The sequence below is a fragment of the Leptinotarsa decemlineata genome, unplaced genomic scaffold, assembly GCF_025532065.1.
Source record: "Leptinotarsa decemlineata unplaced genomic scaffold, Ldec_3_MD MMD2_P_RNA_scaffold_6, whole genome shotgun sequence".
Classification (NCBI taxonomy): Eukaryota; Metazoa; Arthropoda; class Insecta; order Coleoptera; family Chrysomelidae; genus Leptinotarsa; species Leptinotarsa decemlineata.
In genome coordinates, this window is record NW_027412533.1 from 1,456,414 (window position 1) to 1,528,502 (window position 72,089).

Sequence of the window (72,089 nt, forward strand, 5' to 3'; positions counted from 1 at the left end):
TCTGAGGCGAGAAAACGATTTTTCAGGCTCCAGATATTGCGTTGGTACCGAAATAATTATTCAGAAGTTTCGTTTCTAATATGGTGGTGGACGAACGTGTCGATAACGACCATCCGCAAAGAAGGTACAGTCGATATAAACGATATTGTGCACTTAAGTTGGCGGCACTCTAAAAGGCAAAAAAAAACAAATACATAGAAATGAACCGACAGCGAACTAGTCCACGTGGACTGTAGACTTGCCGGTTCGTATTGGAAAATTTTTACTAACCAAGTTTTATGATTAGCTGAAGAGTCATGTTACGGCGAAGAGTAGAAATTGGGGAATGCGGGGATGGCCGTCGTGTTCAGTTCAGGAACTGATCACGATTTGAGTGTTGAAATTCGATATTGGTGCAGTTATAATTACTTGAAGTTTTTGTTATATGTTTGAATTGTGGCTGATAGTGATAATCAGTGTGATAGCAACGCAGGCTTTTTCCAGTGTAGTGATTTCAATAGCGATGGTGAACACTGCGAAAAAGAGATACCAGTGGATAAGATTTGGATGCATTTGAATATTGAAACACAGAGAATATGTTTCAATGTATATAAAAATCGAGGGAAACTATTACAAGCAACATCAGATTTGACCGAAATTTCTTTCTCAACTGTAGAAACAGCACTCTCATTCACGCCTGTTGGAGGCCGGGGTGGACCGGATGTTCACGTGGGAGTGCTGAAGTGGATTTTATAATATATACCCCATTCACGCAGGTTAGAGGCCGGGATGGACCGGAAGTTCACATGGGAATAGGATTGAATCAGTTTTACGATATATATGTGGGAAAAATAAAAAGGTCTTCCGAGCAGAAGACGACGTGATGAAAAGTGTTTTTTATAATGAAAAAGTTCGACAAAAAAGGGCTGGCGACATTGATTCGAGCAAGACAGCAGCGCCCCCCCCCCCTGACAAAACTCCTGTTAATTTTGAGCGGAGGAGAATGGACAAATGCGCGCGAATGGGAAGCAACGTCCAATAAACCTAGAGTGAGAGACAGAGAGAGAGAATCATTCAGAAATTTGAATTGGTGAATAATAATGTAAATTTATGACAATGACGGGCCTGATGGAAATTATACACGAAATAGAATGTTAGTGAAGACGTAATTTGCATTTCGGTTTCTGCGGAAGGCGAAAATAAGTAACAGTCTAAGTATAGAAAACAACCGGACAGTATGGCTTACTGGTTGAGTCTGTTTGTAACTCCGATAAGCTTGGTATGGATTAACGGTTAAGCCCGAAATCTTCACTCTATTACAGTAGAATAATGAAACAAGCGACATTCAGTTCTCTCTTTACCATATAGGTACAAAGATCTCTCATCCAAAACCCCTAATATCTCTGGCCGACAAAATTTACTTCAAATCAAACTTATATTTTGAGTTGGAATGACTGTTTGTCAGAAATATTTATAGACATAAAATTAATTTCCAAATGATTCTCCATCAAGTTTTCAGTTCATGATGAGATTTCTGTAGTATTTTGTCATCTGTCTAATATATTCGGTATGTTATAGATATGAAGATTCAAATTATTTTTTTCACTTGGCGATTCTGCAACAGTTGTTATTGGTTTTTTGGGAACTGAACTAAAGCAAAAAATAGTGTGGTTTCGTTGTATAACTTTTGCAATCGTTATAATGCAATCATTTCCATTGTCCGAATGTTTGAATGGAAATCAATGAATTACAAAATTCAATCTTTTGAATAACTCTTTGTCAGATAGAGAGTTAGATGTTCATTACAGAGAAAAGGGTTATACATAGTTTATGAAACCATTTTGAGGTTTCATCTATTGAACAAATTATATATGATGAATATCTCAGTCTCATAAAGTTGAATTAAACTGTGTATTTCAGTTGAATCACATATAAATACACATACACTTTACATTATCACACTCTGCAGATGTCATTCCATATACAAGGAATGTATACGGATCGAAGAAAAAATTGAAATTAGTTTTAATGGAATGGAATCGTACTTTCATAAATCGATATGTCAATGAGCAACAATTTTCGTTTCCTTGTGATTTCCATATCTTCATTATCTTCAGGTTGGAATTTTTTCCCTCACCCTTTTAACTGTCTTTCGTCAGGAGGACGAGTGAAGATCAATGACCTCTATGCCGCTCTGCTTGTGTACCCCTTCCTGACTGGGGTATTTGATGAAAAAACTGTTCATTTCAACAGACGTCGTGGGGCCTTCACTCAACCGAGCGATGGGGCCTTCTAAATCGAGTGGGGCTGTCTATAGTGTAATCTACAGCTTCCCTAACTAATGGGTTATCATGAGTCTCCGCTGACTCGAAAACTCTGATTCTTCGACTGAATGGACTCCCGTATAGTTAACAGCTTCAAATCTCTGTGAATGGCTTCATTCCGCACGAACCATGGAGCATTCACCAGCATCCTGATTAGTTTGTTTTGCAACTTTTCCAAAATGTAGAGATTTGACGGAGCGGTTTGTCCCCAAGCGTCTGAAGCATACATAATGACAGGCTTGAACATTGTATTCTATAATAAAATCTTATTTTTAAGATAGAGCTCGGAATTTCTGTTGATCAGAGGATGGAAGTTGTCTATCCTCATTTGTACTTTGCTTTTGATATAATCGATGTGATTTACCCAGGTGAGTCGGCGGTCTACCCAAAGACTCGCGTTTGCCATTCAATTTCCCTGCCTGAAATCGTGGCTCTTGTATCTGGAGAAACGTTACTTCTCCCCAAATCTATCGCCAGAGTTTTTTCTGGATTCACCCGAATCTTCCATTCCAGGTAACAGCGTTCGAGGTCGTCCAATGCGCGTTGCATGTAGACGACCGCCAACTCTTGACCCATGAAAGAAGCGAGGAGAGCCGTATCATTGTAAAGCCGTGAAGAAAAACCTTCACGTAATCGAAACTCGGAAGGTTGCTCACGTAAAGGCTGTACAATAGTGGAGACACAGTTTCTTGAGGCATTTCAGCTTGGATTTCTCTGACGGGAGACAGGGTTCCTTCAACTCGGACCTGAAATGTTCTGCCTTTCAGAAAGGACCTAATCCACCGAATCAGGCCCCGAGGGAGGTCGAAGTCGAGCATTTTGTGTAGTAGACCTTCATGCCATACTCTGTCAAAGGCTTTCAAAATGTTCAGGAGGACGAGATGGACTGTCTTCCTATTGTTCAGCTCTGAGAATGGAATTTTTGACCAGTCTCAGGGCCTACAGCTCGGTTGAAGTCTGCAGCACAACACGTTCAGCCAGTTTAGCCGTTGAGCAAAGCAGACTAATCGGACGATGATTCTGGGGAAAAAGCGGGTTCTGGCCCTGTTTCGGAATCATGACGACTATGGCATGCTTCCATCTTTGGGGGAAGCATGTGAGGGCGATTGAACTATTGATTAGGGCCAGTAGGTATCTGATGAAGTTCTCCGGGAGCTGCTTCAACAACCTATTGTCGATTGAATCTATTTCCGGAGCCTCCTTGGCCCTAATATATCCCCTCAATTCTTCCTTCGAAGCTGGATAGATCACGTCATCATTTTTTCTAAGGATGCGCCGAACCCGCTGTTCCAGTTAGATATCACGGTCGATATCATCATTCGGATCAACGTTAAGTTGGAACTGACTCTCCATTGTGTCTGCAAAGACAAACGCCTTCTCGGCGGGGAAGTAGCAGATGCCGCGCTGTCCGTGAAGAGGGGAGGGAGCGGTTTTCCTCTCCTCGAGCCTGCGGGTGACTCGCCATAGCTCATCATCCCCAGGCTCGAGAGATTCCAAACACTCCATCCACCTCTCGTTTGTGTAGTCAGTGATGGCCTGTTTAACTTGGTTTGCCATCCTGCTAGCCACAGTCTTGTCTCCAGGGTAGAGAGTCCGCTGATAAACTCGTCCGAGTCGATTTCTCTAACGGATAAGGTTCTCATTGTAGCTTCGCAGAGGACACTATGTCCTGGTTGTGGCTGCGCAGAAAGCGTTGTTCACAGACAATTTGAAATCCGCCACTACCGCGTCGAGACTGTTGCGAGTTTGAAGCGCCTCACGGTCCGTACGTGTCTCCACTAGATGAGCCTTGAAGGCTTCGCAATCCGTGGATGATTTCATGCGATAATCCTGAGGAGGAGGATCATCACCCAGCATCAGGATGACTGGTTTAAGATCTGTGTCAAGTTCCGACGAAGTGTACACTTCGAAGGACAAGGAAACGTTCCTGAGTAGTGCGATATCAAGCACGTCACGATAGAACGTAGGTTCATCTGGACCCATCGCTCGATACTCATAAGTAGTTAGTTTAAGCCGATTTCAGAACCTCCCCCCACCACTTTCAACCTTGAAATGACCTCTACGTCACACGAAGTTGCGAAGGTGACTTTGAGGAGGTGTTATGAGTTTGTCCTTGAACGACCTTGACATGCGTCATACGGCAACGCAGACAAGGTGACTTTGAGGTGCTGTTTTGGGTTTAACCTTGAATGACCTTCATTCTTTTCCCATATTTTCGACAGGGTGACTTTGACTTCCAATGAATTCGAGCCAGTTTGGCACCCACACGATCTAACATAACCAAGGTGACTTTGAACGATTGTTTTGAGTTTGCCCTTGAACGACCTTGATCAACGTCACTCAACGCAGACAAGGTGACTTTGATGAGGCAGTGTTTTGGGTTTGACTTTGAATGACTTTCATTCACTTCCCATATTTTCAACAAGGCTTTTTTGAAGTTTTGAACACAACACAACATAGCCAAGGTGACTTTGAAGGAGTGTTTTGCGTCTGACTTTGAATGACCTGCAACTACGTCACGCGATAAAGACAATATTATTTTGGAGTAGTGTTTTCGGACACCCAGCTTGTGGTGAAGAAGTACCCCCTCTTCTTCAACCACGTTCTATAAATGTTCGGAGGATCACCATTTCACATTCAGTTTGAATAACCCAACGTACTCGAATAGATGAGTGAAAGTAGTGCTGCAAAGTGACAGAGAGTATTACGTCAGGAGTATACACAGCAATCCAGGTGAACATATTTTATATTTGTATACCATAATTCCACTATATTCGAAATGGATCATTTGAAATTTAATATCGAAAAGATCAATTCTGCAATAATTCAACAAACTGTGGCTATGGAGCAGAAGCCTTTAATATCTTTGACTATCGATAAAGGTTATAAAATTGAAAAGATGTCGATGCTATCCACACGATATGGTAAATCCATTCAAGTAGTTTTGTTGGACGAGGAAAATAATACTTCTTTTAAATCATGGCTTCCAAAACGTGTCTCAGAACATTTTACGGAAGAAATGATTCACGAAGTGAATTCATCCAAAGCCAAATTCATTTTTACATATATCGGTCAAAGTTCTCAGGATTATCCTGGTGCTAAAACACGCTCACTAGTCAAATTCGATATTTTAGATTGAATATAACTTCAATATCTTTGTAAATAGTAGAAATATGGTATATTAATGTAAAATATGGATTAGCTCCCGCGCTTCAAACATGATAAAATTTCAAGTGAGTGTTTTTTTGCAGCATAATTTCCAAACTAATGAATGCATTTTGTGTATTTTCAGAGTACAAGCATGTGGATGCAATATTCAGCCGAAGAGTGGCCGGAAGCAGTCAATTTGGATTCTGCAATAAGGAGGTTGGCTTGGGAATTAGCCGACTTGAGTTTTGACGCTCTTCACTCATCAAACTATGATTTAAGTGTATGTTATGATGCTGAAGAGGTACGAAAACTTTTGGAGCTCAGTGAGAAATATGAACTTGGTGTGGCACTGTGCCATAAATATTCGTATGGAAGCGGAAATTTGGATGAGTTCTGTGAGCTAATGATTGAAGCAGACTTGAAGCATTTCCTTCACAGCATATCCGTTTACCTACCACAGAATATCATAGAGAAATATCAATTGGAGCCACAGAATCCCAACCCACAACCGGAAGAATCTTCAAATAATGGTGTTGTGAATATTTGAAATCTATTGTATACATTATAAAATCATGTTTCAATCCATGCTTGTCTATATCTGATTGTTTGGTAAATAAAAGGCAGAAGATAATTATTGAGTGTTTTATTATTTATCAATATCGAATACTCCATGGTGAATTACATGTCAATCTTATTACAATCCAGTCTGAACAGAGCCATTTAGGGCATTATAGGACAAAACAGCATCGTGTAGGATGAGTGCATATACTTTGGTGTTTGCTGGAAACTTCACCTTGCGTGTTTCGAATTCTATTTTGATGTCGACAGTAGATGACTTCATAGCATCGGGTTGGTGAGAGCAGTCGATGATAAATAGTGGATTGTTGCGAAAGCTACCAATATCCATCATGGGCTCACTCATAGCTTTATCGTAGTAGCTGCGTTGGAAGTTTTCATATGCATAGTAGGCTGACGAGTCTAACCTTTTGTCAAAATCTAGATTCCAACGCTCATATGGGTATACTTCAGAGTTTAGAGATAGTCGAATATTATTAATATTCGCATGTATGAATTTCGTCACATCTTTTGATATATTTTCAGATTGGTCGATGCTTTGAAAGCCGATGATGATGTATCGAGGTCTTTCGAGGCTGTTGGTTGTCTTCACGGCCCAAATATCTGAGGATGTATCACGAAGTGTGGGTAATTCATAAAGGTCCCATATACGATAAGCCACCTTTACTTTTGCATTATTCGCATTTTTATTGATGCGGTTCAATAGCTTCAGTTTCTGACGATCTTCCGGCACGATGTGTCTGATTCTCCATTCTATTTTGTTGATTTCCAAATGAGCATCGACTTCTCCAATAAACGAATGTTTGAATGAGCGTGCAATAATCAAAATGAGCTCTTGCTTGACATTCAATACTCCTCTGTTGTAATCTTCAGCAAAACCCATGAGATACTTCAAGGGTAATTTACCGCTGAATACATTGCTGACGGAATCCAATATATCTTGTTTGTTCACATCAAGACCCCATCCTATTGGTAGTAGGGAATTTGCATGTGTTTGTCCAAATGATATCATCGTTTTCATTGTGGTAGTTATGCCGGGTTTTCGAACAACGGCCACTTGCTCTCCACCCATTTCATAGCGAATTTCGTCGAAGAGGAAGGCGAGGGCGTTATTGGATAGGTAGCACTGCTTCGTGTCATCAGATGGTGTGAACTTCCCCTCGATATAAATGTAACTGTCTGCAATATCGAGTATAAGGTCTTGAAAATTGATTGGAATTCGGATTTCATCTGAATTTTTGTAATATGGTGATCCATACGGTTTATATGTATGCTCGTGAAGGCTGATTAGGGAATGATCAAAGATGGGCTCCTCGAATACCTCCAGCTTATCACTTGTGGTTATGGTCGCCATGTTATTACTATTTTTTATATCGCACCTTCAAGCCAATAGATTTGAGAAAGTGTAAACTACTAGCGCTTAGTCTATATCTTGACCGTTTGGCGGGCATACGTGGAATGAATCGACTTTTAGATTTTCTCTTCTTCAAATGCACATTATCATAGTCTCCACCTGATACATTACGCTGATTCAACTGCTGCCGCTGCTGTAATCGCTGGCTTTTAAAGCACAACCCCATTTTTTAGAAAAAATTATGGTGAAATCAATATCAATATCAATTATAATCATCTGCTCAGCGTTATGAAATGATAAATACTGAGTTGAAATTTCTTCAGCTCCTGCTTTATACTGATTTTTTTCACAGATGATCATCGCTCACCATCGTTTTTGCTCAATTGTTTGAATGCTTATCGAGGGTTGTTTTTTCATATCAGATTGCATCGATTTGATATCCTTCTCCATATGTTCACACTTTTTTACAATTTCCACTAATTTCAGCCCAAGCGTAATGAGATCTTCCCTGACTGATGCGGAATATTTTTCTACTCCATCTAATCTCAAATTGATTTTATCAATATCAGAATCTAATTCTCCTCTGATCTTTGAGATGTAAAAACCAACATATTCTCGATTAACACAATCCGTACTCTCTTTAGGCTCGGCTACATTTTTCAAACGTTTATTTTCCATATCAAAGTTTCCATCGGAAGTCAATTTGAAACCCACTCCAGGTTGTCCTCGCAAAACAGTATTTGAAACTGCCTTACTTCTACGACCAAACTTATCGATGCTTCCACCACTCATTTTTGTGATACACTTATGACGGTCGTCGATGTTGTGAATCAACATATGAGAAATGATGATCGTTATATCCTAATCAATTCCAATTTAACTATTATTTTTTCACCATTGAAATTGATTAGATTACCATTATCATCCAATATGCGTAAAGTGATATTGTCGAGGTACTTACGACCGCCAGGCTGGATTGGCATATAAATAATATTTTGCGGTTCCTTGGTGAGTTTGTAACCGGGCTCTACATCAATATCAAATTCAAAGATGCTATGGATTTCATCACCATTTGAATATGCTCCAGCTGTGACATTACAATCCACACGAATAATTCTCACCTTATTGATATTTACGGGCAATGTTGATTCATGAGTTTCATCGATGCCAAACACATCGGCTTCGAACCCTAAAAGTTCGGCAATAGTGTTTTCATGTTTGAGATGGATGTAATATTTCGACCTCATTTCACATTTCAGAGTGTTGTTGTTTGCGTGTAGGAGAAATACTCCATCGATATTCTCCTCAGCTCCATTTTCCAATTGCATTTCTTTGGATTTGATGAATTTTTGAATCACCTTATTGATTTCATCAATTTCATATGCTCCAGGTGGAATTTTTATAATGATAGGAGGTGAGTTAGCTTCTTTAGAATAGGCGATAATATTATTTTTCACATCCACATTGAATATGGAGTTGTAGGAATAGAAACCGTGTAAGCCCAGACCATAATTAGCGCCACTATCCAATTCGATGGGTGGGTAGAAGTTGGCGCTCAACTCGCTAGAGTGTCCCGACAATGAAAACGTGCGTGACATGACTGATGAATTTTCACTGACTCATGTCAATTTATTGCTGGCAGCAGAAATTGTGGAGTAATCGTCGTTTTTTAGGTGGTCTGTCCAGATGATCCATCCCATTATGTGTGACTACATTCACATCATTCACTTTACAATAACAACAGAAAATTTTTCTTGTAGGTGGCCCATCATTCACATCGGAATTATTGCTGTTGCCGCTGGAATCATTCTGATGGTCTTGGCAGTACTGATACTTTAAGACATCAATATCATTTTGTAGATTTTGTGGTAACTTATCCCATACAGATGCAATTTCATGCGATGCACACCCAATCAACACCTCTTTCGGCATATTAGCGAGTTGTTCTTTACTCATTTCTCGTAAAGTGCGTACTCTGGAATATGCGATCAATGAATTACTCATCCTCTTGATACTTTCCCTGTCCTGCGCTGGTGTTATCTCCATGTCTTGCTCTGTAGAAATTCCAAACACAAATGACCACACCATACTGTGTTGAATTGTTGTTTACGCTCATAGTTATATGTGATAATAGTGGTAGGATTTGAACCCCTATGAAAATAGTGAATCAGTTCTTTTGGAGGGGGTAAATCACCGAAACTATCGAAATATTTCACAGAAGTGCTGCTTTTTCTGTATGCTACCCAATGCGTCCCTTGACCATGTCGACTATCCAAATTTACTACGGCAGATTCATATCGGAGTGGTCCCGATTTTGGCAAATCGTCACGCATATATACCCCCCGAAAATATGGAATCATCATTTTCTTAGCATGATAGTTGAGGTCGATGTTGGAGAGAGCTCTTTGAGGTAGCAAATCTATGAGTTTTTTGAAATTTGAGGTTTCAAATAGACTCCTAATCCTTTACGGTAAGGCTTCAAATAGATACCGCTTCCTCGTTTACCTAGAGCGATTGCCTCCATATTTTTATTATGTCGATTGGCCTCACTCAATTGTTCCCTACTCGCTTTCGCTGCTTGTACTGCTTTTGTTATGCCAGCTGTAGCACCAGCTAAACTACCTAGCGCCGATAAACCAGCAAAAATTGGAATGAGTGGTAGTATTCCACCAATTTTAGGAATTGGTATGATTCGCGGTGTGCGAATTTTCTTTTTCCCACCCGCAGCCCTCGTATATTTGCGTGCTGCTTTTAGTGCAATTTCAGCTGCTCTTTTAGAATTTTTGACAACAAATTCACTTCCGCCCGCTTTGTGTAGAACATCACGCACTTTCTTAACGATTCCAGAACCAAAAGCTGTCACCTTAGAATCTTTCAATAGTTTTTTTGATTTTTTTTTCTTGGTAGGACCCTTTTTTTTCTGTATTCGTGACTGCTTGGCTGCTAATTCGCAACCCATACCAAATCGTCGTTTTCCCTTCATTATATTCGTAATTAGCCAAGCGGCTCCTTTCTCTCCAATAGATGCGTCTTTTGCCTTGAATCGATTCCAAGCACTTTCTGCAAGCTCTTGATCTGCTCTGTGTCTAGCTGGAAGATTGTTAGGATCCTGTGAATATGCAATATCGTGTTTTCGGCATGCAGAATCCAGTTGATTCACACCCGGATCACCTCTCGCCAATCTTTTCTGCAATTTGGTGCCAGGGCCGCAATACTGATAGCCAGGTAAATGTAATTCGAAAGGTAGACTATTGATGAGGGAATTGACCAATCCCGTACCAGCTTTATTTGAATGCCGCTTAGGAGATCTGCATCGTCTCATAACCCCCATTTAAATAAAGGAATCGATTTGGAGACGTGCTTATATAGTCTCCAACTGTCATACAATGCGCATACTAAAGCAGAAGCACCAATTTTCCATCGATAATTTCGATGAAAAAGTGGGTAGCGGATCTGAAAGCGGTGTGAAACAGCGTCATGGATCCTTACTTCCACTATCCATTCGCGGTCTGATTATCGGACCTTCCAATTGCGGCAAGACAAATGTTATGATTTCTCTACTGACTCACCCTCTAGGATTACGATTTGCAAATGTTTATCTTTATTCAAAGTCCCTTTATCAACCCAAATATGAGTATTTACGTGAAGTATTAGCTCCAATTGAAGGGTTGGGATTTTACACTTTCGCCAATAATGCAACTGAAATAGTAGAGCCTTCGGATGCCAGAACCGATTCAATATTCATTTTCGATGATGTGATGTGTGAGAAACAGGATGTTATACGATCATATTTCAGTATGGGACGTCATAAAAATGTGGATTGCTTCTATCTAGCCCAAACATATTCACGAGTCCCGAAACAATTGATTCGAGATAATGCAAATTTTATTGTGCTGTTCAAACAAGATGATATGAATCTCAATCATATTTTTTCTGACCACGTGTCACCAGATGTGACATACAAGCAATTTAAAGATATGTGTGCGAGATGTTGGGAGAATAAATATGGATTTTTAGTAATTGATAAGGATCGAGAGGTGCTAGATGTACGTTATCGAAAAGGATTTGATGCTTTCATATATCCTTGACGTTCTTGAAACAATTGAATCATTCGAGTACTAGATAGTGTGGACGACACTTCATTGCACACACATTTGAAGTGAATACATTATGGAGAGAAAAAATGATGATGAAATGTGTTTGAAAAGAAAGTTGATAGAAGCAACAGATGCCGTTCGGAAGAAATTTAATTATATCAAGAATAGTCGCTTAGGTGATCAATCAGCACTCGAAAGAATATATGAGCCAATAATAACTCCTTTGAAAGCAATATCTGCCAATACTGAAGGAGCATCTCAAATAAATCAGGTGATACAGACAACAAAGAGTGCTACACCATTCACCGCCAAAAATATAGTTAAAAGTGAGCTAAAACCGAAATTTGAAGAGGCTTTTTCGAAGGATCTTCAAGCTTCTTTATCGACAACTTCAGATTTAGAATCATCTAATGTGCTTGATAATGGTGATGAGGTACAAAAGCACATACAAAAGTTACTATCAGGAAATCCCTCATACGATACCGTCTTTGGAGTACATATGAACACTGAAACGGGAAATTTACAAATGGGTGTAGCTGATGTGGAGTTCATCAATGAGAAAATTGTGTTCAAGAAAAATGGTAAAACTATTGCCACTTATCATGGTACCCCAAAACTATATAAATTATTATTCATGAAAGTACCGTCGGGAAATATCCCCTCTTCCGATATGATCACTTATGGTGATATACTCAAATTAACGAAGGCAGCATATAAATACAATGAAAGAAAACAGGGTCTATTATCAAATAATTGGAAGAAATATCGAGAAATAATCCTACCACTATTATCCAATGGAGACCCACTGCAGAACCCCAGTAGAGAAGGTGCCGGCATAATAAAAATACCCACTCAAAAGAAATATATCAGAAATAAGCATATAGATTATGTTTATTGGAATAAACTCGAAGAACTGGTTGATCGCCTTCGATTGCTTTGGAGTTCACGAATGGCTGGTCATACCGGGCACGATAATGAAATATTGGCCATAATTGAGGAGTTACGTGAAGAAGGGTTAGTCTATTGACCGTAATATAATGAACACAATGTATGAAGCTGACTCAGTTACTCACAGACGATCTAACTATGCATACCACAATTGATAAATTTGGGCGTAGAAGGGGTGGTGTTGGTAAACCACTTGTTGGAAGATCGGGTGTTGGATTCATTCTCACACCACATGGTGATTATGACATTCAGAATAAGCGGCTACAGAATATTGGTGAACCTGTAGACGATGAAGACTCTGTCACTAAAAGATATGTTGACAATCACATTAAAGAAGCCAAGGAATCAACCCTGAACTATTTCCAAGAATTCATTTCACCAGCGCTACGATACGTCAGAAAAAACATTGATTCAAAAAATACCGAACTGCGAATCATCATTGACAAAAATGCACTCATCACTTCAGCATTAGCTGATCGGTTGAGTAATGTGGAAAAGCGAATTGGTGTTGTAACCGAGTTGGTTGATACTTTTACTGAGCGAGTTATTGAAGTTGAACAGTCAGTCGTTAAACCTGCACGTGAACAGTAGCGAACTGAATCCTCAACTTCATCATTTCGAAGAAGCCATAAAGCAGTAGTATGAGTGATGCAAAATGGCAGGTTGTGAAGGAAATACATAAGTCGGCGCGTCGAAATTTTCCCCGTCGAATGACAATAATAAAGGAATTTTATGACTTGTGGCAGATGGATCTGATGGAAATGCAACCATATGCTAAAGAAAATAATGGTTATAGGTACATCCTCATAGTAATCAACTGTTACTCAAAGTATGTATGGTCAAGACCGCTGAGAAATAAAACAGCTGATTCAGTTACTGCAGCTATGGCGAATGTGTTGAAAGATGCGAAGTATGTCCCAAGGAACTTACAATCTGATCACGGTACCGAGTTTTATAATTCAAAATTTTCATCGCTGATGAGAGAGCACCGTATCAATCATTACTCAACATTTAGTACAAAAAAAGCTGCAATTGCGGAAAGAGTCATCAGGACGTTGAAAAGTTGGCTTCATAGACAATTTTCACTTCAAGGCAATTACAGTTGGTTGAATATTCTTCCTATAATTACCAGTCAATATAACAACAAAGTTCATCGTACCATTGGCATGAAGCCTGCAGACGTAAAACCATCCACAAAATTGACAGTTTATGCAAGATCAAAGAAGCAGCGTGGAAAACGCGAAAAAAAAGAATTTAAAATTGGAGATATGGTGCGAATCAGTAAGTTTAAAGGCGTATTCGAAAAAGGTTATACGGCAAACTTTACAACTGAGCTTTTCAAAGTTGTAAAAGTAAATAGAACGTATCCTATAACTTATGCGCTCGAAGATGTGAACGGACAACCAATTAAAGGTTCCTTCTATGGTATGGAATTGAATAAAACCCATGATCCCAATACATATTTGGTGGAGCGAGTTTTGAAACGAAAAGGACGTCGTTTATATGTAAAATGGCTCGGATTCCCCGAAAATCACAACTCGTGGATCAATGAAAATTCATTAGTGTAATAGCATTATTATTGTACTTGATGAAAAATAAAGTGGAATGTGATAAATTTGAATTTCATTATACATTTTCTAAAACTGTAGAATCTTTTATTCTTCGCTGTATAAATAGTTTCGGAATACCAAAAATTATACAAGTAATATTGTAGCAATGGATTTATTTATTTTATAAATCAACATACACTAAAATGATTTACATGAACAAAATGGAGTTTAAATCAACAGGTCTGCCCAGGGCCTATCTGGGTGTATGTCGATGTACGATTACCATGGATTCCTCGTCTCCTGATCTGCACCTCTCGTGAATTCGACTGGGCTGCCATATGCCCCTCTCTTAATCGTATAGAGCGAGAAGTGGGAGTAGTGTGGGGGGCGCTACTACGACCACAACCGAATCATATAAAAGTCGAGTCCCGATCCTGAACCTCACTCAGTATATGAGAGCATATCGAGATGAATTCCGAAAAAATTGCCGCTGTATTAGCTAGGATATCACTTGATGATGAGAATAATTGGACGGATGAAGAGTCATTGAATGGGGATGAAATGGCTCCCAACATAGAGGGAATTGTAGAAGAGGAAGTTGAAATTATTGGAGGCGAGGCAAATATTGTAGTCGACGAAGATGCTAATGATTTGGAGCACGAGGAGATTGTTGAAGGGGATGTCATCGAGGATGACCTGAGTGATGAAGGTATTGTGGCTGATTCATCTGAAGATGATGGTGCCTTAATGATCGGCGTCCGATGGCTCAACGTCACCGACACATTAGAAGATCGACTGGATCTGTATTGTGTGACAGATGCCCACGTAAATATCAGAACGATCGATGGCGGTATCCAGAAGTTATGTTGGTGCTGTTTTCGATTTTACTCGATACGTAACAATAACGGTGGCTGGTATCAACATGTAAACACCCATGATACGGTCTCTATGATGCAGCTGGGTCAGTATTGGTGTGAGGCATGTGAAAGGCCGCTCACAAATTTCACAAGAGTATCAGCATGCATAATATGCAATAGTGTCAAACCTGTGACACACTAACCGTGGGCCTTCTGGTCAAAAAAAAAACAGCCCTTTTCAGGGCTACATTATTCATACAAACAGTAGTAGTAGTAGTACACCGGGGAATATCGTCTCGCGACATGAGATTCTTCTTCTCAGGTCTGAAAGTTGGAAAATTTCCACTTAGTAGTAGAATATGAAACTGGTTTACAGCTGAAAATATACATTTTCATTGAATAACTAGTATATTTTCGATTTTACACGGAAAAAAGTTATGACGAAAGTTGTATGAAATTGGATTTTTTACAATTGAGAATGAATATCAACTACACCCTGCCCCAAATATCATGATCCGCGTAGCAAATTACACGGCTGCCACTGAAATAATGAAGCAGCAACCGCGAATCAACGGCTGTGACAGAATAAATAAATTGATCCACGGATTAATCGCCACTGTCGCGGGCCCGCGAATAGTAAGCGGATCCATGATAATCCGCGGAATAGATGAAAGTTTACGATGTAGGTGAGAAATTAAATACACTCTGTTTTAAAGTTATGACGCGGTTTCAACCGCGGATCCGCGACTGCGGCGGAATGAATCACGACTCAATCCGTTGAATGAATCATAATTCGCGGGATGAAGATAGGAAACAGATGTGGTCCGCTTCGCTCCGCTCCGCTTCAAAAATTTTTCGACACGCGAATTGAATTAATTCGTGACCGCCGTTGAAATTATTCTGCGGATTAAATCGCGGATTCGCGGCCACGGTCGCGGATCCGCGGATAATTCGCAGATAAAACCGCGGATCCGCGGCCATGGCCGCGGATTCGCGGTTTTATCCGCGGATTATCCGCGGATTCGCGGCCGCGGCCGCGAATCCGCGATTTAATCCGCGGATTATTTTAATTCGCGGCCGCGAATTAATTTAATTCGCGGGTCGAAAAATTTTTTGACCCTGCGGGTCAACCGCTCAGTTAACAATACCTTAGAAGTTGAGGATATGTAGTTTATTCCCAGATATCATAGCTTGAAGCCCAACCGCTCAATTGTAGGTGCCTTAGAAGTTGGAGATATAAAGATTACTCCTAACTTGAGATTACTACTCAGATTCTATCATCACGCATTAGTATTATCACTCTCAGATATCATCCGTCACATATATATAAAGTGAAATACACTATAATTGCAAGTCTATCTTCTCTATGAACCATCATCAATTGGTTCTCTTTGCAGGCAACTCAGGAGGAAAATTTTGCTTTGATCAGCTAACCACATAAATGTGCGTTCTACTATAATTGAAAGGTGAATACCTGATAGGTATTTCATTTCAAACAGACTAATTTGTAGTTATGTCAGCATAATAGTTGGAAAAAAACAGGAGCAGAATTTTTTTTGTCAGAATTTATTTTTTAAATTAGAAAAAACAAACAAACAAATTATTATTATTTTCATTACATTTTCAAATACAGATATAACATTTCGAAATCAATTTTAAACTATAAATATAATTTATTCTACATATTGAATATGACTAGAACATGATTGGATTGGAAGTATAAATGCTGCCACAACCCGTATATAGCAACCAGAGTATATATTTTCAAATAAAGCAAAATATTTACAACAAATTTGAATAGGCTTCAGTATGTATACTTCAAGAGAATGAGCGATGAAGATAGGATGACCATCGTCTGTGTGATTGTACAATTATTTGTGAATGATGAGATTTAGGGAAGAGTAGACACTGCCCCAACCACGCAGTGCCCTGTGTACACCAACCAACAGTATGTGTACTCCTAGGAAAGGAATAGGAATGAGGAATAGAAATTAGGATTATTCTATAAGGATAGGGGATGGTGGTGGACTATCCTCGATGGGGATTGGTGGGTCAGGAGGAATATCTTCATCGTCCGAATCAGAATCATCCGTCTCCCTAGGAAATAGGTCCCACATCACTGATGGCGCGTCATAGTCCACCTCGTCGTCATCCCACAGGCCATCATACAGGTCAGCGTCAGAATCAGTATCCACGTTGGGATCCAGGAACTCGTTTTCGGAGACGTCCGCATCATCGGTGCTGGTAACTTGCATCACCTGCAGTCTGGTATCGTGCCATGCTCCGGGCTGCTCGTAGTGATGATGCCCTGTGGTGGAATGTACCTCACCTTCTTCGACGGTCCAGTTGTCAGGTGACCTTCTGGGCTCCAAAAATGCGTGTGGCTCGGTGGTGGAATCCGCTTGTTGATAAGTAACTGCCATGTTGAAGATAGCTTAGCAACTGAATGTTCCATCGGAGACTCTCTACTTTTATACTTTCGAGAGGGAGTGGGAAGGAGTGGGGGAGGAGTGGGGATGATGTGGAATGAAGCGTTCATAAGATATTTTTTCCGGGATGAAAAGAAGAGAGGGAAGTGGACACTGCCCCAACCACGCAGTGCCCTGTGTACACCAACCAACTCACGTGTACTCCATGAAAAAAAAGGATCTAGGGAAAGGAAATAGATGGAGGTTATGTCCCAACAACGTCAACTTTCTTCCTGATCCGCTCCCTGAGAGCCTTAACACGCTCGGCCATTTCGTCGACCTCCATGCGGTACCGATTTGTTGAATCTGCCTCAACACGGTACTCCTCATCGACCCCATTGATGCTGATTTCCACCTCAGCAATTTCAGCCAACAAACGCCGTTTCTGTTCGACTAGCTGCGCCTGTCGAACTTCAAATCGTCGTTTACGTGATGCAATTTCCGCCAATTTTGCATCGCTGCCCTGGATCGTCACCAGCTTCACCTTCCTCTCTTGGCATATTCTGTCAAGCTCAAGCACGTCCTCGACTAAGCTAGAGGTTCTCTGCGATGACGGTAACTCCAGGTGGCGGCCAGAGGGTTGGGCAGAAGTTACCTGCTGAACACTTGGCGTCGGTGGCGGAGGTGCTATGGGGCCGGCTGGTGGCTGATGAGATGGCTCGGTCGTGGCCTCCGAAGATGCCGTGATGGCTGGCTCAATGTCGCCCGCAGCAGTTAACATCTGCGGAGCCGTCGGTGACTGCTTTCTCGTCTTGGTCGCCTTAGACGTCGAGATGGTAGTATCTGACGTGGAAGGGGCCCGCCAGAGGGTCGAGGTCATAGGCGGCCGTCGATAGGGGTTGGACTCGTCCCACATCTTCATGTACTTCTGCAGCTCCGTCTGCTTTGGCTTCACCGACGACGCCACCTGTTTTGGCTTAGCGGAGGGCCTCCTCTTCTTAACGGGTTCGGGAGCAGCAAAGTCCTCATCACTACCGCTCGGAGCCGCTCTCTTACCGACAATCTTCGACCCCTTCTTCGCAACTTTGGCGGTGCTCTTCGTTTCAGAAGAAGGGGTGGTCGAAGGAACATCCTCCATCCAGCTGCTTCCGGGTCTTGGATCCGCCGTTACCAACACAACTTCTTCTGGAAGGGGGCTAAGTGGAGGTCCAAGTTGGAATTCAGTCAAGAAGTCCACTATATCCTGTGGTAGCTCCGATTGCTGCACCACCACGTCCTGCAGGATGTTGACCTTACCCTCCACGGATTTATCAGCGTCAATGATTGAAGACATACTGCACACTAGAAATTCACAAAATATTAGAATAAAGCATAATAATCAACATTACTTATATACTCACAGTTTTTATTCGAAGAAGATGAACACAGCTAGAGACCCAACTAAATTCGGTAGATATTCGAAGGCTAGAAGAAGCAGTTCGAATGATGAGTGCTCCTGAGCAGTCCCGCTTTTGTTACCTAAGCCACTCCTCCTCAACCCCCCTCCACTTACCACCTCCACTTTATCTAATACGGGGACTAAATGATGAGTCTGGCAACACTGTTATATTATATTCTCGCAGATTATGTGGATAGCTTGATATTATATATTCCAATATTATGAAAAATAGTTTATACCTCTTCAATACTTTGTGTTGGAATTGTAATGAAACAAGATGTATCACTGATATATTTTATTTCATAATCTATATCATAATTGATATTTACAATGGGAATAATATATATTATAATTTCAGAGCTTCGTAGGTATAGATTTACCACATTGAACTAACTAATCATCTGATTGTTCCTCCAATAATCTTATGAGTTGATCCAATTTTTCATCAGAATCCGCCTCATGATTAGGCACAGTTTTGAGGGCGTCGATAAGGAATTTGAAATTTACCTCAGGGCTGGTTTGGTAGAACTCAATATCCTTATGCCCCCACGGTAATGTTTTTGTGGTATTGGGGATGATGAATCGCTTATCATCCTTGTATGATAGCGCAACTTTATTACACATTAGAGTATACACATCGTGTAACTCACTTCGAAAAGTGCTCATCTTACGCAATATGGTACCACCTGATTCGACTATTTTCCTATAATCGTCAAGTGACATTTGATTTTTTATGACCGACTTTTTTATCCCTTTTGCCTTCTTCAATTCATCACTAACGGACTTGACATGATATGCTTTTGCGCCGGTACCATAAAAACTGATAATTGGATCATTAGGAAATTCGTCTTTCATATTTCCCAATATTGGTTCAGTTATAGGCATAGCAAACTGATTTTCAACTTTGTAGTTGGATGTATCGAATTTCTCTACATTGTCCCTCATGAAATCATAAAAGTTCTCCGTGAAAATTTTAAGAATGAGAGAGTCGGTATCGGTGTAGAGGAGAGAAGCATTTGACCCATAATGTTTTTTTATGAATTTATAAAAAAACTCATACATAACTGTTTTAGATAAATCAAGAATACTGAATCCAAGATATAGCGGTTTATTGTAATTTATTTTCACTTTACCCATATGAATAGCGACAAAGTCCTCTGAGAAAATTGAAAGCGTTTTAAAATTTGGCCGAGCGATGAGAGCATTTGCACCAGTTGCACGCTTTATAGACTCCCAATGAGTCACAAGCCGAATGTCATTTCTATTATCAACGTTTTCCATTGTTTTTCCAAAGACAGCATTTGTTCTTGTCTTGAAAATATTTTTATGATAAACATTTGTAGCTTGATTTCTCATTAGGGTATTAAGGTCTACATATTTCTTCAACCATGGTGATTGATTGAATGAGAGAACTCTGTGAGTCCTCATCACTATCAGTCCATTTTCAATTGCCTGCCTCAAAGCCCTATAATGAACAATGTATTTTCTCTTATCATTCAGATTAGGTATTAATTTGGGTATTTTTGAATTTGAACCGGGTGGAATTACGCTCTCTACAAGGAATGGCAGATCCGAATGTGCATCGTGAAGTTCTTCAGGGTAATAGACATCTACTTCCAGAACATAACCCTTAGGACCATCGTCTGGAACACCCATGATATCTAGTTGAAGAATTTCTTGTTCGGATAGCCATGTAAACCCATCTGTCGGTAATGGTTGGGACATACTGTGACCATAGAGGTTCGTAGCGTCCAAATAAGTGATGAATGATGATGCTTCATTTTCATCATAATCGGGTAGAAAACGATTATTAGCAACATGCTTCCTTTCAGAACACTGACTAATACCCCCACGAATACCCTTTTGGAAAAAAGTTATCATGTCAATATCCGTAAGCAATTCCAGCTCTACACCGGTGTATTTGAGCATGGCATCCCAAGAATGGCCAGGAGAAGTAAAATAGTGGGCTGGATCTAATTTATATTTATCCAGACATATATTACGGAAATTTTCGAAAATATCACATAAAATCAATACATCTGATTTCAAATACAAATCTGAATAGTCTCCTAACGTTTCACACTCGAACAAGGACCATACACGTTTTGCCCTCTCATAATCATCCTCAGATATGTGTTTCTCGTTCAATTGATCATAAAAATCGGATTTTGATGGTAGCTCAGTACAATCTAACGTGGTCAAATTTTTAACAAAACTGTAGGGAAAAACTCCTTTCTGTCTCATCAAAAGAAATTTTTCATTTTCCGGAAAACACTTTCGTGTTTCATAACATTGCTCATCTGACAAGCTCTCCCCTAACTGCTGCAGTGATGACGCCATGAATCTAAAGCTATCGATAAATCTCAGCTTTAGGAATTGTTTTTTCAATTTACCAAATTTATCTATTGTGGTACCCATCAATAGATGCTTAGTGAAAGAAATGTAATTTTCCTTTGTTTGACCGATAACCTCCACCTTGTTCTTATTAGTGCATAACTCTTTTATGAACAAGTGGCAGTCATAGCCGCTCAAGTTATGGAAAATTATTGGAACGAAATTCGGTAACTTGTAATTCAAATTACATCGAGAATGTGCAGCTCCATATCTTTTCTTTCCCGTCAAGTGACAATGATCTCTCACTTTGACGTCACCCAATTCGAAGGGTTTCTCACAAATACCGCAACTATCAGCAGTTAAAAATTCATTCTCCTCTGATGCTGTTAATGGCTTCATTGGCACGATACGATTCAAATATGTATAGTAGATGGCCCTCAGGTCAGACTCCAGCCTGGCTACAAATACTTTGGCAGCGTCCTCCCCACGATAAAGAACAAATTTGGAGGCTGAATCATCGAAAGAACAACGAATTCGGTATGAGAATGAGTATGGCTCGTGAATAAATGATTTATTTGTGAAGGAACGTATTGGATCCGGTTCATTTGTATGTATAGGCTTCAGAATTGATTCAAAATCAGCGTATACCACGAAGGGGACTTTCAACTGCCTTTCAAAATTTTCAAATTTTAATATATTTTCCGGTATGGCCCTACCACATTTATCAATTTTGATTTGCGTTGTGGGAATGGTGGTACAAATAAAATTGCAATCATTCAACTGATGTCGTAATAATTTGCGTTCGTCTGAAAAATACATCAAACAACCATCACAAAAATACATTCTATGCCCGTGGGATGAAATTTGTGATGAAACTAACCTTGATAGATCCTTTATCCAGCAATAGTGGCTATTACTAGATTCATCGGTGATGTTCAATAAATTTACATGGCGACCGAGTTTCCGCCGTGCGTAATAAAGAGGACCCACAATTTCATATTTCGGTTTGTTGTTTTCAAAAGTTGTTTCTAACCCATAAACATTGACTGAACAATCATTCATATTCTCAAATTGTGGAATATCACGTAATTTCATGGGAAAATCTATACCTTCAACATTAAGTACATCTCTGAAGTCTGGATATGAGCCTACTTCAGAAGTTCTAGTTTGCGCTGGTCGCAGAGCTGATGTCACCGCCCAAGCGAAGCAAAAATGGTCTTCATTTCTCACATTAACTACTGCCCTCTTCAAAGCGATGAATTCTGGAAGCTTGATGTAGGAGGATCCACTGAGAGGACTATATTTGTTGATGTTTACTTCGATAAAAACAACTTTCTCCAGAGTCCAACCTGTAAACACATTATTCGTTTAATGACTGAAATCTTTCATATTTATGTAGATAATATACCTGAGTCGCGTTCTTGAAATTCCACAGCTTTTGCAGACAACGTGTCGACGAATGTCATATAAACCTCTTCAAGGTTGTTTGATTGATCAACAATTTGGTTTTGGCTGTTGAAAGACTTCACCTCTAATATTTCCTGCGTCTGAAGTATGTACCTCCCAAACAACTCCATGTTCACTTTCAAGGTGTTATGAACTTGCACCATTCGATCAATCAAAGTCACAACTTTATGCCTCACTTCATTAAAGAAAGATTGATAGTCTGAATGTGGATTCTTACTTTCGACCCTGTAGCTAACAATCCTATATTTAAATGCGCTGTTGATGATTTTCACACCATCCTCAAATTCCGTACAGGAATTTGTTCTATGCTCCAATGTTTTGAGGTGTGAATTCATCCTATTCACAGGTACCATTCTATTGCAATAGTTGCACAATTCCTGAACTGCACTTGGTTGGGCAGAATCCACTCTGGGCCGTTTTGCTGGAGGACCTGCATCATTATCCGGCCTGCAGGACTGCATTTGATGACGACGCATGTTATCTTTACGGCTGAAACTTTTACCACACCTATCACAGTGAAACATATTTGTAGATATATTCAATACGCGCGATATCAAACTAACTCCTGTGAATGAGTAGCACCTCTTTTATATGTTCATTCAAAAAGTGGGGGAGGGAAGGAGAATACACGAGCGCCCTCAAATTTACATCAGCAAAGACACATGATATTGTAGAAGGTCACTCAAAGTCAAACTGAAAACGCACTCCAAAAGTCTCTTCGTCCATGCGGCTGAAGGTCGTTCAAAGTCGAATATTCTAAATAACAACGTGGATCAATTAAGGTCGTTCAAGGTCAAACTTGAAACATTACCTCAAAGTCACCTTGCTTTTGTCGCGTGATGTGTGTCAGGGTCGTTCAAAGGCACTGCCTCAAAGTCACCTTGCCTGCCTTGTGTAACGTTGATCAAGGTCGTTCAAGGGCAAACTCAAAACAATCGTTCAAAGTCACCTTGGTTGCGTTAAATCGTGTAGGTGCAAAACTGGCTCGAATTCATTGGAAGTCAAAGTCACCTTGTCGAAAATATGGGAAAAGAATGAAGGTCATTCAAGGTTAAACCCAAAACAGCACCTCAAAGTCACCTTGTCTGCGTTGCCGTATGGCGCATGCCAAGGTCATTTCAAGGTTGAAAGTGGTGGGGGAGGTTCTGAAATCGGCTTAAACTAACTACTCTCATACCTGTCAGCATGCGCATGGAGCGCTAAGCCGTTTGCATTGGTGATTCTGCTCCACAGATTGTGCTTGGCGTTGAAGTCACCAGCAGCAATTGTAGGGGTATCTTTCGACAGCACTTCATCTAGTGAGTAGACGACTCCGCGGAGGGTTGTGAACTGAGATTAGTCTATGACGAATGTAATGCTCGAAGTATTAGGTCTTCTTCAGTTCATTAAAATGAATAATAGTTCAAAAAACACGCTTCGATAGCAGACATCGATAATAATTCCTATGACTTGATTAAACTAATGATATTGAACTTTTAATAATTCTAAAATCAGAGTAAATCTATTTCCAAAAAAGTAATTTTGTTGAAAAAAACATGCAATGCTTCAAATCATATTTTTATTATGGCTCCCATCTGTCAAAAAGCTCCTAACGAAGTATTCATAACAATGGAATTCAAGCACCCCACGCTTTTTTACAACAAAATTAATTTTTTCGTAAATATATTCATCAAGTCATAGGACTTATTGATGTTGAAATCTTATATTAGTTTCGAATTATTTTTTATTTTTCAGTTTCTGTTGCTATTGAAGCGTGTTTTTTCAGTTTTTCAAAAGATTATTTATTTTCCACTTTTTAGTACGACTTGCTATCTCAAGCCCATTTATTTCAATATAAAATATATACGCATGCGCAGACAATGTGGTTGTTTCACAGCTATATTGTCTCCAACCCTCTTTTTATTGTATATCAACGACGACTTATTTGAAAAAACCAAGAATCCAATATATTGCTTTGCTGACGACAGCACGCTTGTCTCGTCATTCCATTTTGATTCCAGGACATCGGTTATGAAGGCACATCTTTATCGGCAGCAGGAGGTTGCATATTTCAATGAGGATCTAGAAGTGATTTCGAATTGAGGTGAAAGTAACCAGGTTCAATTCAATGTCACAAAAACCCAGTCATCGGTTTTCTTCAAGAAAATAAATGTCTCCGAACCGGATAAAATAATGTCAGGTCAGACAAATCCGCTTTATGCTTAGATACGTTGGTTGGGGGGTTGAAATGGACACCAATATGTCTTGGCATAATTATGTCTCTGGAATTGCAAAGGCTGCTTCTCAAAAGCTTGGAACACTGTTCCGAACCAGAAAACTGTACACATCCCTGCAACTTTTGATGCTTTATAAAGCCAAGATCAGATCATCTTTGGAGTTTTTTTCTCATGTATGGAGCTCCGCCCCCAAACATACCCTGAAGTTGCTGGATTCCATCCAGAAAGGAGCCATTTGCATGATAACTTCGATAACCTGGGACATCGAAGAAGGGTTGGAGATTTGTCTTTCTTCTATAAATACTTTCACGGAAAGTGTTCAAGTGACTTGGCATATTTGATTCCACCGTGAGCGGCACATTTCAGAAATACGCGACGGACTGTTGCTGCTCATCGTTATGAGGTTCAACTCAGTACACCTCAAACTTCACTGTGTGAGGAAATTATTCAATCCAGAATGATGAGAAAAACTCATGAAATTATTGTATTGTCATCGATTCTTGATAAGTGTACAAGTTTAAAATACATCTGTCCGTTCAATGTTACTCAAAATCGAGTCCGAAGGAGTCGGTTACAAACAAACATACAAGTGAAGCTAATAAAAGTGTGTTAATAAAAATATAACATAAACATATAACATATACCTAACAAAAAAATATATCATTCGAATCACTCAATTTGAATTCATTTAACATGGAAATTCATTCTGAATTCTGTGACATTTTGATGCAGGACCGGAAAAAATATGTGTTTACTTTATACAGATCTCCTTCTGGAGATTTCAGGATATTTATGGAAAACCTTGAACGCCTATTGGAACACTTTTCGATAACGGACGGAAGAGTCATAATTTTGGGTGATTTTAACATTCATTTTGAAATCATAAATGATCCTATGCTGAATGAACTATTATGTTTGCTAAATTCTTTTGGCCTTTTCGTGAATATTCATGATAACACAAGAAAATCTAGCTGTATCGATAATATATCATCTAACTTTGAAAGCGAGTTGTTAAGAACTGGCATTCTAGAACCATGCATATCCGATTATTTTGGGTAATATGCAATCATAAACAAAAAACTCGAACAGTCCACAAATATATCATCCTATGAAAGAGTTATCACATCTTCGGGCTTATAGAAAATGAAAAATGTACTGTATAATGTGGGCTGGGAGATTTTTAAAAATGATGAACTGATTTAGTTGAAAAAATATTTCCACTGAAGAAAAAATCTTTACACAAAAAGCAGTTGATAAATTGGTTTGATCATGAGCTGAAGGCTCAAAGATCACTCTTGTCAAATATTAAACTAATTTCGGATGTGAGTAAAAACCCCGATGACATAAGAGTTTATAAACTGTTGAAGAAGGCACATGTAAAAAAATAAAAACTGCAAAAAATATGCATATGATGATTACATTCGTTCCGCGGAAAACAAGTCCAAAGCTAGCTGGCAAGTTATCAATTTTGAAAGTAACAAGGCTAAATCAACTCCTATCATTAATGAAAATATTCCCTCTAACGATTTTAATGATTATTTTGCCCAAGTAGCCTGAATCTATCATAAAATCCCTACCTGGTATTCCTGAAAAAGAAAAATTCTTCATGTGTTGACGTTCACGACTTAAATAGTAGAATCATTAAAGAAACGGAATCATACAGCTATCACGTTGTGCGACCTCTCGAAAGCCTTCGACTGTGTCGATCATGACGCCCTACTGAAAAAATTATATTTTTATGGAATAAGAGGGGTGGCATTTTCACTTTTTGAATCCTACCTCAAAAATTGATTTCAGGCAGTTCGTTTCAATAATAGTACATCGAATTTTAAGGAAATGAATCATGATGTACCTCAAGGATCTGTCCTGGGGCCACTTTCATTTTTTATTTATGTTAATGAGCTAAGCAACTTCATAACTGCCTTCTACTGTGTTCATTTTGATATATATATATATATATATATATATATATATATATATATATCAATTAAAACATAAACTGTCGAGCATATTATTTTTTTTGCGACAGCTCAGGCATATTTCAAATTACGAAAATTTGAGAACAGTTTATTTCTCACTGTTTCAGTCTCATATGGGTTACGCCATTTTACTGTGGGGAAAATCGTCGGCTGCTAATGTTATTTCCATTCAACAAAAAAGGCAAATAAGAATATAGGGTAATCTATGGTATGGAAATACGTGTAGATCTTTATTCATCAAACTCGGAATCATGACTCGTCCCTATACATTTACAATTCACTCCTCAAAATACACACACATCGTCCAACCTCACTACACATGCTGACATTCACCATCATAACAGTAGAAACTCTGACAATATCAGACTTCCTATATATAAGCTTTCTATTTCACAAAAAATTCTTCAGATTTTAGTCTCTACAATGCACTGCCTCATCAAATCAAAACAATCAGTGTGAATAAGTTTAAACGAACCATCAAATCGCATTTGCTAAAAAACAGTTTTTACTCAATCAATGAGTACTTGGAAGATATTCAAGGTGTGATCTTTAGCCTCTGAGAACATACTCACCGTTTATGTAGTGTTTGTTCAACTGTTTCTTATATTCTTCTCATATTTGTGTATGTTTAAGAGCTGTGATATTTTATAATTACTTGTGAAACTGTAACTGTTTGTTGTATTTTCCTTATATGTTTGTATGTTTATGTAATGTGATATTTTGTAAATACATTTGAAAGTTTACTTTCAAAAGTGATTGATATTTTTTGAGACCAAATGACTATCTGGAACTGCTTGAGATGTATCGATGTTGAATGAAGTGGAGCCATTGAATTGACACTATATTTTTTGTTAAAATCAGAATGAACTTCACTAGTTCGGACTTCCATTGTCTACTATATAAAATGATTTGAAATCCCTGAAACAAGTAAAAAAGAATAATTGAAAAAGAATAGTTGAAAATAACAATTATATTAAGAAACAATAAACCTGAAATGAAATGATAGTGAAATAACCTACAAGTAGAAATATAATAATTGAATAAATAAAAATTAGAGGAATGAAAAAAGAAAATAATAAAAAAATTAAAAAATGTAGAGATTCCAAGTCACGTTAGTTCACGACGTTTTGATTGTTGTTATCTACAATCGTCTTCAGGTGATTCCCGAAGACGATTGTAGATACCAACAATCGAAACGTCGTGAACTAACGTGACTTGGAATCTCTACATTTTTTTAATTTTTTTTATTATTTTCTTTTTTCATTCCTTTAATTTTTATTTATTCAATTATTATATTTCTACTTGTAGGTTATTTCACTATCATTTCATTTCAGGTTTATTGTTGATTAATATAATTGTTATTTTCAACTATTCTTTTTTAATTATTCTTTTTTACTTGTTTCAGGGATTTCAAATCATTTTATATAGTAGACAATGGAAGTCCGAACTAGTGAAATTCATCACGAAACATTGTCAATCACCTTCAAACAAACAGAATGAACTTCATATCACTGGCATTTTTATACACGCATGTGAATTTTGTTCATAAAATGGGTTCATATCTTTTCCCCTTGACAATGAGCACACATATTTATATTAAACCAGATTCACTTGACAACTTCGAATAGTTCAGCAACTATGTAAATCTTCGAAAGTTCAACCAAACTCAGGACGCCTTCGAAGGTGAAAATCGATACTTACTACCAACTCTGTAATCGCCCTCAAGTTGGTTAGGAATTTCAATATTCTACAAGGAATATATAAGCGAACTTACCAGAACCCCCTCAATTTTGTTACGGGCACGAAATATTCCTATCCAAAATAAACGGTACGTTTCAACCCATTATGAACCCTTCTCTTGTGAAAAATGCCAAGGGTCGACTACAGGAAATGAAAAGTTCAAATTTGAAATTTTGCCATTACGCCATTATGGAATTCGTTTAAAGCTTCGTTTGGGGACTGGAAACAAGGTCACGGGAGTGAACAAAAATCAAACTGTCTTTACCTCGCATTTGGAAGTCAGAAAAGGGTCCAGCAAGATATCGACAATCAAGGTATATACAATATATTTGGTCTAAAAAACTCATGAAAATCGATGTTTCGGCTGATATATTGATACCGTTCCTGATTTGTTTTTCAATCTTGAAATGAACGATGACTAATTTGATAAGTAGAAATTGGAACCTATTATTCGAGAATAGTACATAATTATTTCATATATAGATTGTTGGCTAAGTCTAGCTCAAAGCTATTCCAGTTAACTAACAGAGGGACAGAGACCAAAAGGAAAAAAATAAAATAAATATAAATAAGTGAATATATACTAAAAAAATTGACTGACAAACTTTGAAGCAATATAAAACAATGAAATGAATGCAAAAATATTTTATGAATTGTAAATTATGGGTGCATACATAGCTAACAATAAAGATCATGATGAATTGAAATTTAGTATGAGCTAGAAATGAAGTAACTAATATGTCTGGTCGCATAAATATGCGTAAACGATGCTTCAATTCATATTTGAACCTAATTATATTATATAATTTGAATTATTTAATTTGTTTATTTGTATGGCACTGAAGACAAAATACCTTTGAAAAAATGCAGTTTTGTGCTGAGGCATGGTCAGGGTAGATTTATATCTGATATTTTGCGAATGTATTTTGAATCGAGGAATGAATTTATTGATCAATGCTGGAGGGTTAGGATCAGTTAAGTTAAGATGCCGAAGGGAACGGACGTTCACTGTAAAAAGTGCAAAGCCAGGGTTATAAATGGCTCTTTATGCAAAATATGTGACTCTGCTTTTCATCCTAGTTGTTCTGCCAAGTATAAAAGTATCAAACAAACCAGTGACAAGAAATATGTGATTTGTTGCGAAAGAAATGACACTCTGGAATCAACTGACTCTGAATGTGACAAGGAATTCTATGACGCCTTGGAAGATCCTGAAAAAAAACTCGATGCCTCTATGGTGAGTTACTTACTGAAACAAAAAGATATTATCATTTCAGAATTGAGAGATAAAATCAATTTATTGAATGTTCAAGTTGACCTTCTGAAGAATATCAGCACTTCGAATACCAATGGTGATAAGGAAACGCAAAACATAGTGTCCACAAATAAGCCAAATGGTTTTTCAAGTAGCCCAGCAGATAAACAAGTGTGGCAGGCGAATTCCACTATTGACACACAAAAAACAGGGAATTCCAAATCAACTGATAAACAAATGTCTACTGTGACTGATTCACAAAAAGCAGGGAATTCCAAAATTAGCATTGAGCATGTATCAGCCCAACTACATGAAATAACAACCCGGGAAAAGTGCAACGAAATTATTAATTTAGGTAACGCATCTTCCCCTGATCGAAAAGATGAGTGGCAAACAGTGAAACATAAGCGAAAACTGCCAAGAAAAAAAATGATTGTCGGCTGCAATGCAGAATCGTCTGTGAAAGGAGTACCGAAAAATGTTTTTCTTCATGTATCCAGAGTGGAGAATTCTACTACCGCCGAGGACCTAACGGAATTATTGGCCCCCGCTCTTCCGGAAGTTAGGTGTGAATTAATGACTTCAAAGTTCCCAAGTATTTACTCATCATTTAAGGTAACGATCGACGACAAAAATTTCCGTAAAGCTATGAATCCCCAACTGTGGCCTAATGGCACTTGTATCAGCAAGTTTTTTCACAAGCGGACTCAGTTAACCACAATGAAGGATTGATGTTCAATCCCCAGTTGTTTATCTTGAATGCCCAAAGCCTCAATACTGAAACTGTCAACTCTTTAGAAGTTGACACAAGTAACGGAGACTTCCAATTTTTGTGTCTTACTGAAACTCACTGCAGCAATGATTCCATACTGTATAAAACCATCAATGGTTTTAATTTATCGGCATATTATTGTAGAAGTAACTCTATAAAGGGTGGTGTTGCTATATATTCAAAATATAATGTGAAATGCAAAGAAATTAATCTTAGAAAATTTTGTTTAGCAAAAAACATTGAAATCTGGTCTGTCGTATAAATCTGACCAAAATAATATTATTCTAACTTGTTATCGTTCTCCTAGTGGAAGTATCAACATTTTTTTAGATCAAATTTCAAGGATTCTTGAATACGTGTATAGACCAGATTATCATATAACTTTGGTTGGCGATTTCAACATTGACTCCTCTGTTAATTCAGCAGATATAAATCAGTTTAATAAGCTATGCAATATTTTAGATAGTTTTAATATGACTTCAGTAGTTGAATGGCCTACACGAGTAACATCCCACTCATCCACCATAATAGATCATATATTTACAAGCTGGAATGATTCGGTTGTTTGTGTAATTGATAATGATATATCAGACCATAGAACTTTACTATTCGAGTATCCCGAACAGATAGTTGTAGAGAATTACTCTTTTCAGATGAGGAGAAATTATAATGACCAGGCGATTCTTGGTTTCAATAGAGCGCTTTTTCAAGAAAACTGGACCGATCTTTTTGACATGTTAGACATAAACAATGCCTTTAACTTTTTTATGAAAATTTTCGTTTTCCACTATGAGTCTCACTTTCCGTTGAAAAAATGTTACATTAAAAAGAATCGACACAAAAAATGGGTTACAGATTACGTTAAACAATCTAGTATGCAATTGAAGGACCTGCATCAGTTACAATCTCAATACCCTGAATTACATAGTATGTACAATATAGCTAAAAAAAGGCATGATCAATTAATAAAAAAATCTAAAAAAATTTACTATCAAAACATAATTAGTAATTCAGTTAATGTAAACAAAACTGCCTGGAAGGTCATCTCGGAATTGAGTAAACGTAAAGTCGCTCCAAACCATCATATAGAAGTGCTAGTGAAGTATCAATTTTGCTGAACAATTATTTCATAAATGCTCCAGCAGAAGTCATTAACAAAATTGATCAAGCTCAAGTATAAACCACAGATCTTTCTAAAATTCAATTCAATAACTTCACAATATACAAAAACAAACATTCTGCAGGAAATGACGATATACCGCTCTTCCTTCTAAAGAAATGTTTGAGCAATATCATCAAACCTTTGACTTTTTTAGTGAACTTGTCATTTTTGAAGGGAACATTTCCCAACTCCCTCAAAACAGGGAAAATCATCCCAATTCATAAAAAGGGTTCAACTAGCGAAATGGATAACTATCGTCCCATAACAATAACGTCAGGCTTCTCAAATATCTTTGAATATTCTTTCCTTGAACGGTTGTTGAAATTTTTGGATGGTTTTAATATTTTAAGTGAAAATCAGCATGGGTTTAGAATTAATCATTCAACGAATACGGCTGCAATTTCGTTCTTTAACCAAGTTATTGAATATTTGGAATCAGGAGAATGCCCTGCTGGGGTCTTTTGTGGTCTCAGCAAGGCATTCGATTGTGCTTTTATTATTGAAGTTGTACAACTATGGAATCAGAGGCTCTGCTTTTAATTGGATTTCTTCCTTCTTAACTGAACGTACTCAGTATGTACAAATTTCGGAACGTATTTCCGGAGCAAACACATTCGTTAATTCTGGAACTAAAGTGGTTACCATGGGAGTTCCACAAGGGTCTATATTGGGGCCATTTTTATTTTTATTGTATACCAATGATCTTGCGAAATACCTTACAGGGATCCCTGCTACCATGTACGCTGATGATACTTCTGTGATAATATCGGACAAGGATGAACTTGCAGCACAACAGAAATGCGAACAAGTTCTCAGTTCTATAAACGAGTGGTGTAGCCTAAATTCTTTATATCTGAATGCAACGAAAACCCAAATCGTCAAATTTCATAATTGGCAAAAAAATTGTCTTTCATTAAATGTTTGCGTTAGTGACACACTAATATGTAACATAAACGAAGTAAAATTTCTCGGACTAGTTGTCGATGAAAATATGAACTGGAAAAGTCACTGCACTTATTTGAATAAAAGATTGAATTCTTTATGCTATATGTTCAGAAGTCTCAAGCAGGTCCTGGAGGAGCCTCAACTACTATCCTTATATCACTCCCAAGTAGCATCTCGAATCAGGTATGGAATTTGTTTGTATGCCAACTCCACTTCAATAAATGACGTTTTTATCATGCAAAAAAGAGTTGTAAAAATTGTGGCCGGCGTTTCCTCCACGAACTCTGCTAGAGGACTGTTTGTTAAATATAACATATTGACATTATTTTCCCTCTACATATATGAACTTTGTAATTATGTTCATGAAAATAAAAGTAAATCCAATAGAAATGCAAACCTGCATGAGGTTAACACTCGTCAAAAAAATCATTTTCACATTCCATTTTGCAAATATAAAATCACTTATAACTCACCTGATCATATGGGGCTGAGAATCTATAACAGACTACCCCACGATATAAAAAATGTCAATGAATGTAGGAAATTCAACAAGATACTGAAAAAATTTTTAATTGAAAAATGTTTCTATTCATTGGATGAATATTTTAATATGTAGTTGGTGATAAGCCTGTTACTGTCTAGCTTATCAATCTTTTTACTTTTTTACCTTTTGTTGTCCCGACTATTCCTATACATATTGTACTATGTCTTTTGGAAAATAAATATTATTATTATTATTATTATTTGAAAGGTTGTAAGTGAGGGTACCCATGTGGAGCTGACTTCTATTGTACACATTGAGCCAGTTGCATTCAACAATTTTATGTGAAATATGTTAATATTTTCTGATACCATGAATCAGTCTTGCGCAGCTATTTTGCACTTTTTGTATTCTATCCTTCTCGACTTTTGTTAGTCATGGTCCATAAAGAAAATCACAATAGTTGAAGTGACTCAGGACAAGTAATTCACGTAACGTTCGCTTCATTTTGAAGTTGATAATATGATGATTACTGTAAATAAGTTTCAGAGGTGCGAAAGATTTACCAGTAAGATTTTTTATGTGCTGAGAAAAACGCAGATCTGTATCAAATACTGAACCAAGATTTCTGTCTGAGTTACAGATTTCCGATGGAGTATTATCAATTTGAAGATTTAAACTATTCTTCAAGAAGTTTATATAATTTTTACTACCGAAATATAACACTTTGAATTTTTCAGATTTAGGTTTCAAGTTGTGTTGTTCTGATAATACCTTCTTGTTATTCTATTCATTGGTTATGATTTCTTCTGCATACTCAAAATTTTCAGTACGGAAACTGAGATAAAGCTGTGTATCGTCTGCAAGAGCTTGAACTTCACAGTTTTCTATTCCATTAAAAATATCTGCAGTATATATAATGAAAAGTAATAGGCCCAGTATAGACCCTTGCGGGACACCTTGAAGAATACCAAGTTCGGATGATTACGTATCATTAACCAATATTCTCTGAGAACGTCTGAGGAAATCATTCCACATTAAGTACGCTGATTTATTATCAAAGCCATAATATCTCAATTTAGCACAAAGCAATTCAAGACTAATGGTATCGAAAGCTTTGGAAAAATCAAGTAACAACAAAACACTACTTAAACCTTGATCATAGGCTGTTAAAATATCAGTCGTTACAGTTGCTAAATATGTTTCAGAATTTTTTCCAGGTCTGAAACCACATTGATAATCAGGAAGTGCATTTTTTGAAATGAAATAATCATGAATTTGAGAATGATGAAAAAAATCTGTTTTTCCGGTAATCAGCTGGGGGCCCCCATTCGAACGACAACTCTCAGAAGTTGAGAAACTTGTGCGAGCTAAGGACTAACGAGGTCTAACCTTTTAACGTGTGATTCCTAACACGTTATTCCTATCATTTTCCTAATGTTTCAGCACATGAAATTACTTTCATGAAACATCTTTCCTGTATATTTTTCATGTTTCTTTCAAATTTACATTTGCTTATCTATAAAAAAGTGTATATCAGCTATATGAGTGTTAGTGGAAATATTGCAAATTGACAACTCTGAATTTTAGTGATATGACAATACAACTATCCTTGTGAGCTGGTCTGAAAAGCAAATAAGTAGGTACTCGATTGGACTTGGCAAAAATTTGTTATAAAAATCAGATGAATGTTTGTTTTAAAATAGTAAACCTATTGAAACTAGTAATGTCCCATAATACAATTCAGTTGCCTTCCGAAAAACTATACCCCAGTAGAATTTGATTACAAGCTCGAGATAAAAGAAGTTTGAAATTGACTACCAAACCCATGAGCAAATGAGCGAGATGTTTTTCTCGACATTATCAACAAATCAATTTTTTTTATGGAAATGGTATGGAGTGGTTTCATTTATGTCTTTCAAAAACGAAGCTACATTTGAACAAACCATGGAACACCAAAAATTTGGATCTGGAAAAATGAAGAACTGAGAGAAAACAAAGCGGTAGCTTACTTTTTTTCGATAATATTGTCAGAGATGCCCACCAAGATGTCACCGGACCCAATAATTTTAGTCTAGTTGCTGGGGCTAAATATCCGCCTCATTTTTGAAATAATTGTACCAAATTTCAACCAAATTAGTTTGAAAACATTCATGACATTCAATAAACACCATTTTATTTTCTCAACTTCAACTTCTTTCATCTCAGGAAAGAAGCAACTCCGGGATATAATTATGAAATTTTTTTTATAAGCACATTTGAAAGATTTGTCTAGTCATATCAAAAAATCACTTCTTTTATGCAGACAGTTGAATCTACTATTTTCAGACCCACCACAAATATTTCCATTATTCTATTTCAAATCTCATCAGACATGGAATTAGCAGGTTTAATTCAGTTTTCAACCCTGCGAACTTTGTTGTATGCCAGTACTCCATTTTGATGAACTGAAAGAGCAATCTCATTTGAAAACAGGACTAAAATAATTTCTGCTCTTCTGGACTTCGGTTCACAAGAGAGTTTCGTGTTGTAGAGAACATTATTCTGAATGGTATAAAGCTCTGAACCCATAAGACCCGTAAATTCATCCCAACTTTGTTTATTATGTTGCCCAGAACTAGTAACTTAATGAGGAAAATTTGTAATAGCGGTTTTACTTCGGTTGTTGAGTTCATTATAAATTACTGTGCGTCGAGAAAACATACTGAGATTTTTTTCGCATTCTTGTTGTTACGGAACTTTTTAAGAATTTCAGTAGGTTAAACTGAAATTATTTATACGTAAGTGGAATCGAAATGTGTACTTGACTGATCATCTTCGAATAGAATAAAGCGTTTGATACGGAATTCCAAATCAAATGAATTCCTTATTAGATTTTCTCTATCAACGAAACGGACATAACTTCAATGGATGTTAGCTACATTTCTCATCAAAATGATGAATATAGGGTATTGGACAGCCAAGGAACCAACACAAGGTGTTAAACGTATGAATGTATGAATAGCTCAATGAAAGCTAGAACAACATTATAACATCAAGTGTATGTTTGATAACAGCAGAAAACGAGGAAGATAGTGAGCATTATCTGTGAAGAACGATGAATTACTGTTGAGCAGCTCGCCGCATACCTGAACACCTCAGTTGGAAACGCAATGTGCCACGAATATTTCAAGCGCTGGAAAATACCTCTTCTTCGAATCACAGGCAGCAGCTGTGTAGTTTTAAAGAAAATCGTTTTTTTTTAACTGATCGTACACCTCAACCACAAGTGCTGAGCAATCAGAAAGACAAAATGATGGAAACGTTGGAGACTGGGATTTATGAAGTGAGCTGAAACAATTGTGACCAAAAGTATTTTGGTTGAACTGAGCGGACTGTCACATCTACTTTTAAGAAACATCAATACTTATTCGATTTTATAGATCAGGGGAGCCTACTGTTAGAGTTCAATGTTTTTTATGTTCCATGTCATATGACAGAATGTCGTTATGTATAAATAGTAACTTTAGTAGTGATGTACGTTTGTAATGAAAAAAGCTAAACTACTGCGGTATTTTGTCGTTTGTTTGAATTATAACCTTTTTCATTTCATGCACAAATAACCAACGTTTCGGACTTTATTAAATCCATCGCCAGGACTGAAACATTAGTTATCCATGTCAAAAAAACGATTAAAATATATGTGTCAGACAACATAGGTACAAACGAAAATAAGAACTAACCAAATGAAAAACACATACACAAACACAACATGTATGTGTTTCCATTTGATTGGTTTTTTTGACATGGATAACTAATGTTTGAGCCCTGATGATGGATTTAATAAAATCCGAAACGTCGGCACAAAACTAAATTGTTTATCTACGAACATTTTTGATTTCTTTCCCGACCAATAGAAAAAACCGCCTTCGAAAATATTTTGGATCACCAAACCAGGCAAAGTATAGAATATGTTTATTCGATGGAACAAAATTTGGCAGCTGGAAATTTAGGCTGGAAGTGATCCTTGATCAGTACGACTTGAAATTATTCGTGGAAGAAGATTTAGCGACTATTACCAATGGGAAAACACTAAAAGAAAAACTGGACTTGGGTAAACTAGAAAAAAAAAATGTAAAGCTATCATAATCAACTATATATCAGATGAACAGCTAGAATATATCAAAGACAAAAAATTAGCCAAGGGAATTATTGACACCTTGGAGTCAGTGTTTGAAAGGAAAACAATTTCAAGTCAGTTATTTATACGAAAGAGATTACTGACCCTCAGATATCAAGAAGAAGATGATATGAATCAGTACCTACTTCAGTTTGGAAAGCTCATCAGAGAATTGAAGGAATCTGGAGTTATTGTTGAAGATTCCGATGCCATATGTCACTTGTTACTGAGTTTACCTAAATCATTTGAAGCTGTTGTGGCTGCTTTGGAAACTATTGATCAATCAAAGTTATCTTTGGAAGAGAATAACAAGAGAAATAACTCTAGAAGTATTACCAGCATCTCTCAACAGTCAACAGCTTTTGGAACTCAAAACTTCAGATACCTATAACTGCTATAACTGCTGAAGGTCTGGCCATAAGAGAAATGAATGTCGCAGTAAACTTCAAAATAGAAGTTTCAGACACCACAATAAACAACCAAGGAATCCAAACCAATATCGAAATACTAGTCATCGTCAGTCAACATCAGACAATAGGAGACCAACGTCAAGTAGTCAATGTGCTGAAAATATGGATGAATCTGAAGAGGGAGCAGTTTGCTTTGTAGCGGGAAATATCTCAGAATGTATAGTTGATGACCATATTAAATGGTTACTTGATTCAGGGGCATCTGAACACATGGTCAATAATAAAGACTATTTCATCAACTTGGAGAAGTTGGAAATGCCAATACAGATAGCAGTGGCAAAAGGTAAACAGAGCTTAACATCTACCATGGTTGGAAACATTAAAATATCATTTCATGGAACTGTTATTACTGTGAACAATATTTTATTTATACCTAACCTCAAATTCAACCTAATGAGTGTCAAAACTGGAAGAGAAAGGCTTTACAGTAATGTTTAGTAATGGAGAGGCTACTATTTCCAGGAATAATAAGGTATATTTGGAAGCTATCAGAGACAAAAAACTTTTTGTGATAGATGTGCCGTGTCTAAAGGAACAGTTTGAAGCCTACAATGTCCTTCCCAATACTGCTGATGGATACAAATATTTTGTCACTTTCATAGACTCACTTTATCACAGTTTATTAAAATACTTTAGAAAATATCAAGCAACAGCAGAAGTGCAATTCAATCTTAAATATCTCGGTTTCGCATGGACAATGGGGAGAATACACTTCAAATGAATATAAAACTTTTCCTTCCATAAATGTAACACCCAGTAAATTAATCCATGCTAAAAGAATATTACTCCTGCTGAATTATGGTTTTCTTTCAAACCAGATGTATCCAAAATGAGAGTTTTTGGTTCAGTGGAGTATAACCACTTTCCGAATCAAAAAAGAAGTAAACTAGATGAGAAATGTAAAAACTTTTGATGGTTGGCTACGCAGCAAATGATTATAGGCTGTTGAATGTGTTAATAAACAAAATTACCATTAGAAGGAACGTGATTTTTGATGAAGACTCGAAATATATGCAGAACACATTCATTCCTTATAACAATCACTCAAACATACAAGAAAAATTGGAAGAACCTGAAGTAAAAAACCTCAAGCGGAAGGTAATGAAATGGAAGAAGTAAGACAGAAAAGAAACATCAAGAAGTCTGCATGGCAAAATACTATGTAACTTTTTTTGAAAATGCAGATCCAGAATAAAATTATGTTGCTTATGCATTAAATTCTGTGAATTATATAGATGCAGACATTCCTAGAAGTATAAATGAGTTAGTCAATCACCCAGACAGAGTTTTATGGGAAAAGGCAATGAAAGAAGGATTTAGTGCAATGGACATCCCGAAAACAAAATAGTGTTGCTCTCTCATCCTGTGAGGCTGAGTATATATCACGTAGCTCTACCATAACAGAAGTGTTGTGGGTCCAAAACGTTTTGTTGGATCTTGGTTTTCAGTTGATTAGCCCAACAGAAATATTTGAAGACAATCAAAGTGTTATTTTTGTGGCAAATCAAAACAAATGTAAAAATAAACTGAAACATATTGATATCAAGTTGAGTTTTGTTCAAGATCTAGTACGCAAAAACTTGGTTAAAATTCCTATGTAGAATCAAAACTGCAAAAAGCAGATGTATTTACGAAATGTTTAAATTCTGTTCAATTCAACAATTTTCTGTCACTTTTAGTTAATGAATAATGTATATTTTCTTGACTTCTGTTAAATTGTGGGGGGTGTTAGAGTTCTATGGTTTTTATGTTCCATGTCATATGATACAATATCGTTATGTATAAATAGTAACTTTAGCAGTGATGTACTTTTGTAATAAAAAGAAAACCACTGAGGAATTTTGTCGTTTATTTGAAATATAACATTCTCCATTCATGCACAAAAAACACCTACAACAGCTCAACATGTACTGGAGATTGGCCGAAAGCTGAAAGTTTCGGGATCGAAAATGGAAAAGGAATGTGATCTATAAATAGGAACAAATGCATCAATCCAAACAGAATGCTGTGTACTTTTTGAGTAGGCATAAAAATATACAATGTTCATTTGAAAAAATTATTACATTGAGATTCAGGTAGTGGAATGTATAAAGGAATATCCGTAAAGCGAATCACTGTTCACAGTATATAATCATTTCTGACTTTAGGTTTATGATCTCATTGTATCAGTAATTATGAAGAATAATGAAAACAAACAAAGAAGAAAATACACAAAATGAACGTCACAAATATAAAAACCCGTGAAATACTGAATCAGACTAAACAATAAATAATGTATATGGATAGACAATATGGATAGACCAATAATTAAAGAGATATAATAAAACATTAACACAAAAAGTAGAACTCATGATGATCCTCATTAAAGAATGTAATGCTTTATCCATATGTATATAAAAAGCTATAACTCAGTTGTAAATTAATGATTTAATTTATCACCTAATCCAAATCTCACTCGTGTTTCTGTTGCTTTGCAATTTCAATATCGGAATTCATAACCATTTCTCGAGTAGTTTGAGAAAATTGACAGATATTCATCAATTCTTCAATTTCGTAAAACTTTCTGTTACGTCTCTCATGAAAATCATGGCAAATATTTGAAATTTTTATTGGAGCGAACGTTTTCGATCCAGCAGCATATCTCTGACAAAATACTCTCAGTCCATCCCTGAATCCCGGATATCACTACCGACTCCATCAGATCCACATGGTTTCACAAATGATTTCTTGTTCAATTTTGTGAAGTCCGTCGATCGCTCCGAAATGTTCATTCGACTGGAATTCTCAAGAAGAACAACCAAATCAGCGAACTGGTTTGTTTGTACTGGATGTCACTTTTAAATGGGATTTTACTAAAATCGAATTTTCTGGGAATGAATTCAAGGGAATTGACTATCACAAGCGATAAATCACTGAACTGCATACTGTGACTTTTTGGAATTAAATTCTTCGATATCGATCAGGATCGGATCGCCCAATTGGTTTTCAATACTAAAAGTTATCAAGAACTCATTATCAGTAGACGTATTAGTAGATAACACTTTTTTGTGATTTTCACTCCAAATTTACAAAACAGCAACACATTATTCATTACAAAAGAGCTGCTTTAAGCATGTTCAGTACTGAAATAAATGTTAGGGAGTGATTTATTATTATGAACTATAATGACCACCATTTACTTAATGACACTATTTTTTGCAGAATTATTTCTACACTCTGAATGGGTACTTGTAATAGGTAAATTTGGGGAAAATGTATATGTGACATACTCATCAGTGGATATAATAACTGCATGTTTTTGACAAACATTTATCAAGTCCTTTATTTTCCATGTTTCATATATATTTAGTAGGTTCATGAAATCGACTGATCTTTAAGAACCAATACCTATATTGACTTGATTCAAATTTAATTCTGTCATAATGTTGTTGAATAATGTATCACGGGAAAGAAAGAAAGCTTGCAAGATTACCACATTTTTCGTTTGAAGATGGAGAAGTAGAAAGCCAAAACTTTTCTTCTCAAAAATGAATCTCTCCTGAAAATGTATTTCTTTTAATTTGAATATATCATGATGAAAGAACATAAGCTTTTGAGGTCGGAGTCATGATCAAAGAGAAAATTTGGGTTGGTGGGCCGTGATCGAATAGAACCTAAAGTATCAAACGTTTCGTCGTCTGCTGCGGCAGACATCATCAGTGGTATGTGCGTTGGCTGCGAGGACGAAAGTCATGTCTCGAAGTCTCATTGAAGACAATCGATCTTTGCTCCATGTTTCATTCGACCACAGAATGCAGCTACCGGTCTAAGTCATGACCGGTGGGAGAAATCGTATCTGCGTGAAGGTTGGGTCGGTGTATGATGAAGATAGTATTAGGAAAAAAGGAATAAAAACTTTTGTTTGCAATTTTACGTATTACGGCTCGAATAGTATAACAGACTGATAATAGATTTCTACACATCTGCTGCACATCTTGAGGGAGAGGCTTCTCACCGACCATAATTCAGTACGGCAGCTGTATTAGCCCTGAATTTCTTCTCAATCTGATATGTTACATTCTATTATATTATATATTTCATTCTGAAATTGTAGTCAAAATTGATATTATGCTTCTATTCAAAAGATGGTTTGGTGAACGAATTGATCTTAGTGTTCAATAAAACAATTTCCATACTATTTTATTTTACTGGAGAAGTTCCTCCGGTTTGACCGATGTACAATTTTGATTAAGAACCACAGGTCAACTCATTTGCTCTTTTTCTAACTGAAACTGGAGTTTTGTCTTCATCGATTCTGGTAAATCCACTGAAATTATTATTTGTTCTGTACGCTACGTTTAGGTATGTTTTTCAAGCGAGTGATATTATTGGTGTAAGATGGAGTCTTCGGAAGAGAAGAAGCCATTGGAAGAGAAGATGGTGATTTTAAAATGTTTTCATTCAGTTTGCCCTGTTTGTTTGTTTGTTGAACAGTTTAATTTAGCTTGCCCTGTTTGTCTGGGAGAAGTTTAGTATATTTCATCAGTTTGGACTTCCATTGGTTGTGGCGGCTTCTCTTCCTTGTGAGGCTCTTGCTGTCTTCTAGTTAAAGTGTTGTCCACTATAACTGTGGAGTAACCATTCCATTGAAGGTCATATTTGATGAAGCCTAACTCCTTTTCAAGATCTTCCTTTGTATTACAGAGCCCGAAAGCGCGGTCTACTAGAGTCTTGATGATTCCTCTCTTAGTCGATTGATGGTGGTTGGATTCCTGGTTCAGATACTGTCCGGTGTGGGTGGGTATTCGGTATATAGATGTTCACCCTTTAGTGTCGGTCCTCTTCACCAATACGTCAAAGAATGGCAATTTGTTGTGGACTTCCTATTCCATTGTGAAAGTGATAGGACTTACGTTGTTGATGTGCTTCAGAAAGGTGTCTAGTTCTGCATTTCCATGGTCGTCCACGTATCTCAAACAGACTCGAGGCTTTTTGTGGATTTATTCAATGGCCATAGTTTCAAACCACTTCATATATATATTGGCTATAACCGGTGAAAGTGGCGATCCCTTTGGCAGTCCCTCATAGATGATGGTGCTATGGCGAAGTTTAAACCTTTTCTCTACAATGATTCCTTTATGTCCGTGAGCGGGCGGGAACTTATGTTGATGACTTCATAGTTGTCTTGTTTTTGATCTGCATTTGGGCATTGTTTTCTTAGCAACTTTCTCCATTTCCTGTTGTGGGTATTCACCATGTCTTGTCGGATCTTCAAGCACGTGCTTCCAATCTTGGCAAAGATTGGTTCATGGTCCTCTTCCGAAGTCTCTCTTCTTATTCCTTCAAATCGTTCTGTGGCATCCTGCATCAGAGTTGACCTCTTCCAATGGTGGTAATTAATTTGAGACTTTATCAGTGCTCGACTGGCGCGTTTCAATATGCGTTTGACTCTCTCTCCTGGGATTGACAAATTTAGCAGAAAACCTTTGGGTATGATGTTGTTGTCCCTAGCTCTGCACAAGAAGCTGAGGTGAGTTTCTTCTTTGCTAAGCTTGACCATAGACTTCTCATATCCTCGGAATGAGTCGCTGGTTTCGAGTCCATACCGGGTATTCAACGTTTGTTTGGAGATGGTTGACAATGTTTCGTGGTGTACTTCGTTAGTTCGGACTTCCATTGTCTAATATGATACACATTGATTTGAAATCTCTGAAAGACTCTGCTAAAAACTAGAAAGAGGTCAGGTGAAAAAAAATTATATTGGGCAAAAAACTGAAACTACAATGAAGTAAAATGCAAGCAACAACCAAGAAAAAAAAACTAATAACACGAGATGAAAATAAAAAAAAATATTAACAAGAAATGAAAATTAAAAGATTCCAAGCCAAGTTACTTCACGAAGTTTCGATTGTTAGTATTCACAATCGTCTTCGGGTGATAACTGAAAGTCCACACAAATGAAATTCACCACGAAACATTGTCAATCACCTTCAAACAAACGTTGAAATTTAGTAATCGTTCCTGTTGAGATTGATCTTATATTCGGTACACACATTTATTTTTGATGACAATACAATTCAATACATTTTGTATCATCATAAATCCAAAATGGCAGCAGCTATAAAATGGCAGATTACATATTTTTTCACAACAACCTCAATATGGGTATCAAATGAGAGGGCTTGACTGATGGAATTATAGTACACTTTGAACAAAATGCAAATTCGAGATGACCGCAGCTACAAAATGGCGGATTACATATTATTTCACAACTACCTCCATTAGTTGCAGTCCAATATTGACGTATCGAAAGGATTGGTAAATGGCGCTATCGACTACATCGCAGAAATTGTTTGATCTCAGTTTTGTCGAACTCAAATGTACGAAACGGATGTACCATCATTAGAGATCAACTTTGGAAAAGACGGTGTACATCTCATCCACCCTGAAGCCATACAGTTTTCAGCAAAGTTCAATTATGGATCGGCTGAAAGAAGGATGTTACCCCTAATTTTGACATGGGCATCCAATGTCCACAAAATACAAGGCAGCACTGTAGACCACGCAGTTATGTATATTAAGCCTCGAAATTGTGGCCCTAAGTCGAAAACAGTCTTTGAAAGATTTCTATATTGAGTAGTTAGATTGTAACAAATTGTCGAGAAATAAACCCTGTAACCCTGAGCTCTAACTGAACTGAACAGAATGAGAAGAAATGAGTAACGAAATTAAAAACTGAAAGTTGAGAATAAAATGAGTAAAAAAAATGTTGAACGGTTTTATTGGAGAAAAGATATTATTGATGCAGATAATGTAATTGGAAGCTAGAAAATAATTCGGAAGGTCTTAAGTAGCAGTCATCACACCACCCACCTCAGCAATTTATGTTATTGATTAGACAAAAAAATATAAAATCGTTGGTCGTAGCGTGACCTGAATTAATATGTGAATACTTCATTCATGATGGTTGTGTATTTTGAAACGAATAAATGAATAACAAAAATAGCACTCAAACGTGCTCATTGATAAATTCCAACGTGAATACCCTTGGGATGCAAATATGTGTTAACTTCTTCAATGAAGTACACATGAATATTATTGATTTTAATTCATTTTGAATGAATCAACATCATTCAATCGAATATTCTAGTTTAATTGAATAAACCATCACGAATCGATTTTACAAATAAATGGAAGCACCTGCCATGACTCTGGTATAATTCATAAACATATTTCATGGTGTTGATCGAATCTATGAAAGCTGTTATTTCCTCTGTTGAATGTTAGGTTCTTCGGTACCTAACATCCGATGTAGAGGCGAACTTTTATATTCGGTTCTATAACTTTGCGACTTAATTGATTCCTCTTCGAATATTTATGTACTACTGGGTCTCAAGGTATTTCTCTTAAAAAATTAAACCCGAACCTTTAATATTCAATCCTCTGTAGTTTTGGAATCACATCCATTGTCTTTACGTGCTTTCCTGTTTCAGAAAGAGTCTGCACCAGATACAATCAAAACATGATAGGTTATTCATATATTCCCTACTATATACACCCACGTTTATTTTTAGCTCCCTTTCCACTTACCAGACAGATTATTCAGCTGTAAACATTTATCGGAAGGGTGAGTTAATAAACATGACAAAGGGTCATCACCATCAGGTCGATAAAGGTACTCGACATCAACATTCTGACTCGCAAATAGTGGATCGCGGAAAATGAATTGGTATCGATCATGCCCCATTGGATAGTCGTGACAGACGGAAATATGTTAGTGAATACTCGAAGGATACTGGTGGATGGATTCATTCACAGCAACATAAATCTATTACAGTATAATTTTCCTCCTTTCTATATGATTATTGGCATTTCGTTTATTGATGTTAAAACAAATTGGTGGTTAACTTTTGTGATTTAGTGGGACAGTATTCCAGTCGATCATCTAAAACAGTTAAATATTCACACAGGAATCATTTTATTAGTTTCATCTATATGGAAAAGAGTAATTCTAGTACGAAAGTTTGAAGTACGCAAAGACATAACTATTTTTGTAAGATGATTAGCTGACATCAGTAGGTTGTGGCTGATTGCAACGAAACATTTATACGGATTCAAAAACACTTGAATGTGAGATTTGCACTGGACAGTTTACAAAATAGCAACTTGTGTTTTGCTACACAATATATTCAGATCAAGGCTGAAGCCTTCAATAATGGTAAAAAAATAATAGTAGGATGAAACCCATTAGAAATAGAGAGGAATGTGATAAAAATGAGAAGAACAATAAATTACGGGCGATCTGAGTTTTGGAAGTGGGACGGGTGAGATTTCAAGGGTAAAAAATGGTTTATCTCGATTTTCCGTAAAACTACAAGGCCTATGGAAAAAAGTTGAATAACAAAGTTGTAGGTAATAAAAAGATCTACAACTTTTGAATTCACAAGTTTTTCACATAACCTCAAAATTTATGTAAAAAATTCAAAGTTTCTGTTTTTTTATTTTCAAGTTTATCAAAGAAAAATTCTACGAAATTTGGTGAAAACTCACCTTGTTATGTCCCGAATACACTGTAATTTATTTGATTTAAAATATTGATTTTTTCATGTCAAAAAAGTATCCTAATTTTCAATTGAAAATTCTCGCGTCAAAATATCACCTTTTTTCAAAAAGTCGGTGTGCTTTTTGTTCGTTGGAATCTCTACTTCCTGATGGTGTGGAAAAATATGCATTACTATAGTAAATGTTCCCAGAAAATGCAAAAAAATCGAAAAAAAGTCGAATTCGAATTTTTTTTATTATTATGTACAATTTTGAGCTATTTATTAAAATATACCCTTTAATTACTCAAAAAATGTAAGATTCTATGTTACATTGATCGGTCGATAGCCAAGCGGTTCGGCATGGGTGCTTTGTTCACTCACTCGAATTGACTGCCGTGTTGGTCGGTGGTTCAAGCCCTAGTCTGAACGATCGATCTTCACTTGCTATCGTTCAACCCGTGTTAGGAATCACACGTTAAAAGGTAAGACCTCGTTAATCCTTAGCTCGCACAAGTTTCGACTTCTGAGGGTTGTCGTTCGTAGGGGTGCGACAGCTGGTTAACGGAAAAACAGATTTTTAAACAGATTTTTAAACAGACAGACAGATTGATGAACAAAAGAATTGTAAATCGAAATATACAACTATAATTAACAAACAATTAAGTTAATATAGTTATATTATTTGATAAGACATCTACAATATTTTGAGAAGGTTGTAGAATCTTCTTCAAATAATATTTGTAGATGCCTATTTATTGCTGTTTTGCAATAATTCATATACCTGAGTGATCTACGGAAAATTTCAGTCCATTGAAAGGTATTTCATAGAGAAGTGGAAAAGGATCTAGCAGGGTATGCAAGTGAAGAAGATATAAAAAAATGGATTACAAATTATCAAATCAAATTATGAATTTCAAAAATATCATTTGGCAAAAATTAAATCATCTTTCATTTTGGCAAACCTCCCACCCACAAAAAGAGCAGCAGAAAAACAGTGTTAAAAGCCATATTATCAGCTTCAAACTTGGGTGGGTAACGAATTGACAGCAACAGATTAGGGTTGAAAGCAACATCAACATGGCATTATGCCCACATTTACAGAAAAGGAATTGATTCGGGAAGTATTGCTTGAAACTATTTGCTGCAGCTATGATACTTAATGTAACAGTTTAAAATGTGGTTGTCGAAAACTTGGTTTGAAAATCTGAGGATGCACTATAAAACACACTTCTGTCTATTTTCCACGATAGTTCTATATTTTTGACTAGTTTCGGTCATTACATCATTTTCAAAACTAACTAGATTACATTTGAATCTGAGTAATTTATACCTCCAATGCCTATTCTGTCATAAAAAAAAATTGGTATATACCTACATTGTTTATACCTGGAATATCGATGAACATAATATAGGTTTTGGGAACTGGGCTCAGGAGAGGACTATTGTTTAGATCAAGTTGTTCGTTGAGGATAATAGAATTGGGATTTTTCTTCGACTTGTTTATTTCCATAGATTCCAACAGATTCATCATTTTCCCTTTTTCGAATTTGTGGAGGATTTTTAAATTATCTCTATCTATTTTATGGTACCTTATATGAAAATTTTTATCAGTTTAGCCTGTATATATGGCAGGGCATTCACCACATTCTAGTCGATATATATCAAATCTCTTCCCTTTGTCTAATTTAGGTTCGGCAATGAATAATCTGTTTCCTGAATTTCTGTTGGATGTGTAGGATGTTTGTAGATTCAATTTTGTCACAAGTAAATTCCTATCCTATGCAGCGGATTGAAAGAGTAGGTACTTGTCAGTTTAACAATAAAACAGAATGCTCAATACCCTCTGAAAATTGAGGTTGGCAAAAAAACTACACACAACCAATCAAAACGACGCAACGTACAGTTGTTTTGTGAAATTTTTCTGTAGTAATGAGTAATGTATTGAAATATGAATATACATATATGATTCCTTTCAGACATTTCTGTTTTTCTTTTTAACATATTCATAAAACACTGAAAACGTTCTTACAATAATCATTACTTGAACAGCCCTAATATACTTTTTTTGTACTGAATGAAATTTGAAGAATTTTTTTGAAAAAATTTATACGAATCTGAATTTTTAAAAAAAATATCATACACATATTGTTCGAACGATACCGTTCCCACTTCGAAAGGTTTCTGACTCCAAACAATTTAAAATACCTCTCCAAAATGGGAACTGATCCTGAAGGTTGCTATTGGATTTGAAATGCTGAAGATCAAATCACTTTGAAAAAAACCTTCTCAGGAAGTTTTTTTCACATATAACAGTGAAAGAGTTTTTGAACAGTGAGGTTCGAAATGTACTGAGTTGAACCTCAAAACGAAGAGCAGCTACAGTCCGTCGCGTATTTCTGTACCGTTCTTGGTGGAATCAAATGTGCCAAGTCACTTGAACACCTCCCGTGAAAGTATCTATAGGAGAGACATAAATCTCCAATTTTTCTTCGATGTTCCAGGCTATATCAAAGTTGTACGTAATATTCGCGTATCCAATCAGGCGAATGGGTCTTTTCTGGATGGAATCCAGTAACTTCAGGGTATGTTTGGGGACAGATACATGAGAAAAATACTCCAAAGAAGGTCTGATATGAACTTTATGAAGCAAAGAAAAGTTGCTTTTCTGGTACGGAATAGTGTTCCAAGCTTTTGAGAAGCAGCTTTTGTAATTCCAGCGACATGATTGTACCAAGACATTTTAGTATCCATTTTCATCCCCAACAAACTCATCGAAGCAGAAAGCGGAATTGTCTGACCTGACAATATTATATCCGGTTCGGAGACATTCGTCTTCTTGGAGAAAACTGATGCCTGGGTTTTTGTGGCAATGAATTGAACCTGGTTACTTCCACTCCAAATCGAAATCACTTCTAGATCCTCATTAAGATATGCAACTTCCTGCTGCTGGTGAAGATGTGCCTCCGTAGCCGATGTCCTGGAATCCAAATGGAATGATGAGACAAGTGTGCTGTCGTCAAAAAAGAAATATATCCAATTCTTGTTTTTTTTTCAATAAATCGTTGATATGCAATAAAAAGAGGGTTGGAGACATATAGCAAGCCGTAGCATCGAAGTTTGGCCAGCAAACCCTCATGCCACACACGGTCAAAGGCGTTATAAATATCAAGCGTAACAACTCTTGATTCTCCATATTTCTCGATTGCGTTATTCCAAATATGGGTGACATACGATAGAAGATCGCTTGTTGATCTTTGTTTCCAAAAGCCATATTGATGATCGCTATAGATGTTGAAGCCTTTCAAATATTCGGGGATATGGTGGTTTACGATTCTCACCATGATTTTTGATATCACTGATAGCAAAACGACTGGTCTATAGTTATTTGGAAGATTTTTCTTGCCCTTTTTGGGAATAGGCTGAACACCAGCAATCTTCCAACAAGAAGGAAAAACCCCTTCCTTGTAAGACATGTTGAAAAGTCTGCAAAATACTGGTGTGTGTTCATTTGCGCGCTTTCAAGAACGATGACGAGCACTTCATCAGGGCCAGATGCCTTGTTGATATTGAGCTGTTTCAAAATTCGCTTGACTAGATGCTGCTGAAAAGCAAATTTTGGCATTGTGGATTCTAGTATGGGAATAGTGGGTGGTGCCTTTCCCAGAAAATCACTGTGGAGTGGGACACAAATTGTTCAGCTAGTAGATTTGCTTTTACTATGGCTGTTGCTACAATTGAACCATCCGCTTGTGTTAGTGGTGGAATTGTGGATTTTGTGAAGTTCTGATTACCAGCTTCAGCTACCGACCAGGAGGATCTAAACCCGTTGGGATTGTCAAGCAGTTTATCCCTAATTCTACGATTACGAAGTTATTTGCTTTCATTTATCTAAAGTTTGCAGTTGTTGCGAGCATCAACAAAGCTAGTTCGATTTTTGGCACGGGGATTTATGCGCCACTGTTGGCAAGCGAGATTTTTGGAAGCAACAGCTTGTTGGCAATTTTTGTTGAACCAAGGTTTGTCGTTAGAAAGACGTTTCATTGAAAAAAGAATATATGGATAATAGAATAACTTCCGTGACTGCAGAAGCACAAGTTGATGGATCTTCAGAGATGAAACAAACATCTATCCAGGAGAAATTTCAGAAATTGTCTTGAAGACCCTCCCATCCAGTTGATCTGTAATGCCAAACTTTGCGCGGCTTAGATTGTTACCCGACATTTATCGGTAATTCACTCAACACAGAAATTAGTTTGTAGTCAGATGATCCCAATGGAGACCTTACAGTGACTGTGTAAATTTATGGATTGGTTGTTAGGTATAGATCCAGAAGACTAGCATATTCTCCATCACGGTCAAGAATCCTGTTTGGCTCATTTATAATCTGCTGCTTATTGCAAAAGCCTGTTCTATGCTGTTCTGTTGTATATGTTCTGTTCTATTTTAATTTTATTTTTTTTATTCGATTCAATGTTTTTATTATGCATATTATTGGCTGGAGTTGAATCAAATAAGCGTTTGATTGTATTTACGTTTTGTCATCGAGACTCAACTCTTCCGTGACATTGAGTCAGTCGTATAATATGAATGAATTGATAGTGCGATATTATCCAGAACTGTGCTAATTAGGTAATAAGCGTTTGTTTGAAGGTGATTGACAATGTTTCGTGATGAATTTCACTAGTTCGGACTTCCATTGTCTACTATATAAAATGATTTGAAATCCCTGAAACAAGTAAAAAAGAATAATTAAAAAAGAATAGTTGAAAATAACAATTATATTAAGCAACAATAAACCTGAAATGAAATGATAGGGAAATAACCTACAAGTAAAAATATAATAATTGAATAAATAAAAATCAAAGGAATGAAAAAAGAAAATAATAAAAAAATAAAAAGTGTAGAGATTCCAAGTCACGTTAGTTCACGACGTTTCGATTGTTGGTATCTACAATCGTCTTCGGGTGATGGCTGTCATCACCTGAAGATGAACAGCAGGAGCTGTTTCGTGCTCGTCATTTGCCAATAGGACATCTGTTGTTGATGCAGCTAAAAAATCAGAATCTGAAAAGTTGTTTTGATTGAATGGCCATATGCCACATTTTTTGAACGCATTGATAGCTGTAGACATTGTTGCAGCTTGAATTTAAGCATCAGCAAATATTTCGCTGATCTGAAAAGTTGTTATTACAGGCCCCGGGTGCGACCTCAACCAGTTAGTGCAAGCATGGTCATAATATACACTCAATGGTTCAATGAATCCAACATCTAAGGGTTGCAGCCTATGGGTGCAGTGCGGGGGAAAGCAAAGCATTATGACACCATTCTTGCGTGCATGTTTAATTACTTCTATGTTTTGCGTATGTGTAACATTACCATCTGAAAGAAGTAAGACTGGGGTAGCTAATGATGCTCCTGAAAAGTTGACGAATCGTTGGAACCATATCATAAAGGTCTCAGTTGTCATCCAGCCTCGAACATTGCATTCTGCTGTCGTTCCTGGAGGAGCTCGATCCAATAACTCCTGCATCATTCTTTGTCGAGGGAATATTAACATGGGAGGCATATAAATACCAGCCGCATTAAAACATATCTCAACCGCAATCGTTTGTCCTCGTTCTGCTGATGAAAGCGATCCTACCTGTTTTCTTCCCTTTTCTGCAATAATTTTGCTCTTTATTTTAGACACACATGATATTCCAGTCTCATCGCAATTGTATATTCTGTTTGGCGTCAGATTATATTTGTCATATACTTCCCAAAGCAAAGAATATAACTTATCCACAGCCACTTTGTTAAACCTCATAGCTCGTGCTGCCGATGTAGCTTCTGGTTTTCGGATGGATGAATCCGGGTGACGCTTCCAAAATCGTTTCATCCAATCTACGCCAGTTATCTCTTTATCGCGGTTAAAATTATGTGCCTTACGAGTTCATCTTCCTCTTGTTTCGAAAATGCTGTCTTAAAATTACCTGGAGTTGAGTTAAGAGAGAGCTCATCCTTGCTTATTTTGGCCACGTGACGCTCCAAAGTGGTCTGTGGAACACCGTATAGCTGGGCTGCTTTTCTGTAGCCTCATGATTTGCTTAAAACGGCATCGATTGCCTGTTCCATGCTTTCTATAGACCAACTGCTTCTCGAGCTATTCTTTTCAAAACGTTCTCATCATTTTTAAGCCTAAAACAAGATAAGACTTATGATCAAATGAACAAAGCATTTTTTCACGATCAAAGGGGCATAATGGGGACAGCAGTTAAGGGGCACAATGGGGCACCCCCATCTTGCCCCGTAACCATGTCCCCGTTATGCCTCTATAACTAACATTGCTTTAATTACAGATTATATCCGACAGGTGTCCAACGGCCTTCGTGGTATTAGCCAGGGGAGTGGTTGTTTTCTGATAGGTGTCAGTCCATTAACCTACTGTGTAGGGAGTTGAGACTGGCCTGAACGAATTGTTCTTGAATGATTTGAATTAAGCAAATGTAGGTATAGATGTTGTGAGGAAATATATTGTTATATTTTTGTAATTGTAAAAAGAGGGGGATGTTTATATAGGTATTTCGGAACGCACTCAAGTTGGCAACAATGTGTAGTGTCATGAGTGACGTGACGGGAAAACCGTTTCCAATTTTTGAATAAAGGACATTCTGAATCTAGAAGGCGACAAGTGTGTATCATTTACTCGCCTATAAACATAACATCCATGATTCGTTATCAGTTATGACCCTTCTGAGCAATCTGGATCGTCGTTGTCGTCATCCAAGATCCCTGAGCAATGTGCATATGACGGTTTTTTTAGTCAGCAATTTTTGAATAAACTTCGCTGCCACACACCCAAAATTTCCGAAAAAATTACACTGCATGAGCCAACCGATATGCCGACATCCTCAGTAACTTCTCTAATAGTGCTTCGATGATTACAATTTCCTTCACTTTCTCAACATTTCTATTGGTTGTTGATGTCTTGGGGCGAGCGTCGTCATTAACATCTCGACCTTCTGTGTAAAGCTTGTACCCCTTGTAAACATTGTTCTCAAAGTACAATCACCGTATGATACTGTCAACATTTCAAGTGTTTCGAGAATGGGCTTGTTTTATGCTATGAAGAATGATACTGGTTTGCTTATAGACTGATCGAGTTAGGGGTATATTATACTTATCAAGCCTAATCGGTCCCAAAATCTTTTTATATTTGCAGAAAAAAGAATAATTCCAAAAGCAAGAATTTAAATTGGCCGCTTGTCTGTTGACCAATAAAATTGATAGTGTCTAGACCGGAGTTGCCAAGTGTATTGGTTTTTAATATCCAATCACAGATCTGATGATCCAATTTGACAGACGCCATTTTTGTTGTTATTGTTGTCAATTCGGTGTGAATACAACTTCTACAATTATCTAATTGAAGAAAGTTTTTTTGTGAAAGGTAGGTCTCGGCGGGTGCCTATTTTGCTGCATATTCCGTGTCATTACTTTATATTCCGAAAAATATGTTTTCAGGTTATTTATGGATTGATATGTTCTGGGGTAATTCTACATTTCACTGTACATATTATTGCTTCCCTTTTCAGTCACCATACTGCTCCTTGACCAAGATTAAATGAAAATTGAATCAAAACTTTCCATCCTTCGATAAAAGACAAAGTCTGAAATGAATGTCACTACTACTAAATACAACACCTACCGTTTCAAGTTTTCATTCTTCATTTCGGTACTACAGTATTGCAAATTTTTCAAGTAAAATTCATTGATCATTTCAAAATTGACTCTTGGTAAGTTGTCGGGAGTCAGCTTTAACAAAACTAGGCTCAACATTCATTTTGAAATTATTTCAACAAAAATACGACATTAGAAAGAGCACATTGTCGCATACACTACAGAGGGCACTGACTGACTGGATGACAATATGGCTAATATGCCAGTAACGTTAAATTTCTTATTTTTGGTGGGTGGCATGAATGCATGATTGTTATATTTTATTGGGGTTCATGAGCATTCGAAAACCATTTGAAAACACAGCTCGTTTAATTCTATTTAGAATAATATTTAGATATAACTTGTACTATAATGGTAGAATAGCGTAAGCTAAACTCCGCCAAGATAAAAATAAAGACCATATTAATATTATTATTTTTATATTACTTATCAAGGCAAATATTATTGTCCATTTTTATGCTTAATTCGTGGATTCGGGCGATCTTCTTATTGTATATTTATTTGTTTGCTGGCTTTATTCTTAAAAAAATGAATGAATAATTATAGAAAATTTTATTTGATCGTTCATTTTCTCAGGAAAATGGAGTACCCATATCACAATTCATTGGTTTATTAGGCAATGAAAATGTATGTCATATCGGATCCATTCTCCTTGTTTTTGGCAACATTAAGTTTCAACTTTTTCTTAGCTGACAGCTCGCCTAGGAACAATCGTTTTTTTAAGGAGTTCAGTTTGTGTATGTTTTGAAAGTGTTTTGATATATTTGAATATTAATATGGTGTATTCTTGTGCTGATTTTAATCATGCGGAAAGGCATAAGAAAACAGAAAGCGCATTGGTTTATAAGTGAGTTATTTCATATAATGAGTTTATATTCCCAAAGGATGAAATGATGAGAAAAGAAATGGGTGAAAGTATTGAAAAGAAAGCACTATAATCCATCTATTCTTCCAAGACTTTATAGAAATCATTTGAAAAGTGACTATAAATGAAAGGGGAACGAAGATATTGAATTTGATGACACAGTTTTTTATTTCAACTTCAAGTATTCTCCACAGAAAGTATTATCTGGAGTTAATGCTGTTACTGAAAGCATGAAACAAAATCAATTAAATTTTATCATATGATTAATAGTATTATTACTTCAGAAGCTTTTGTTGGATCAGTTCAAGTACAATCAATTCTGTCTATACTTGACCTCATTCAACCTTCCTCTCAAGTTGTGGAAGATTCAACAGATTACCCAAGCGAGCCTATAACGCTTGAATTTAGTAGCTATATTAGAAAGAGGTATGTATGTCGGAATCGTTTTTTTTTATAATAAATTGCAGTGGTACATATCGATGATTGCAGAATAAATTCAGTTTGCTTTTCATAACTGTATATTATTAAATAATGCATAAAATTATAGTTTAGATTTCGTGATCTATCGACTTTGTGTATTGATTTTAGATATAGAACTTATTTCCAAACACGATTTTTCGTGTACATTTTATTCCATGTGGAGAATTTTTCATTAATTGAAACCTTAACGGGTTCATATACACTTCCATAATTAAATTGATGATTATAGGCTCCGTAAATTTTACGATTTGGCAATGTTGATTATTTCTATTGTTCCTATTGGCTAATCGAACAAGAAGCAGGAATAGGGCCGTGACGTCACTACTCTACCACATTCGATTTTTAATAAATAATTACGGGAAAACGACGGTACTTAGGGAGATGAAACAAAGTGCACTGTTTTTTAATTTGAAATTTCTATCAAGTGAACTATTAACCGAAATCATGAAACAAGCCCATTTGATACAAATTCATCAATCCATTTTTTTATAGCTGAAAATTATCGAACACTCAGAACACTTTTATACTTCTAACCTACAAACTGAACATACTAAACAGCATAAAGTATTAACATATGTTCGAGACAAGTGTACCAACATAAAAAAATAAAACTTGCAAATCGAAATTTGAACAATCGCCTCATTTTTTGAACATTCCATATACCTCTTTCAATTTGAATGAGATATTGACTACCAAATGTTTTGTCATGGATCGAAATCGCGTTGAAATCCATTTTGCATGAAACATATTCGCGAAGAAGAAAATGGGGCATTGATCGACGCTTGACCTCGGAGTGTAAAGGGTTGCGACTGCCAAGTAATAGATAACATACATTCGAGAGACAGTTCCATCACGCAATTATCATCTGGTATTGTCGTAATTCTCTGAGCCGCTGAATACGTTCTGTTCTCCCGTTACTCGTAAGTTTCGTCGTGTCACAATATGCTTCGAAATCGCATTTCCGTTCAGTCATACCAGCACTCCATAATTACAGTATAATTAATAATTCAATGACGCAGAGGCATTACTCTCAAATATTTGACAAGAATAATTAATCAATCAATTGTGACTCATAATGAATTACCTACTTCTTGCTCTCCGTTGAATTACGTTTTATGTTTCTGGCAGACACATGAAATGTCATATGAATTGTTCACTGTAAAGTCCGTTTACCTAGCACTTAGGGATAGTTTTTTAATAGCTTGTTAAGAGGCTGTGCTAGTTCTCCGAGAACTAAAGCATGTCTGACAGCTGAAAGTCGCGCTAAATTATCTTGGTTTCATCAAAAGATATATGATAATAAACCGTATTTCACTTGACAGAAGAGACTTTCGTAATTCTTTATCTTGATAAAGAACATTCGGTATTATCTGAAAGTGAAACAATTTCAAGAATGCAAACATCATAAAAAGCAACTGGCAGTGGCAAAAAAGCAAGTGGCACTGCAGTTCATCCACAAAGTCACTGATATATTTCTACCCGCTATACCCCTTTAGGACGCCGCTAATGAGCCATTGAAATAGTGACTTGCGACAAAGAACTCCAAAAGAGGCGGCCGACGCTGTATATCATATTGCGTTAAATTTAGTATTATTAGGTGTCGTACTGGGGGTATTGTTATGAATTTTCCAATGATATTATCTGTATGATGCGAAGATATGAAATATATGAAAACTAATTTTGTTTGAATATTTTATTTTGAGAAGGACAATTTATATTTGAAATAGTTTGTTATTTAGGATTGTTACTTTTTACAGATCTATGAAATATCCAGAATTTTGAAAGAGCAAAAAATTACTGCATTTGATATGTTAGCTTTTTGACGTTTTAAAGGCTTTTCATTTTCTTTATCCAACCATTATCAAAACATTATAATTTGTAGTTTTAATTCGTCTTTTGATGTAAATCAATTTGAAATTATTATTATTGACAATCATAATATCAAATTGATCGTAGGTCTGATAATGAAGATGAATAGTCTTCGAAACGTCACCAGATAAGTAAACAAATAGAATAGGTTTACGCGGTTAGGAATTTGGACATCTGAATTTCGGGATGAACTACGCTGAAAGTTTGGTACCACTGCATGTGTGTCAATTCTGTAACTCTATCATCTCCCATTAGATGGCGCCACCTAGAATTTTCATGGTTTAGGATCAAGAGATAGCAGGATAGAACTCACATAGACATCTGTTATTTTTCCTTTGTTAGTTTTAAGTTAAAATTGTCAGTTATTTGAAGACATCTTCTGGGGTTGAGTGGAACTTTCACTGGTAGTTATAATTTGGAAACGATACACTTGGTCCCATAGAAGATGAAAATTACTATGTTATGGAAATGATGGTGAATAAATTAATCTGCCATGTTCTGATCTGAATCTGAAAAGGAGATATTCATCCAGATCAATAAGGAAACTAAGTGAAATAAGTGAAAAGTTAATTCTAAAAAGTTTCAGTCTGACATAAACCTTGGAAGGGTCTAATTAGATAAAAAATTCCAAATTCAATAAAGTATTTTTTTTGTATCAAGATGGAGTAGTAGAAAGCCAAAAACTTTCTTTCCCAAAAATTAATCACTTCTAAAAATATAACCCCTTCAATTCAAATAAGATTCATCTTGGCTGGGATTGAATCAAATAGGTGAATGAATGTCATTACGATGTCATCGATGACATAAGCAGATCAAGCTTATTCCGTGACATTAAAAATCGTAATTCATGAATAAAGTGTGTGTATTTTCTATAATGTTATCCAACTTGGTACTGAAGAGCCTTAGGGCAAGTGTCTTAAGGCGAAACATCGATGTATACCAGTGAGGATGACAGTGTTCTATCTAAGTGCAATTTGGTATCATTCATTTAAAGGAGAACTCATGTGAATGATATCTGATTTTTATTCCACAACGAATGTTTGAAATACAAACTGAGTAGAGAAAAGTATCTTCTGTATAATTCAGTGTTCATATGGAAGTATTTGTTTCGAAAGAATTCCTTCTTTCGTGTAATTCAATGATTGTATGAAAGTAGCTGTTTCAGGAGGACTTTCTTTCAGTTTGTATCTGAAAGTTACTTCTTTGCATGATCCACACATCCATGTATAGAGTTACTTATTTTCAAATTGATTACTTCCTTCCTTTCTTTGGAAGATTCCCTCATCCTTTTTTTTGTATCAAGATGGAGTAGTAGAAAGCCAAAAACTTCCTTTCCCAATAATTGATTATGTTCTGAAAATATTTTAATGTGATTGAGTACAACAAAAAAACATATTTGAATATTTTGAAAGAATTTAAATCTATTTGAGGGTATGCCTTTGAAGTTTGTAGCATCAATTATTCCTTTCAGAGTTCTTTATTCAAAAAGTATGTGTAATTTAGAAGGTAATTCAATATCACCTATTCAATATCATTTGAAATCTGTAGCAGTATCTGAAATATCTCTTGAGTACGCCATTCCACCTTCTGATCTGAATTGAATGATTTTATTTCAGACATCAATTCGACATATGAAAATGTAATGAAAAATTATTCTTTTCATTCAAAACCTGGTTTGTAAGCTATATAAACAGTGGCCCATAAATGTTGTTGCAAGCTAAGCTTCTTCTTGATACAATGCTGATATCTAAAGATTGAAACCAATTATCCTTTACACACTCCTTGAGTTATAAAATTTTATTATTTCGTGAAAAATCTCATTCCATTTTACGTTTCGACATCTTCACTGAAGCTTTCGAAATGAGAAACTTCACGCATAAATGTGAACGGGAAATAATTTCCTCAATGATGGGATTGGGCGTTTTCCTTGAATCTTCTTTATTATATTTCTGAGAAAATGGATTGCGAAACCTAATTGAATGTCAATAGATTTGATGGTCGTACGAAATTGAAGACGTGATCAATATCGGAATGCCAGAAACCTGGAGAGGTTGAAAACTGAAAAGGAAATCTTGCCTGAATCAGAAGTGCGAAATATTCACTCTGAAGGTGCGTTGCCATCTGTAATGCGAACACGTTACGTTTCGATTAGTATACAGGGTGTTTGGGTGTTTCAAATTTGATTCTCACCATTGAGATCTCGGAAACTATGAGAGATACGAAGATGATTGAATTGAAACAAAGTTGCGCATTCACCTGACTAACAATATGCCGGTGGGAAAGTTCTAAAATTTCGAGTATATCCGGAGATATCCGGAAGAAACAGAAATTTCGGAAACTGCTTTTTATTTTTTCTGGCTTCATTTTTCGAAGGATTCAAAAATAAATTGTATTTTTACATTGCAACTTTTTCCCCGCTATATAATGGTGTTTTCAGATTTGCCATTCGACGTTTCGTCTTCCGGCCACCATCATCAACTTTATTTTTTCTCATGGGCGCTACATTGGATTCTCTCTGTTTTGAATAGAACCAGATTTTATCTTTTCAATGATGTATCATTAGTGATAATTCTTTTTTTAACAATTGGAGATACTGAAAGAAATAAGTGTTATCATAATAGGCTTTGACTTTGATGTTTCTAAATTTAACTTTCAATTTTTACACTCAATGACATTTTGCTATTGTACAAGTTATTGAGTTTTCGGCAAAAATGGCTTTCACGAATGAAGAAAAAAGAGATATATGATAAAAATTTATTAGGTACACATACATAGAAACAGGACATCGAAAATGTATTTCAACTTGTATCCCGAAAGACGACAACCACAGCGAACTATGTTAAAGTTATTGGATCAAAATCTCACCGATAGGGAATAAAGTGCCGGTGAGGTGGTCAGCAAGGTTTCCAGACTCAAGTGTTATGGATACATTCTTATGTGGTACACTGAAAAATAGAGTTGATGGTCAGAGGGAACATCAAAATATTGAGTACCTTCAACACAGCAATGTTAGAGAGTCCGGAAGATTGAGGAGGAGAAAAATTTATCTTGCAGTGAATAATATTCAAAGAAAGGCACAGTTGTGTTATCATGAACAAGGCCGGCATATGGAGCATTTGCTGTGATTTACTTTTGTCTTTACATTTCAGTTAATTATTGTTATTTGTTCACAAAGTTCTATTTTCATTGAAAATGATTCAATGTCTAATTTATCTCATTCACACCCCATTTATCAAATTTTGATTGTTGATTCTGTCTCCGTATTTTTTCATTGGCTCTTCAAATGAACTAAACTCTGTGAGATTCTGATACAATAACTCGAACAAATTGTTCGATGTGGTTGTCGTCTTTTGGGAAACAAGTTCAAATACGTTTCCGATGTCCTAACACTGTTTCTATCGTATTTGTAATAAATTTGTATCATTTTTTCTCAATTCATGAAAGCCATTTTTCGCTAAAAATTGTACAATAACACAATGTTATTGAGTGTAACAAATTGAAAGTCACATTTGGAAATATCAAAGTCAAAGCCTATTATGATAAGAATTAATTATTTCAATATCTCCAACTTTTCGAAAAAAAATTACAACCTATGATACATCATTAAAAAGGTTGAATCTGGTTATATTCAAAACAGAAAGAATCCACTGTAGCGCCCATATAGGAAAAAATAAAGTTCATGATGGTGGCCGGAAGACGAAACGTCGGATAGCAAATCTGAAAACACCATTATGTAGCAGGAAAAAAATGGACTGTGGAAGTGCAATTTATTTTCGAATCCTCAGAAAAATAAAGAAAACAAAAACCATTTTCCAAAATTTCGGTTCTTTCCGGATATCTCCGGATAAACTAGGAATTTCAGATTTTTCTGAACGGCATATTGTCAGTCAGATATATACGCAACTTTCTCCCAATTCAACCATCTTCGTATCTCACATAGTTTCCGAGATCACAATGGTGAGGATCAAATTTGAAACACTCTGTAGACGAAGTAGCGTTTTATCCGTATTACTTGACAGGCATAACCCAATGAAAATTTGAGTCATTTGACCATCTTTTGACAGAGAGACATGACTAAACAACTACTATGAAATATAACATTTCGAAGAGAAAGGTTTAGAATTCAACCGTTTGGAAAGCTCAGGAATTTTAAAGGTGTTTCAAGAGTTTCTTTTCAAAAGTTTTGTCCGTGATTTCTACTGATCGATAGAAACTTTGTACTCTATAAATTTATGCTGTTCATTTCCATCCAAATTTAAATAGTTTGCCTCTTTTGAACTTATGATGTCGTTATACGTTTATTGACCAGATCTTCTCTACGAATTCGAATTGAACCAAAGCGCAGTCGAAACAGCCCGAAAAATTGACAATGACATGACAATGACAATCATTTGACAATGATAGTGTCAAAAAACGCACTGCTCGACGTTGGTTTGCAAAATTTCGGAGATTTCCCGAAAATTGAGCCTCGAAGATGCGCTGCGAAGTGGCTAACCAGTGGTAATTTAGGAAGATATTGATAGCATCAATGTCCTACGCATTTTCAATAATGTTGGTATGTTAATCTGATCCTTTGCATGATGTAAGTGGTTGTACGTAAGGGTTAGAAGTGAAAAGAAAAACAATTCAATCGAGCGCGTCAGATTTTCTAAGGGGGTGTTAAGTGCAACAAAAAAAGCTCTTATTCAATAATCTGACGATTTCGATCTTACGCAAACTCGCGGACAAAATACATTTTGAAATACTCAAGCGTATCAGATTGAGATATATATGATTTATCTTTGTGTTTGAGACGTGCTGTCTCATAATCTGACGATTATCTAGAGGGATCCGCTTAATCTGACAAAAACAATATTTTTTTCAATTTTTTCCATTCATTGAACTTAATTGCTCAGAAAATAGTATGCAAATGAATAAGTGTATGTTTTTAAGGTAGAATACCTTTATTTATAACAATTTTTTTTTAAATGCTCAAAAAAATTTAATTTTTTATAATCAATTGATTAATCAATGAAGAAAAGAGAAATTAAACTTTCTATATTTTTACCACTTTTATTTGTAACTAACGTTACTGCAGTTTCGTCCTACAAGGACATTTTCAAACTTTGTATAAGTTTGAAAATGTCCTTATACGATGAAACTGCAGTAACGTTAGTCACAAATAAAAGTGGTAAAAAACATAGAAAGTTTAATTTCTCTTTACCTACTTCATTATGATTTCCTACCACGTAGTGATGATTAACTAATCATCATCTTCATCTTCATCACGAACGAGTCTCTGTGATCAGCTGTGATGGCGTCATGGTAACAGAATGCAGAGTGGGGACGGAGTGAGAGACTAATAGATAGAGAAAAAGTGAATAGAGTAAATAGAGAATAGAGGAATACAAACTGCACGCATTAAATATATAATCGTCAGATTATATATTTTTCGTTATCCTTGAATTATTTCCTTCGAAATAAAAAAAAATCAGCTACGCTTGAGAATATCGAAATGACGTTATTTTTTTACAACTTTGCTGCCCTCTCCTTCCTTTACGTCACTCTCAAATTGTCAGATTACTGGAATATACACTTTTTAGCAGGTAACCAACTCACCCTACTTTAATCTGACGCGCTCGAGAATTCCTAATGATCAATTTTGTTACTAATCTGATCCTTTATACTTCACAGGTGGCCTTAAATATGGGGCTCATATTTGGTGGAGGTACTTAACTGGGTACAAGGTATCCCCCCGTATATTAATCTGCCGCGCTTTAGTGAATCCCGAAATCCACGCTTGGGCTCCCCTATTATTGAGAACCCTGGTGGAGACTGACCAATCACAAACGGTGCGTAGGAAGGCCCAAGAACTGGGCCACAGGTCCTATGCGGGTTTTTATGATTTAAAATGTATTGGAAAGGTCAAAAAGCTCGAAAAGTGGTTGCTCCACGATCTGAATGATGGACATGAATTGTCACGTTTCGAGGTCTGTTCTTCTTTGCTTTTGCGCAATGAAAATGATCTTTTTTTGAATCTGATCGTCATTTGTGATGGAAAGTGGATCCTCTACGACAACAACAAAGGTTCGGGGCAGTGGTTGGTTATCAATGGACCACTCAGGTACTTCTTAAAGGCGAAAACTTACCAAAAAAGAACATAGTTACTGAATAGTTGTCAGCGGCTGGTCTGATCAGCTAGATCTTTCTACAACCGGGCAAAACCATCACAGCAGAGTCCTATTTTGAGGAAACCTACTAAATGTATCAAAAATTGCGTCAGTAGGAGCTAGCACTGATCAACAGGAGGGGTACGATCACTGTCCCAGAAGCAAATGAATTGAGCTCCATACTCCCTAGACTCCTTGCCAACCAACTACCAAAAACGGCCTTCGTCGACTTCATCTAATTCCGAGCACACAATTTCAATGGTGATGGAATTTGTGTTACTTTGATAAAAGTGCACTGATCCAAATGGTGCTTATTTCGATTGAATTGAATAAGTATTCTCTGAGATATAACAGTTCAAAGTAGATTTATAAATTGGACAAAACTTTTGAAACAACCTAATATTAGATTCGGAAATTCTGAATATTCACTAGCAGACCAAAGAGAATTGAGTTGTTCATCTCTTCTGAATCTGTTTTCTGATGCGAAAATCAGTTCAGTACATGTCCATTTAATGAGTTTTCAATTAGTTTATACCTGAACTGAGGTAAAAATCTATGAGAACATAGGCTTTCACGGACAAAATCACGATTGAAGGTTAGTAGGCCATGGTCAAATGGAACCTGAAGTACCAAACTTTTCGTTTGCTACTGCGGTAGACATCATCAGTGGTATGTGCGTTGGCTGCGGTGACGAAAGTTCAATCTTGAAGTTACTGCAACGATTGATTGAATCGGTTAGAAGATGTTATTTTGAATCTTCCCGAATTTCTATGATTTGACCGATCAAAATTTGCATTTAACACCTGGGTATTCGGATACCCAGATCGAAAAAGCATGATTTTCGTATAGAATAAAATGGAAAAGTTTGTTGCAGAAATATAGTAAGTAAATATAATTTCATATCCATTTATTTTAAATTGTTCATTTACTGAATCTATAACGATTATGATGAATATCTCATTTATCAATATTATTATTGTTGGGCAGAAATCACCAAGTTTTTGTTTTTTGCATATATGAATACTGTATGGAAGCTAACAAAACGATAAATTAAATTTTTTTTACATAGATATATCAAAGATTCCATGTCAAACATCTTGAAATTTTTTTGTTTGCTGATCACAAACGGGTTCATTACAATCAAAGCAAGACTTCTTCCTCTTTCTTTTCTTGCGAATGAATTGCCCCTTGCAAATGTAACGTCATCCTTCAACTCTGACTTTTGTATACCTATTTCAGGACTCTCAAGGTCTTGTATGTAATTCAATTAATATATTCAGGATCACGTATCAAATATAATAGATATTGATTGAATGCATATGATTTATTTCAGTTACAGTGGTTTTTACTGAGCATTTCTTAGACGGGGTACCCGGGTGGAAGATGCTGCGAATTTTTTTAGGGCAATACAAGAGTTAATATGATAACTTTCACGTGAACGTGCCTACATTGGAACGCTAGTGTACAAAAAATACAAAATTGAATATAAGTTTCTGACGATGAAATGGCAAAAAAATTCTTCAAATGATGATACCATCTTGTTAAAGGGTGAAAATCACTAATGAAAGTGGTGATATACAATGCTGAGATGAACGTTCTGTTTTCATTCTATACTTATAAATGCGAATATCATTCACTTAACTCTCAATCATTTATCTCTGTTTCTTCGTACTGGTGAGTCCTAGGAAGCTTAAATTTGGTATGTAGGTGCTTATTAGGTCTCAGATGCGCACTAAGAAAGGGTTTTTAAATATTTCAACTGGGACCCTTCTGCTGGGGATAAAAGGGACGCGTTTACACATGAAAATTACCTTTTCAATATCTTTTCTATGTACCGCTATTTTTGAAGGCTGAAATTTTGTGTGTAGGTTCGTTTTATGTTGTAGGTGCGCAATTAGAGAGGTTTTTCAAATGTTTCAACTGGAACGCCAGCCGCGGGAGAAAAAGGCGCGTAAGTAACCTTTTCATCACTGTTTCTCCATACCGGTACATTTTCGGAGGCCGAAAATTTGTATAGATTGTCAAATATAGGAAGAGTTACCTGAATTCCGTAATGGTTCGCCCACTAGATGTTATAAAAAAATCTGTTTAAAATCTGTTTTTCCGTTAATCAGCTGTCGCTCGCTTACAAACGACAACTCTCAGAAGTTGAGAAACTTGTGCGAGCTAAGGACTAACGAGGTTTTACCTTTTAACGTGTAATTCCTAATACGGTTGCAGAAGCTTCTAGCTTCATAAATTCTCTCGAGAAAACTATCTGGTCGAGGAGGGAATCAAACCCACTGTCTTCCGATCGTGAGTCGGGCGCACTACCACCGCGGCCAATTCCACAACATGTGCGTTCGTTAGTAGACTTTGAGAGCAAAAAAGTTTCTTCCTAGATTTGGCAAGCTGTATTCAGGTTCATTTTATATTGTAGATGTGCAATTAGAAATATTCCCACTGGGGCGCCAACCGCGTGGAAAAAGTCGCCTCCATGAAACAAAATTATTTCTTCATCACTGTTTTTCCATGCCCTAAAATTTCCGGTCGGTGAATTTATTTTTGTATCCGTGCGGAGCCGGGGCGTAATTCCACATCATTTTTGAATTACCTGTATGCTTCATTTATTGAATGAATTCCTGATTGCCAGTCTTTCATCATTTTGAACACCTGGATGGTAAGAAGATTTATGGACTTCTGGCAGAATCTTCCAGGATTGGCTCACTTCAAGGCGTTTATTCACCCTTCGAAGCTTGATACCAAACAGTTGTTCAACTACAGAAGGGATGCACTATGATGTCTAACAAGTCTTCTTACAGGTCACTGTCATTTGAATCATCATATGCAGAGACTCGGACTGTCAGAAGACAAACTAATCGGCTTCGTAAGGAAGCTGGGTTTATTTGTTCGAGTGTAAATAGGTGTGAGCCACAAAAAACCCTTGTGGGTTGCAGTGGAGAGTCGAATAGAACCACTCATTTTGGACCTAACCTAACCCAACCTTCATCATTTGATTTTATCAGATGAGGATTAGTTGTTGGCAATAAATCTGACCACCAATTAATCCTTTTCCACTATGGTCAATTGGAAGCAACTTGTGATTCATTGTTAAAATCTCCTCAACAAAATAACTGGAAAAAATGGGGTGAATATGATTAAATACAGATATCACAAACATATTTCTTCATTTTGTTTTCAACGCCGGCACATAGGTCATGTATCCAACCTTTATATTTTATACACTGAATCATGTTTTCTACATGATCTTCCTCACATTTTCTACATAGCCATGATTCTTTAGCTTTTTTTTCTGCTTCATGCTTGATTTTTCTGTATTCCTTCTTTATATAGATTTTTGTTCTTTTTCAGTTTTAACTCTTTTTGAATCTAAAACAGGCTTCTTTCTTTCAGTGATATTTCCATCAGTTTCTGATTCATTTTTGTAGGGACTTGAAGTTAATTGCTTTGTTGGTTTTGTAATTTTTTTAATTAGTGTTTTTATGCAAGGCCCAGGTGATAAAATATTCAAATGAAATTTCATTTGTTATGAATTGTTAGTATATTGGCATCGTGTGAAGTATCCTGTAATACTAGTGAAGGTTCAGGTTGAATGAGGGGTGGTGTGAAATCTTTTGGTGATAAAGGTGCCGATGTAATCTTCGGTGTTGATGGTAATGTAATGATTGGTGAAGATACAACTGTTACAGGTAGCGAAGAAACTGTTGGTGATGTTAATATCAATGGAGATGTAGCTCTAGTGGGTGATTCCATAATTTTGTTCAGTTGGATCATCAAGTTCTTGATTTGATGGATCAGAAATGTATGTAGATGCTACAAAATCCTCTTCTTCAAGGACGCTTCTGTCACACGGCCACAACCCTGTTGCATTAAAACCATTTGGTGGAGATCCTGTTTTTAAGGAATCATTCAGTCTGCTGCGCTTATATATCAATATGGGTGGTATAAATTCACCCGCAGCATTAATTGCGCATATACCCGTTGTAGTCAACCCTCTCTCTCCACTTGTGATTGCACCTTTCCCTTTCGAGCAATAACTTTAGAAGATTTGTGAATGGTGGATAATGCAGTTTCGTCCATATTATATATTTGGTGTGCATCGAACTTGTATTTATCCAGTATTTCTTCGTACTTATCAAAAAACTCATTAATACGCTCTTTATTAAAGCCTTTGCTTCCGTCCATCGAGGTTGCTTCTGGAACCCGTTGTTGTCAATGGGATGGATTCTTATTATTTGATCGTTTTAAAAATAAGTTTTGACTTTTCTCCTAATGACTTTTCATTAATATTTTAACAACTGAACTCAACTGGATACAATAGTTACCAAAAAAATCATAAAACAAAATTATATAGGGAAATAAAATATTAACATCAAAATAATATCATGAACAATTCCAACATTCTCCCCCCATTTTGCAATCTGATTGCAAAATTATTTCAACCCAAAACGCTTCGGTATTTTCACTCTTCTTCTAGATCTTGTTATGACTTGTGATGAAGCCGTGGCACCTTGGTGTTTTCTTTCATATTTATTTTCTCCCTCTTCATCTTCTCCTTGTTATGTTACATTTTCATTGCAAATGCTATTGTTTTCTCCGTCTTGATTTTCTAGTATCTCGTTAGTATCCTCTTCTCTAGTCTTTTCTAATTGGTTCGCCGTGTCTGCCTCAATTTCTAATGGAAACAATCGCTGCAGAGAACGAATTAGTTCCCCTCGTTCTGTTTTAACTCGTGCTACTCTTTCTATTCCATCTCTTCCTGGAAACAGTTGTAAAATTTTCCCCAATGGCCAGTTTACTCGTTTTCTGTTGTCACTTCCAATGAGTACAATATCTCCAATTTTGAGTGAAGTTACACTTTTTTGACCAGTATGGACTAATTCTGCCAGATATTCCTTCCTAAATCGACTACGAAAGCCCTCTCGAAGTTTTTGCAGATACTTGTACCTTTTCAGTAGATAACCTCTGTCAACCTTATCCAACTCGGGAGTGTCGATGCTTGAGTTTGAACTAATGAACATCAAAGGTGTTAATGGAATCAGATCCTCTTCGCTACTTGAGATACATGTGAGAGGTCGAGCAATAATATTTACTTCACAGTCACACAGAACAGTCATGAGTTCTTCATAATTCAACGATGATTTTCCCAAATTACGACGCAATAATTCCTTTATAATTCTGACTATTCGCTCCCACCATCCTCCCCACCAAGGAGCGGTTGGAGCATTGAAAATCCATTTGATTTTCCTAGTTGTCGAATATTCTTCAATATCTTCCCACGTAATTTTCTGCAACAAATTCCAAGTACCTACAAAATTCCCGCCGTTATTCGAATATATTACAGATATATTTCTGCTTCTCGCCACGAATCGTCTGAGTGCCATCAAGAAATCCTCAGTAGACAGGGATCGCACCAATTCAAAATGTACTGCCTTGTATAACTCACACGTGAAGATAACAATCCAAGATTTCTCGCCTCCTTTAAGAAAAAGTGGTCCTGCCAAATCCACACCAGTTACTTAAAATGGTGAAGACTGTTTGATTCTATTCAAAGGTAACGGTGCATACGGTGTATCCGCGGGGTTTTCCTTATGTTTCATATACATCAAACATTTTGTCACAACATCCTTAATAAACTTCCTTCCTTTCAGTATCAAAAATTTTTCTCTCAATATTCCTAGAAGATTTTGGACTCTTATATGACAGTGTATTCGATGTTGCTGTCTAATCATTCTTTCTACAAGTTCGTGTTTATACGGCAATATAATAGGATATTTGAAATCAAATGAATCATCACTCATGATTATTTTAGTTTTTACCCTCAACAGACCATCTTCTGAACGAAACAAATTAATATTTTGGAGAACGTCCATATTTTCAGAAAAACTTTCATTCTGTATTGCTCTGAATAAACAAATTTCAGCATGTTCTACTTCATCGAAAGTTAATGGACCTGATTTTTTACGATTCTCTTTATTCGCATTATAACAAAATCTGAATAGCCAAGCAATCATCCTAGTAATTTTCGTGAACACAGAAAAATATTTCAATATTTGTGTAAAACACTGTTTTTAATTACTAACAAAAGAAGTGTCTTTTTTCTTTTTTTATCAACTTCATTATTTGTACAGTAAATCTCTGCATTTGACCAGTGTTTTGGATTACTCTTCAAAGACTCTGGTCCCTTCCACCATTGTTTCTCAACCAAAGTCTTACTCGAGCAACCTCTTGAAGCAACGTCTACCGGATTTAAGTTACCAGGTACATGTCGCCAATCATTAACATTGCTCACTGAAGAATTTCACTAGTTCGGACTTCCATTTGTCTACTATATGAAATGATTTGAAATCCCTGAAACAACTAAAAAGAAAGAAGAATTAAAAATAAATAGCTGAAAATAACAAATACATTAAGCAATCCAGCTATTCATTTCATTCAGCATTTCATTCAGCTGAAAATAACAATTATATTAAGCAATTCAGCTATTCATTTTATTCAGCTATTTATTTTCGAATCTTCTTTTTTTTCAGTTGTTTCAGGGATTTCAAATCATTTCATATAGTAGACAATGGAAATCTACTATATGAAATAATTTGAAATCCCTGAAACAACTAAAAAGAAAGAAGAATTAAAAATGAATAGCTGAAAATAACAATTATACTAAGCAATTCAGCTATTCATTTCATTCAGCTATTCATTTTTAAATCATCTTTCTTTTTAGTTGTTTCAGGGATTTCAAATCATTTCATATAGTAGACAATGGAAGTCCGAACTAGTGAATTTCATCATGAAACATTGTCAATCACCTTCAAACAAAACTTGCTCACTGAAGTTATTTCTTTCACTCTGTTACCTACGAAAGTATTCCAGTGACCTGGTGTTTTAATCCATGTGTGAGCAACCATTGAATTACTCCAGAAGTACGTTCTTAGAACACTCAGTTCATTCACACTTTTAACATTTTTGCAAAGTCTGACCCCCATAACAGTGGCTAACAATTCCAACCTAGGTTATATTTTTGAGAGCTATTTTTGATTTTGCCCAAACAAGTTCAACAAACACTCTTCCTTCCTTCTCCCTTGGAATTTTACACAGACTGAGAAAATGTATTTGTTTCAACCACATATCGAAAGGTTTCACAATATCACTTGGCAAAACTTCATCCCAACTAATTTTTAGATATCAAGTTTCTTTTAGTAATACTTTTGGAATAAGTATTACTGGACATGTGAAACCTATCGGACCAAAAACTCTATGTGCTGCTGATAGTATTCTCCTATTTGTTCTTGGAGTGTTTTCTAATTGAATGAGTGCATTTACGTCACACGAAAGTTCATCATTATGAAAATTCCAAATCAATCCCAAAACATATATATTTTCAAAGCTCCATCAAGCGGTTCGACAGATTTTTTGAAAAGTCTCCTCAACTGCTGCCTATTTTTCTTCAAACTATCCATCTTTTAAGTCCTGTCACGGTCGCCAAATGTTGTAAATGGAAAGGATTCTCATTATTTAATCGTTTTAAAAATAGGTTCTGACTTTTCTCTTAATGATTTTTTATTAATATTTTAACAACTGAACTCAACTGGATACAATAGTTACCAAACAAATCATAAAACAAAATTATTCATAAAGTGAGAGAAAATATTAACATTAAAATAATATCATGAACAATTCCAACACCCGTAAGAACAAAGTAGGATTTTCTTTCATAAACCTGTAATACCATTTTTTGCCTGCTATTTTCTTCTCCTTATTAAAACGATGAGGTAGTTGAAATTTTTCCGCAAGTTCAAAAGCAGTTCTGAATTCAGTGGTAATAAGACTAAAGAAACAAGACTCTAAGGATATGTCACCATCTCTAGTGACATATCATTAGGTCTTCCAAATTTTGTTCTTTTATTCAAACCTTTCGAGTGTCGTCGCAGTGTAGGCTTTGGTATATTAAATCTTCTTCATACCTCATTGAATCCAATTTCTCCAGTCTGATGTTTCTCTAAGGCTTCATCCATGTCCTCCTATTTCCACGTAATGTACTTTCCCTTCACCATGCTGGTAAAAAACAAATAAATTATAAAACAATTTTCTTAATACCTAAGTCGTACCGGTACGACTGAAGAATTGAGCATAGGTACGACCTATGCTGCGGAGTCTTATAAATTTAAAACTAAAATCATTCCATAACCCAAAAATGTACGATCGTTTAAGAACGCCTCAACCATTACTAATTGAATGTTATGGAAAGTTTATCACATTCCTGCGATAATAATCTTACAAATAAGTTAAAAAAATATATAGAAACTGTATAAAAAACTTACTTCTCAATTATTTCTGCTTCAGACAGGCGGTCAGCCGTCCGATTATTTACTTACGTTTGCTCGGTCGACTAAATAGTTCCGATTGAAAACACTAGGTGGTGTTATTTATAAATATCAGATGAGATATAGCCTGGGTACGACGAAGGCCGTGGTACGACTTGAGCAACACCCTATCCAACAAATATAAAGTATCCATGAGAATTTTCCTTGAGAAAATATGTCAACAATCTATATCCAGAAAGGAGAAGAAACTCCCCGTATGAAAAAAAGTATTTCCCCTAAATTGAAAAAAAAAACGGCAATTCATCGTCATGTATTGGGAGAATCAATCAATCAATTCTCGTTTTTACAAAATTTTATCGCGATTTTATTTTCCAAAGTTATATAATCTAAAGATAAAGTTGTTGAAGTGAAACGACCGAATATCTCGGAGAAATATCATTTTCATCGCATTATACTGAGGAATATATGAATCTCGTGAGTTTTCCATATACCTTATTCAATTCTGG

General features: G+C 36.4%; 3 protein-coding genes across 3 annotated transcripts; 1 reads left to right on the top strand and 2 right to left on the bottom strand.

The window, feature by feature from the left end:
• Positions 1–4,753: 4,753 nt before the first annotated feature.
• LOC141480060 (uncharacterized) lies at positions 4,754–6,424 on the top strand. Its single transcript, XM_074169757.1, has 2 exons — positions 4,754–5,536; positions 5,596–6,424. Exons 1-2 carry the CDS (start codon positions 5,522–5,524, stop codon positions 5,998–6,000), a joined length of 420 nt encoding a protein of 139 aa, XP_074025858.1. The 5' UTR covers positions 4,754–5,521; the 3' UTR covers positions 6,001–6,424.
• A 10,309-nt stretch (positions 6,425–16,733) lies between these two features.
• Positions 16,734–20,498, bottom strand: LOC141480061 (uncharacterized). The gene is made up of 2 exons (XM_074169758.1): positions 18,644–20,498; positions 16,734–18,584 (listed from the first exon to the last, which is right to left on the bottom strand). The coding sequence occupies exon 2, from the start codon at positions 18,574–18,576 to the stop codon at positions 17,509–17,511; it is 1,068 nt and encodes a 355-aa protein (XP_074025859.1). The 5' UTR covers positions 18,577–18,584; positions 18,644–20,498; the 3' UTR covers positions 16,734–17,508.
• On the bottom strand, positions 19,075–23,572 carry LOC141480201 (uncharacterized). The gene is made up of 3 exons (XM_074170091.1): positions 22,424–23,572; positions 20,230–22,364; positions 19,075–19,275 (listed from the first exon to the last, which is right to left on the bottom strand). The coding sequence occupies exons 1-3, from the start codon at positions 23,004–23,006 to the stop codon at positions 19,075–19,077; spliced, it is 2,919 nt and encodes a 972-aa protein (XP_074026192.1). The 5' UTR covers positions 23,007–23,572.
• Between the last annotated feature and the right edge of the window lie 48,517 nt (positions 23,573–72,089).

Coding starts and splice junctions, on each gene's coding strand:
- LOC141480061 (XM_074169758.1), bottom strand. CDS start 18,576: ATGTCTTCAATCATTGACGCTGATAAATCCGTGGAGGGTAAGGTCAAC.
- LOC141480201 (XM_074170091.1), bottom strand. CDS start 23,006: ATGTTTCACTGTGATAGGTGTGGTAAAAGTTTCAGCCGTAAAGATAAC. Junction 22,365..22,423: donor ATTTCAAGAACGCGACTCAG/GTATATTATCTA, acceptor ATGTGTTTACAG/GTTGGACTCTGGAGAAAGTT. Junction 19,276..20,229: donor TGCCATTCCTTGTAGAGAGC/GTAATTCCACCC, acceptor CTATCATACAAG/GATGATAAGCGATTCATCAT.